The sequence below is a fragment of the Nansenia antarctica genome (assembly GCF_963989245.1).
Source record: "Nansenia antarctica genome assembly, chromosome: 3".
Taxonomy (NCBI): Eukaryota; Metazoa; Chordata; class Actinopteri; order Argentiniformes; family Microstomatidae; genus Nansenia; species Nansenia antarctica.
Window position 1 is genome coordinate 50196610 of NC_137688.1, and position 72089 is coordinate 50268698.

At 45.6% G+C, this 72089-nt stretch overlaps 2 protein-coding genes across 2 annotated transcripts; one reads left to right on the forward strand and one right to left on the reverse strand.

Moving 5' to 3' along the window:
• Window positions 1-9711: 9711 nt before the first annotated feature.
• Window positions 9712-24824, forward strand: nedd9 (neural precursor cell expressed, developmentally down-regulated 9; the record flags this gene model as incomplete). Its single annotated transcript, XM_080527358.1, has 7 exons — window positions 9712-9750; window positions 11090-11518; window positions 19826-19924; window positions 20116-20259; window positions 21266-22576; window positions 23109-23198; window positions 24249-24824. 7 exons carry the CDS (start codon window positions 9712-9714, stop codon window positions 24822-24824), a joined length of 2688 nt encoding a protein of 895 aa, XP_080383484.1.
• A 7412-nt stretch (window positions 24825-32236) lies between these two features.
• smim13 (small integral membrane protein 13) lies at window positions 32237-34995 on the reverse strand. The gene is made up of 2 exons (XM_080526761.1): window positions 34520-34995; window positions 32237-33494 (listed from the first exon to the last, which is right to left on the reverse strand). Exons 1-2 carry the CDS (start codon window positions 34629-34631, stop codon window positions 33304-33306), a joined length of 303 nt encoding a protein of 100 aa, XP_080382887.1. The 5' UTR covers window positions 34632-34995; the 3' UTR covers window positions 32237-33303.
• Between the last annotated feature and the right edge of the window lie 37094 nt (window positions 34996-72089).

The following is a 72089-nucleotide window of genomic DNA, read 5'->3' on the forward strand; positions in this document are numbered from 1 at the left end:
GCTGGTGGGGAGGCTGGTAGAGGCGGAAATCGGAGGTGTCAATGATGACAACAGATTTATGCCTCCAGCAGTCTCCCCTGGATGATGTAGTTTGACTGTGAAGTCAGCATCAACCTGGAGCGTGCTGCTATTCATCTATTAGAACTACAGCTAGAGTGGCCGCCGCCGCTGCCTGTGACAGTAACAGGGCTGTGGTACTGATTTACAGTAGTACCGTTTACTATAGACGTGGCGAGGTGACACAAACCCATGCCGTGGTAGGTTGTCGGCTGTCACCCAGGCGGTGATGTAGGCTACCGTATGTTAGAAATGGGAAAACGTTGAAGTCATGACGTCGTACTTTGTGTCGACACAGTGAGTATATAAGAAATTGCTTTATTAGGAATACCCCCTTGAGATATGCTATCTCGTTTTCCAGGGGGTCCTATGCAACAACAATAAAATAACAAGACAGTTAGACAACACATTTAACAAAAAAAGAGAAGAAAAATTCAAATGAATTAAAATAAACAAAAACTACAGTAACAACAGGACCGATGAACCACACAAGACATGACAAGCAAAATAACAAAACAGACAAAACAAAACCCCCCCAAATAATCTAAATTAGAACAAAACATAAGGAGCATACAGATGGATCTTTCACTGAATAGCAATAGAAGAACAGTAATGGTGACAGTGATCATATAAGTCATATCATGAGTGTATTGAGTATTGGAGTATTTCAGAAACCAAGCACGTGATGTTTTTCCCCCCCTTAATCTGGCTTTGTAATTATGGGATGACATGCCCATTGGCAGCGTTTAAAAGGAGCTAGTAATCAGAGGGTCAGTGGGCTGCAGAATCAACCAAATGAAGAAATTACCGTGTACTCTGAGCCCCTGAACCCAGTTCCCATGAGGCCCGTTTTACCCAGAACCCTTCACTCGGCCCATTTATTTGAACTGGCTCTCACCCGCAGCCTTACACTCGAGAGGGACGGGCCATAAAAGTCATCAGGTCCTCATTATCGTCATTACTATAATTATTTTCTATATTTACCTATGTGAAATGAGGCCAAATGAGTGTGCTGGTTCACCCGCTGGTTGGTTCCTTGGCACCACCCCGGGGCACGTGCTACAGTGGGCTGGCCCGATTTTCACACCAGCCAGCCCCACTCTTTGCTTGGGTACCGGATCTGCGTTTTTTTTACAGGAGCAGCGTGATGTTTCTCATAGCGTGGAGCATACAGACTTTTAGTGGCGCGGGGGATGGGAGAGGGCGGGGGGGAAGGGCGGGGAGGCGGGGGGGGGTGGAGCACTACCACCAGTGGCGGCTGGCCGATAGAGGGCGCTGGGGCGCCGCCCCCACCTTCACTTCCTAGTTGCGATTTGTAAAAGTTTTTTTGTTTATTCACAAAATGCGGCTGATATTCTGTCGCCGCCTATCAGCATTCATTAAAAATCCTCCAATACAATAAACATTTTTATCTGTGTGTGTGTGTGTGTGTGTAAAACTCACTGTTAAAATACATAGGGAGAGAACGCGGGGCGCCGTGTCAATGCAAGTCTATGCCAGGACGAATACTTTTCGCTTACACGTGAGCTGTAGCAGCGCTCCAATTGGCTGTCTCTATTTCTTGGCCAGGACGCACATTTGTGCGCCCTGGCCAAGAAATCTCCGGTTGTATTGCAGACAATGCATTATGCTGAGGACTCCCGACTTCCGGTTTTCCGGACTTCGGGCTTCCGGAGTATTTTAAATGAACATTCGTAATGTCTGTCTCTGATGTTCATGGTCAATTAAATCAGCCCATTTTGTGCAACTAATAATGTTCCTGCTAATGGGTTAACCAAGCAGCCTTGCACCTAACGTGCAAGCACCTATCTTCGAACTATTCATAGCAATATGCGCGGGGCAAGGCGGAGGTACGGGTAAACACGGCTCATGTTCTGTCATCAAAGGTAAGAGTTGGTTTTCTGTATATATCTAATGGAATAAGACCGAGTATAATATTGACTGGATGTATAGGATTTTGTAAGGTAAATGTATTTTTTATTTTTACTTGAACTGCCTCCCAAAACCTTTTCAATTTAGGGCATGTATAGAAAATGTGTGTGTGATTGGCTTCTCGTTCCATACATTTCCTCCAGCATTCTGCATTGCCTGTTGGCCTATATTTTGACAACATTTTCGGTGTTAGGAAGATCTTCATATTTATTTTCCAAGCAAATTCTTTCCAGAATTTTGATTGTGTTGTCTTAAATATTCTTTTGCATGCTTCTTTCCAATCGTCATCCGTAATTGTTATTGCTAATTCGTTTTCCCGAATTAGCAATTTAATTTAATATATTAGATATATACAGAGAGGGAGATAAATATTTGTACACCATACTACGTATCGCGGCTTTAAAGCAAATCACACGTAAATGGTTGGACTTAAACCCACCATCTGTTAATAATTGGAAAAAAACTGTTGAAGAGATAAAAGAAATGGAAAGAATTACTTGCAAAGTGGGAGGCCGTGAAGAGCAATTCACTATGAACTGGAGTAAATGGACCGAATGAATGAGTAGGAAGGAAGCCCCCCCCCTCCCCGATCCCACCCCTCCCACCCCCTCCCTTTGTCTCTTACTTTTCTATGTCTATCCCTATAATTTCTCTCTTCTTTTTCTATATTTTCTCTCTAGTCTCTATTCTTTATTTTCTTTATTTCTTGTTCTCTTTATAAAATATAAAAAAACAAACAAAAATGATGCAGGATGAACTTAAACAAGTGAAGAAAACTTGTAAAGTGTGTGAAATGAACTTGTGAAATGTAATGTAAAGTCCTGCAATAAAGTATAAAAAAAAAAAAAAAGAGTTGGTTTTCTTTAACTCAGCTGATGCATTGTTGTGTTACAGACATGGTCTGGTTGTGTTTCTGACATGGTCTGGTTGTGTTACAGACATGGTCTGGTTGTGTTTCTGACATGGTCTGGTTGTGTTACAGACATGGTCTGGTTGTGTTACAGACATGGTCTGGTTGTGTTTTTTTTTTTTTTTTTTTTTTTCCAGATTTTATCCCCTTTTCACCCAATTTGGTAGCCAATTTAACCCAATTATCCAATTATCCCCTGCCTAGTGCGAAGGATCCGCCGCCCGACCCCGTGGCCGGCAGTCCCAGAGGAGGTCGCCAGGCAGACTAGGCTGACTGGCTCCTCGAGCCCAGTACCGTTACTCCAGCACCAGACGGGGGCGGTGTTGCGCGACGGATCCTAGTCCAGAACTACTCCTATACCCCCCTCGGAAGCGGCCGGCCAATATGCCGCTTCCCGTGTGCCTCGGCCACTGGTTGTGTTTCTGACATGGTCTGGTTGTGTTACAGTCATGGTCTGGTTGTGTTACAGACATGGTCTGGTTGTGTTACAGTCATGGTCTGGTTGTGTTACAGACATGGTCTGGTTGTGTCACAGACATGGTCTGGTTGTGTTACAGACATGGTCTGGTTGTGTTACAGTCATGGTCTGGTTGTGTTTCTGACATGGTCTGGTTGTGTTACAGATATGGTCTGGTTGTGTTTCTGACATGGTCTGGTTGTGTTACAGACATGGTCTGGTTGTGTTACAGACATGGTCTGGTTGTGTTACAGTCATGGTCTGGTTGTGTTACAGTCATGGTCTGGTTGTGTTACAGTCATGGTCTGGTTGTGTTACAGTCATGGTCTGGTTGTGTTACAGACATGGTCTGGTTGTGTTTCTGACATGGTCTGGTTGTGTTACAGTTAGTGTTGTTCCGATACCATTTTTTGATCCCGATACCGATACCGATACCTGACCGTGCAGTACTTGCCGATACCGAGTACCGATCCGATACCACGGCGTTTTGAAGAAAAAAAAAAAAAAAAAAAAAAAACGCATACTCACCTCGATGTAAAATTATTGCTAACACTTAGTCTGGCACTGCTCAAAACCTTTGTAAAACAGGAAAAAAGACCAACAGAGAGTGAATGCTATAGAACTTTTTTTTATTATCTACCTGGTATGGTGACAAGAAAATCAACCCCTTATAAAACCTGAAATGTGGCTCTCACAGATGCCAATCAGTGCAATATCTATTTAAGATATAAAACAGTCGTAGTAGTAGTGCAACAGCAAGTGAACATTTACAAACAAAATAACTTTAAGATATAAAACAGTCGTAGTAGTAGTGCAACAGCAAGTAAACATTTACAAACAAAATAACTTTAAGATATAAAACCGTACAAGTAGTGCAACAGCAAGTAAACATTTACAAACAAAATAAGGCCCATTTGAGACTAACATAAGATGTAGGCCTACCTGAGGGAATAATACTATTTTAGAAGTCGCTGGTCCAAATATCCGTAGTGAAGCTGATGGCCTGCACCTTTCCTAGCTTATCTGAAACATGCTCAGTCACCTTCTTATTGAGGGCAGGGACGGCCGTCTCCGTGATGTATTTGCGACCTGGTATTTTGTATTTAGGTACCGCGTGAGCCATAAAAAGGCGGAATCCCACATTGTCAACAAAGGAGAGGGGCAGGTCACAGAGCACAATCATTTCAGACATTTTCTCAGTCATATTTCTTGCCATTTCACTCGTCGCGTCCCACTGGTCCTTTTTATGGAATGCGCTACTCAGCATTTGTTGTTTTGCTCCATCCGTTCTCTTGCTCGCTGTCGCTGCAGTAGATGACAGAAACTCGTCGTGCTCTTTAATATGTTTTAGCTTTAAATGCTTAATTAAGTTGCTAGTATTGAAACTGGCAGCTTTAGTGCCACCCCTCGACACATTGAGACCGCAAATTGTGCATTTAGCCGTTGTACACACCGGACTATCCACCTTGAAATATCTCCAAACCGCCGACATGTTTTCCTCTATAGCATGCGTGTTTGTTTTTCCGCGATAGTGAAGTGAAAACAAAAGCTGCCACGCCATTGGTTGAGAGCAGCTGCTCTGGGAGGAGCATGCCTGGGCATGTCTGCGCATGTCTGTGTTAGGAAGGCGGTGTCAGGTTACAGACAAGCTGAGAAAAACGCAACGTGGTATCGGGAGTTATTATTTGTTCGTACTCGCCGATACCGATACCAGCATTTTTGTGCGTATCGGTGGCTATGCCGATACTAGTATCGGTATCGGAACAACACTAGTTACAGTCATGGTCTGGTTGTGTTTCTGACATGGTCTGGTTGTGTTACAGACATGGTCTGGTTGTGTTACAGTCATGGTCTGGTTGTGTTTCTGACATGGTCTGGTTGTGTTTCTGACATGGTCTGGTTGTGTTTCTGACATGGTCTGGTTGTGTTTCTGACATGGTCTGGTTGTGTTTCTGACATGGTCTGGTTGTGTTTCTGACATGGTCTGGTTGTGATACAGACATGGTCTGGTTGTGTTTCTGACATGGTCTGGTTGTGTTACAGTCATGGTCTGGTTGTGTTTCTGACATGGTCTGGTTGTGTTTCTGACATGGTCTGGTTGTGTTTCTGACATGGTCTGGTTGTGTTTCTGACATGGTCTGGTTGTGTTTCTGACATGGTCTGGTTGTGTTTCTGACATGGTCTGGTTGTGATACAGACATGGTCTGGTTGTGTTTCTGACATGGTCTGGTTGTGTTTCTGACATGGTCTGGTTGTGTTTCTGACATGGTCTGGTTGTGATACAGACATGGTCTGGTTGTGTTTCTGACATGGTCTGGTTGTGTTTCTGACATGGTCTGGTTGTGTTTCTGACATGGTCTGGTTGTGATACAGACATGGTCTGGTTGTGTTTCTGACATGTTCTGGTTGTGTTTCTGACATGGTCTGGTTGTGTTTCTGACATGGTCTGGTTGTGTTTCTGACATGGTCTGGTTGTGATACATCATTGAATGTGTTGACCTGCTGTGATGTGTTGACCACCATCACTCTCCATCATCATCCATCATGTGTCTATGAAATAGATAGTTACTGTACTACTGACTGCAGCATTCATCTCTGCTCATTGATGTAGCCATGTCACACAGACACATAGTACACATATTCATCTGCTACCTTTATTAACCTGAGTGTAGCTGTGAGGCCTGTACTAGCCTTGTTGACTAGACTTCCTCCTTGTCTGACACTGGGTATTGGACCGTACCGACGTCCATAGACCGGTCACTCTTCCACCTCAGTGTCTGTAGTTGACAGGGTAACTTCTCCATGGCCCACACGGTCATTTTAAGGGTGAAAGTTGAAATTATACAGTGGTTGTAATGCCAGTGCGTGTTTTATGCGCGTGCACACGGAAAAAAATTCGTGCGCGCGAAAGAGGACCCCCCCGCCACACTGCTGTGCCCCACCCAAATTTTTGGGCACCAGCCGCCACTGACTGCCACTTGTCTCGTTTGGGGCCTGATTCAATCCTGGTCTCTTTAGGAGCAGCATGATGTTCTCACAGCGTGGAGCATACCGACTTTTAGTGGCGCGCGGGACGGGAGAGGGGGGGGGGGGAGCACTGGCACTTGTCTCATTGGGGCCTGATTAAATCCTGGGCTCTTTAAATGCAGGGCTGCTCCCGTTGCCAGGGGGACACAGATTTGTGCCGTGTGGCGCGGTGAGGCGCGGTTCACTGCTGCCTGTGGCGGTGGTGGTGGTGATGTTGGCTGCTCCGGAGGGGGAATTTTGCCTGTCGTATTTGTGAGCTCATTTACCCTAAAGCCTCCTTCATTAAGGTGATGTGTACAGGGGAGGCCGAGCCAAAACCACCCAGCGAGCGCAGGCAGAGTGAGAGAGTGTGTGTGCATCCTGGCTGGGAGCTAAGGTGGGGCCCTTCAGTGGTAGCGTTACGTAAGACAGGATATTTTTATTTCTGGTTGGTCAGCAGTGCTGCAGTACATGTTTTTCCTCGGCAGAATGAGAGAGCTGTTATTTGTGTTTAGGCGAGACACCAGAGAAAAATGCCCTGTTGATCTAGAAAGTGTGTGAGTCATGAAACACAGTCTCCTGAGCAGAGTGGGGGTTAAGGGGAACGGGGCCCAGACAGCTGGATGTGTGTGTGTGTGTGTGTGTGTGTGTGTGTGTGTGTGTGTGTATGTGTGTGTGTGTGTGTGTGTGCTCCATGTGTGGATCTGGATGGCTCAACACTGAAGTATTCCACACTTTCTAATGACTGCTATACCATATGTGCCAGAGGGCCAAGGCTATATATCACTGGCCAGATGTAGTCAAGGACAGAGAGACATGACCCATCTCCAACGTGTCTGTGTGTGTGTGTGTGTGTGTGTGTGTGTGTGTATGTGTGTGTGTGTCTGTGTCTGTGTCTGTGTCTGTGTCTGTGTCTGTGTCTGTGTCTGTGTCTGTGTCTGTGTCTGTGTATGTGTATGTGTATGTGTGTGTGTGTGTACGTGTGTGTATTTGCGTATCGCTTGAATCTGTTATCAAACTTCTAGTCTTACCTATCCTTGTTATCTGTGATGACGGCACCTGCTAAGCAACGGTCACACTGGACCATGTTTGTTGTAGAGGGCCATTATCTTCCCGCCTTGACCACCCTGTATTCTCATGACACGGGGGGACGTTAGGCTTTAGAGAAGCACCCCCCCTCCCCATACACACACACACACACACCCTCGTTATGGTTCGTGAGAGGCGGTGGAATGCTCCTTGCCATGCTACTTAACAGCTCGTTAAAAGATAACTTCCAGGAAGACGGTTCTCATCTGTGGAGTGAAGAGTAAGTGCAGGGCCTCCCAGCCAGTCTCCCAGCCTTCGTGACAAATGACAAACATATGTGTTTACAGGAAGATCAACAGCAGCCCATAGAGACACCTTGTTAGAACTAAACATTGTTTATGCCCAGGATACAGTATTCACTCGCTCATCAGTCCCACCTGCTGCCATGGACCTATCGCTAAGCCACGCCCCGAAATAGACATGTTCCAATCATACCACAGCAAAGGTCACTACAGGCAGAAAACTCTGACAAACAACTCGCTAATATCTGATGGTGAAAAGCTTCTAGACTAAATATTCTTGTCATTTAAAAAAAACATGTCTTCTTACTTACATAACTCCCACCATTGTAAGTCATTGAATGTCATTCAGTCATGGTCAGTCAGTCACTGTCAGTGAAGAATTTGAGCGTGTGTTGTTTGTTTGTCCGAGTTTTCAAAGGGGTGTGGCTTAGCGATAGGTCAAATTACAAAAGTGTCTTTAAACAATTTAAATGATTAAATTATTTTATATCATATATTTTATATATTGTAGCAGATTACTATTTTACAGTGAGATATTTGAATGATTTTTAAGATAAAAGGACAATGTCCTCCAGCAGTCTCAATATGTAATGGACTATTTAGCATTCAAAAAATGTAATTCTATTTTGTATTGATTCTTGTATTGAGTCTTCTTTAATATCTAAGTTGCTGTTTTGCCGTAATGATTTACATGAACAAAATGTGTTCATTTAATGTCTAGGCTACTTTTCATTGCTATAATGTTCTTTCTTTTCTTTTTTAACACCTAAAGTTAAATGTAAAGTTACTGTTCAGTGTGTGTGACTATGTTTCATCCTGTTAGTTTCTGAGACCTACTTAATGTGACCACAGGAAGTGACCACAACAGTTGACACAACTGCCGCAGTCTAAACAGTGTATTCACTGTCACTAAGCGTCGCCTATACTGCTGATGACACATACATTATGTTGGCTCTGTGCTATTCTATTCTATTTTAATGTATGTGGTCAAACCCCTGATAGATTAAACTACATCTTTGTGCAGTGAGTCTATTTGTGCGTGACTGTGGCTGAGGCTGAGCTGTTGAGACGAGGAGAAGCTGAGAGCTCTCAGAGAGCGGAGCAGACAGGCTGGCTGAGAGGTGTGAGGATTAGTGGTGCATCTTTCAACCACGTCGCGTTGCTCTTATCTTATCTCACTTTATCGCTGAGCTGAGCTCTCTCTCTCTTTCTCTTTCTCTCTCACTCGCTCTCCCTCGCTCTCCTTCTCTCTCTCTCTCTCTCTCTCTCTCTCTCTCCCTCCCTCTCTCTCTCTTTCTCTCTCTCTCTCCCTCCCTCCCTCCCTCCCTCCCTCCCCCCCCTCTCTCTCTGTCTCTCTCTCTGTTTTTAGTGCTAGGATGAGTCTTTTAATTAGTGTTGGCAGCAGATAATAAGTAGAGAAGATGTTATGTTTTATGTTTTTGAAATGTATGAGTCATGATGTTGTTTTTACACATCGACCAACCCGCGGATACTCCCCTTTGCTCTCGACGTCACTTTTTACAACATGATAACAGTACTTTGAGCTGTTTTAGGGTCAGGGTCAAGGCCCAATGCCCCCAAGAAGAGGCAGAGCTGAGGAGAGAGAGTGACAGTTTGTTGTCACGGCAATGAACCGCCCCCCCCCCTCATAAATGGATGTGTCTATATTTGAACCACACTAGGGGATTAACGAGAGAGCTCATGCTTAAAATAATCACCATTTTCCTTCTTCCTGTCCTGGGGAGTGGGCCAGCGCTCTGTCAGCTTTGTTTTGTGGTGATCATATTATTGAATTTGCAGCCCCGACAGATCCTACTCTCCCATTGGCTAGCGGTGACCTCCGGGGGTCAAGTTCAAGTGCGTGGTACGCCTGCTAGTGCAGGAGCTGGTGGTGGTGGGCGGGGTGGGGGGGTGGGGGGGTAATTGTAGTGGTGTAATTGTGCGTTGGGTGTTGGTGGCTGTGACCGCTCGCTGAGACAATAGCTAGCGAAGCCAGACGCCCCCAGAGAGAGATAACGATGTTACTGGCCCAGTCAGGTTTCACGTGGGAACCCTGGGTAATCAGGCCGGGTGGAAAAAAGGGCAACAAGCAACAGAAACGTACAGGGAAGGCTTGGACAGAAGGAGCAGCCGGACAGAAGGCTTCCTGATTCCCACACAGTGAGAGAGAGAGAGAGAGAGAGAGAGAGAGAGAGAGAGAGAGAGAGAGAGGAAGAGAAAGAACAAGAACAAGAGAGTAAGAGGAGTAGTGAGAATGTGTGATAAAGACAGAAAGAGAGTTAGCTTGAGAAACAAGAAACTTGTTTTCGAACAAGTGCCTGTATTTAGTCACTTGATTAGGGTGGTGATGATGTGTTTGCATTCATAAATGTTCTCGACGATAACAGTTTTTTCTCTCACTGCACTGACGTGCAAGATCTGAGCAAGTGCCAAAGTTGCTGTGCTGAGGAAGAAATGTAATGCGGCCATGCCCAGCTCTGGGAGTGTATGGTATATTTATTTTGTCTGGTATGTACAGCGTCCATCAGATGGATGTGTTTACCGAGGCCATTAGGGCTAAGTGCCTCTCTCCTCACAGGCACAATAGCGACATCCCCTGAGGATTTCCTATCTTCAGTGCTGTGGTTAGGAGCCATTATCCCTCTCTAACCACACACACACACACACACACACCACCACCAACCCGTCGGATAGTCGTACCCTGGGGCAACAACAGACCAGACTTGGGAAATCCTATCAAGTTCAAATCAGTTGAGGGACATCTGGCAAGGGGCCATGGGGTTAATGTCGTTTTACATAATTGCAAGTGTATAGAGGAGTTAAACCGTGGGATCCAGATGAAATAATCAGAACCCTGACTAGGAACATGTTGTACTTTGTATTTGTGAGGTGTTTGAAACCAGCAGTGTGCCTCGTTCCGTGGTGTACTTCAGCACTGTACGTTAACCTAACTGTTGAATCAGACTACAGTCATAAACAGTTGACTCAGACGGCTCTCTCTCTATGGTTACTGCACTGACGGGGGCAAGGCTGAACTTACAGCAAACTTACTTACCCAACATTTAAACAGGCCCTCAAAACCCACCTCTTCAAGCTGGCCTTCTCCAGTTAACCCTCTCCCCCCCCCTTCCCATGTGTCCCCAGCACTACCTTAATTAGGCCCCTATACTGTCTTTTTATTATTACTACTCAATCTTTTCAGTTTGTAAAGCGTCTTTGTGTGTCTAGAAAAGTGCTATATAAGTCTAATGTATTATTATTATTATGATTATTATTAACAGTTGACTCAGACGGCTCTACCTCTATGGTTAATGCCCTGACTAAGTCGCAAGGCTAAAACTGTACTGTAGGTTTTTTTTGCCTGACACCTCCATTTTGTTCTCTGTCTCGTTCTAGAACCTGATGGCCAAGGCGTTGTACGACAACATGCCCGAGTCCCCGGAGGAGCTGGCCTTCCGGAAGGGTGACATCCTGACCGTCATCGAGCAGAACACCGGCGGCCTGGAGGGCTGGTGGCTCTGCTCCCTGCACGGTCGCCAGGGCATCGCCCCCGGCAACCGCCTCAAGCTGCTCATCGGGCCTATGTTCGATGCCGCCCAGTCCCCCGTCGGCGGCCAATCCCCCGCCTCTGCCCAGTCCCCTCCCATCATGCCCCAGGGCTACACGGCCGGGTCCTCGTCCTCCCAGGGGGTCTACCAGGTGCCCCCGTCCCACCAGAGTGGCCAGGGGCAGGGCCAGGGCATCTACCAGGTCCCCCCTTCTCAGGACGTCTACCAGGTCCCCCCGCTGAGGAACGCCCTGGCTGCAGACAACACACCCGGCAAGGTAAGGGGGAAAGAGAGAGGGAGGGAGGGAGAGGAGGAGAGAGTGGACCGAGAGATAGGGAGAGGGGAAGAGAGTGGACAGACACAGAGATAGAGAGAGAGGGAGGGAGGGAAAAGAGTGGACAGAGAGATAGAGAGAGGGAGGGATGGGAAGGGAGAGAGTGAGAGAAACATGGGAGAGACTAAGGGTGTATCTCAATAGTCTCATGTAGCTTCCTTGTCTCCCCACCTTCCTCTGCAACTGATCTGAAACCAGTGCTAAAAGCAATATGGTGGACCGCCACGGCGGACCGCATTTAACGTTCACCTGCCAAGTTCACTCACTTCAGTGTAGATGAAGGAAAGGAGACAAGGAAAGGAGGAAAGCTAGTGTAGACGATGAGATCCCCTCTGACCCCCCCAGCCTGCAGGCAGGACACAGGAGTGCCCAGGGAGGAAAGAAAAGGGTAGAACTTGGTAGAACCACAAACACGGGTAAACACGGGGCGTCTCAATGTGACGGGGGCATTAAAACCACAGTGCAGTTGTTGTCCTGCACAGCCTGCCACGACGCTGGTGCTGGATGGACTGGTCTTCTGTGACTGATTACACACACACACACACACACACACACACACAGAGGCAGTCACACACACAGGCCAGAGGGATTGTGGGGGGAGTGTGATGTGAAATGTGGACAGGGTGTACCCTCCGCACTGGCCTGGCGTTCACTCAGTTGAGTTTTTCACCACAGAACAGGCCAGTGTTTTAATGCAGCCAGGGCCAGGGCTCCTCGTTGGCTTATTTGTGTGCTGGCGACCTGGTGTGTATGGGAAGCCACAGACAGGGTAGTGAAACAGGGGCAGAACTCATGGAAAAGCAAACAGATCTGTGTTTTTCGGGTTTGGTTTTAGCGTCCAGCTGCAAAGCTGCCTGCTTTTAGTGTTGCTTTGGACTCTGAGTACTGTACCTACTGGCTACTGCAGCAGGTTGCAGTTTAACCCCTCTGCAAATGACTTCAACAGCCGTGTATGCTTATATATATTTATATGGCTATTTATGTTACAGGGAATACCTCAGTCAGTGTATTTTTGTGCTGTCACAGGTTGCCTAAAGCATATCTATAAAGACATATATCTCAGGCTGTCAGAGAAAACGTGTATTTTTCTGCGGTAAGAGCAAGTTTTCCCATCGCTTTGCCGATGAGGGCAGAAAATATAATTATACCGTACGGGAACTTTGGGGAAGGGTGTGTTCGTTCAAACGGAGGCATATGAAATAAATTAGAGAAAGCCTCCTGTTTATCCAAGCACTTAACTGGATGTGGCACTCTCTTCTATCCCCTCAGGAGACCCGAAAATTATTATAACTTGGCCGTATTTTTCTTATCCCGGGGGATTTTTTCGACAGGAAAGCTTCAGTTGTCTCAGAAATTACCCAAGGTGTGTGTTTGTCGGGTAAATACGGGGCAGGCGCCTGCAGCTTAGGGGACGGTGTGTTATTCGCTACACCGGAACAGTCTGGATAAGCGCGCATACACACACACACACACACACACACACACACACACACTGCACAGGAAGGGCCTGGATAAGCCAGCCAGCCAGCCAGTCAGGAGGCACAGAGGAGGGAGGTGGCTGAGACCGGTAGAGACTGGCTCAGAACAGGAGAGCTGTCAATCACAGCAAGAGAGAGAGCCACCTGCGCTCACACCCAGTCAAAACACACGCTGAGAGAGTTCGGGGGAAAAGAGCTAAAAAAATGGCTGCCACAGAATGAGCGTATTACGGAGCCACATAAACGCGTCGTAATGGCCTCAGATAGAGGAGCTTAGCTCGCCGAGGTTAACAACACGAACCAGGCGCGGGTGATGAGGTAGAGAAACCCCAATGTGTCTGTAATGAAGGGGCCTCTTGTGTCTGCAGGGCATAATCGCCCTTGTATGGGATTGAATTGCGACTTCTCTCGATGTCTGCCCCTCCAATCTGCGTTTAAGTGGTGCAGATTTCAGCTGTGCTCCTGGCCATTAAGGAGAGCAATGGCGGCTCTGTGCGCCGTGCCAGGCCCAGTCCAGACAGAGCCCTGTTGTTTTTCCACCGGGCTCTGACTCAGTACTCTGCCAGGCAGGCAGCACAGCGCTGGTCCGTACGAAGCGAGAGGGTTGGGGTGGGGTGGGGTGGGGTAAAGTTGGGTGGGGTGTGTTTTGAGAGTAGAGAGAGAGGGATTTCCTGTTGCCAAGCAAACACACACACACACACACACACACACACACACACTTCCGAGGAATCAAATGATTATGGGCACAGACACAGCCCTCCTGCCTTGATAATCCCATCTCATATTCCACCAAATCCTACAAATCAACATGTCATCCCCCTACTGTGAAAGGACCCAGCAGCAGGGCCTACTGTGTGTGTGTGTGTGTGTGTGTGTGTGTGTGTGTGTGTGTGTGTGTGTGTGTGTGTGTGTGCGTGCGCACGTGTGTTTGTGTGCATGTATGTGTACTCGTGTTTGCATGCCAACCCCAGATTGGCAACCGGTTATTTTTCTTTTCATGTGGCGTAGGGCTTTGGTATATAAAGGCATACTGAGGTTTGGCGCTCTCTCTCTCTCTCTGTCTCTCTCTCTGTCTCTCTCTGTCTCTCTCTCTCTCTCCGTTTCTCTCTCTCTCCATCTCGCTCTATTGGATTTAATGCAGCTGGCCCTGTCCTGTCCCTGTGTGACCCTCCAGGGAGGGTGAGCTAAAGCTCCCCACAGCTGCCCCATTCAAGGCCTCAAAGCTGGGCTGGGGACGGACCCATCCCTGGAGCTCTCTGCCACACAAAGAGCCTCTCACACAGAGGTCCAGGAGTAGCCTTGCAGTGTCGTTGTCACTCTGGTGTTAGACAGACGTTCATCATCCATCCTTCAGCGCCGCCACAGATCTTCTTTTCTTTCTTTCTTTCTTTTTTATTTTTTATAACTGCTCCTCTGAAAGGTGCGTCTGTTCCTCCTCCGTCACTTTTGCGAAAATTTGATTTCCTTCTTCCTACTACTTCCTGCTTTCTTTGGTAATTCCCCCTCTCTCTCTGAGTCAGGCGGTGAGGTCACAGAGCTCAAAGACCGGGCCCGGGGTCGAAGTTCAAAGGCCCCCTCCCGCGCCGTCAAAGGCGTCTTATCTACTCCTACCAGGCTGCATTCTCTCCCTCACATCCTGGCTCTCAGGGAACGGCTCGCTCCTTTCATGGGCACACTTCCTGTTCTCTGTCATACCCATACATACAGATCCTATCCTTTGTGTCCTGGTTCGTCCAGTACCAGAAGAATCACCGTGGAGGACTCAGAAAACTCCCACAACCCCCGGGAAGTGCACTGGAGACTGCGTCTGCAGTCGTGGGGCGGGGGGGCGTTGTCTATCTACCTTGATAAGATTCTTCTGTCAAAGTTAACCAGGTTAACGTTAATGAATGTCTTGTTTGTGAGGCTGGCGCGCCATATTCTGTCCCTCTAATCACGTCAGGAATGGCCCCAGTAGTAGATAAGTGAATTATTTACTTCCTGGAGCTAGTCCACCTTCTCCTTTAGACACTCCATTGTCGTCGTGGTGACAAATCACTGGCCTGCGAGATTTGAACCCAGAGGCAAGGTCATAAATCCCATTGTATCGAAAAAGCCTTTTGGCTGTGCGGTCCGCATACCGAGAGAGCTCCCCTCCCGGGAAAGTTCAGAGCTGTCTGCGAAGGAGTAAGAAAAAGGAGGGAAGGAGGGAGTGGGGGGGGGGGGTGGAAGGGGCAGGAAATGCTTGGCTGAAAGGTACCTTCCATTTTCCCCTGTTTAAATCTATCCTGGCAAGGGTCTCTCATTATTCATCTCCCCCTCTTCCCTTCCGTTCACTTTCCCTCCAGTCAGAAGGCCGTCTCGTGATAATTGTATTCCTGGAAAGTAAACAGAAAATGGCGCCGCCGTCATTAAATCTACCTCTGGTAGGATAATCACATTTAAAAAAAACTGGCTTTGCCTGGGGGAGCTTCTCTTTGATCAGAGATGATCCTTATTAGTGTCGGACGTCGTCGCGTCGTTTCTCCTCTTAACGTTTCTCCTCGTTACGAAACCCGCGGTCCGACCCTGGTCTCTGTTTGGACGCGAGACGCGGCGGTCGCTCGTTTGGTTTGGCTCGCGGCACGGAGACGACGGCTCGCGGTGCCTCACGGGACTCGCCACTTAATTACCTGCAGTAATTAGTTTGGCGCGTTAGTAGGCCACCGCCGTTTTTCCGAGCCGTGGCACAGGGAACATTAGCAGCCAGCCGAGGTGACCCCCATCGAAACAGGCAAGCAAAATAAACCCAGAACGCCACCGTTAAGCTACCTTGCTGTGATTCAGCACACACTGGGTGGCCTGTTGAAACAGAGAAGAAGACAGGATTGTTCTAGAACAACAACCCTACCCTATCCTGTTGGGGCGGCCAGCGTACAAATAACGCCACGCAGTCATCAGCAATTATTAGTGATCTTATGAATAATACGTGTTTGGGGTGTAATGGAAGCGGGTTGGATTTCATGCTGACTAAATACTGAGTGAATGTCTCACTCTGTGTGAGTTCTGCTGCCCACCCTCCTCTCCTCAGTCCCTGAAAGCTGAAACAACAGCATTGTGTTGACGCAGGCTAACGGGTAAATGGGGGGTTGGGTGCTTGGTGTGTGCTTGGTGTTTGTGCTTGATGTGTGTGTGTGTGTGTGTGTGTGTGTGTGTGTGTGTGTGTGTGTGTGTGTGTGTGTGCGCGCGCTTGGTGTGTGCTTGGTGTTTGTGCTTGGTGTGTGTGTGTGTGTGTGTGTGTGTAGGGCAGGGGGGGCTGTAATGAGAGAAGGATGTCTGTACCAGCAGCACCACACACAGAGCGATAGATAAGGGATGGATGGATGGATGGATGGATGGATAGGGAGGTAGATGGATGGTAGGAGTGTGGTAGGAGTGTGGTCTGAGTGGATGAAATCCGGATGAAGAGAGGTCAGTTGCTGCCAACGCCATTGACACCATTTCTGTGACCTGAGCTTGATGGGGTTGTTGACAAGTGTCACCAGTGAGAGAAAAGGACCATGTTACATGTGTGTGTGAGCAATGAAAAGGTGTCAAACCATAACATCCTGGTGGGCCTTTCTGCACCTACACAGCTACTTACTGCCTGTATACACACACGCAAACACCTAGCCACACACACAAACACACACACGCACACACACACCTACACACTTTAGCCACACGCACACATAGCCACACACCTAGCCACACATGTACACACACGTAAGTCACACTCGCCTAAGCTTTTCAGAGCTGAATCATTAGCAGTTTAGCATTACAGACATTACTACATGGTCATCAAGTCATAATGAGGGGCCGACATTCTAAATCCACCGCAAATATTATGCTTGCCGTCAGCTATATGACACAAGGATTACTCCTGAAATAATAAGGCAAGAAAACCCCCCGAAAAAACCTGCTCAAACTGGAACCTGTCAGGACTATTATGTCAACGAGGCATCCTGAAAAGGAGCCGTGAGTCACTCACTCGCTCACTCACTCAGTCTAACTCCATATGACTACACAGTAGTAGTGTTGGTCTAGTCACGGTGTTATTCCAAAACAACAAGGCTCCACAAGGGCCCTGCAGGCCTCCAGTTTGAACCTGATCCCTCCCTATAGTCGTCTCCCACAGCCCCGGTGGCTCCCCCACCATGCAATCCTAGGAGCCTGTCACCTGAGTGCGAACCAGCGTTTACCCAGTCCCCCCCCCGTCCCCCCGTCCCACCCCCAGACCTGGATGATGTCACCACGGCCCCTCTGATGCCATCGCCGCCGCCGCCGCCGCCACCGGCCACCACCTCCGTAAAATAAAATAAAAAGAGAGCGTAGCTTCAACAGCCTTGTCAATATTGACCCTGCGGCCATTAGCGAGCGCCAAGTGGTCCCCCCCCCCCCGCCTCAGAGCCTGCTGGGTAAACAGAGGGTGTAGATGGGAAATAAACGAGCTGTGTGTGTCTGGCAGAGTCTGAGAGGAGCCAGTGACGAGGAGGACAGAGGGTGGGAACACAGAGGAATGGCATGTACCTGTCGATTGGCACCGTGGCTTTCACAAGTACGGGCGGTCATCTTGGTGGCTCGCCACTGTACTACAAGTCTCTTTACTCCGAACAGAGATCTCCTCTGTGTGGGTCGACTCTCCACACTACTCCATGTACTTTCCCACAGGAAAAGTGGGAGTCTCAAGCCATAGGGACTGGCAGTCTGCAGAGAGCAGGGAACTTTCTTTTTCACTCCAGATCTCTCGCCTTTGTTGTTTTGTAAAGGGTAGCTTGTGTGTCGAGTTGCGTGCCCAGGGAGTTTTACCCAAACCAGGGGTGTGTGTGTGTGTGTGCTTGTGCGTGCGTGCGTGCGTGCGTGTGTGTGTGTGTGAGTGAGACAGAAGAATAGAATGTAGAATGCAGCTAGCTGAGGTATTTGTTATTTGTTCCCCAGCCAGTCTCAATGGCCGTGGTTTATATCCGAGCTGTGGGTTTGACGCACAGGATCCCAGAAGTGCATGACGAGGCTTTGACCCTGTAGGCCCTGGGGGATGATGTATAGACGGACAGGAATGCCAACAATGAACACCTTAAATCACGGAGGGAATGTTCCCAATCGCGCTTATGAGAACCATATGGTCTGCTGATGTTCTCCGGCAGGCTCCCTCACAATTGAATGGCATTCCTCTGGAGGCCTACTCTCGGTTTTTCCTTTCTCTGTCTGGGGTTCGACCTCTCTGTGTCTCTTTTATGTGTGCCTCTGTGTCTCCTGTTTCAAACCCTCTCTATCCCCCCCTCTTCTATCTCTCTATCTCCCCCTTTTCAAACTCTGCCAGTTTCCTCTGGTCTTAGTTCTGTCCTAATTCTCCTCTCTCTCTCTCTCTCTCTCTCTCTCTCTCTCTCTCTCTCTCTCTCTCTCTCTATCTCTCTCTCTCTATCTCTCTCTCTCTCTCTCTCTTCTCTCTCTCTTTAATTTATTTGATCTAATTTCAGGTTGGAAGTGGTCTTATGTTAGCATTAGGGCTCCTACCATGCTTCTGATTGAATGAGAGGTGTTAGGTATTAGGATGGCCATGCAGGGACTTAGAGGGGGAAGTTAAGACTTTTAGACGAAGCCTCTACCTCCCTCCAGTCTCTCTGCCTCAGAGCAGGATGCCATACGTATGGTTCCCATTTTACAGCCCTGCCAATGAACCCTGCTTGTTTCAGTGTGGTGATGGTGGTGTGTGTGTGTGTGTGTGTGTGTGTGTGTGTGTGTGTGTGTGTGTGTGTGTGCATGTGTGTGCATGTGTGTGCGTGTGTTTGTGTGTGTTTGTGTGTGTTTGTTTGATTGTGTGTATTGGGGGGGGTGGTGGTGGTGGGGGGGGGTCATTCTTGGAATTCTTCTGTCTGTCTGAGGCAGTGAGGTGGTCTGGAGCGGGGTGAGGAGGGGTGAGGAGGGGTGACACCGGGAGGAAGAGCGGGAGCAGGAGAGATCCCGAGGGGCTGATTAAACAGTCACAGGAAAGAAGGAGGGAGGGAGGAGGAGGGAGGGAACACAAACAAACAGAGAAACATAGTTTACGGCGAGGAGGAGAAACCAGAGAGGATGATGGAAAGGAGGGAGGAGAAGCCTCCCCCAGCCCTTACCCCTGTACCCCCCCCCCCCCCCTCCTGCCCCTGCTACTGAGGCTCGGCTCCCCATCTCTCTGTACTCGTGGAGGCTGGTGGAGGCAGAAATCGGAGGACGGGCTCATTGTCATGCATGGAACGGAACGAGGAAAGGTATCATGCATTTACAATGAGCCCGTCCTCCGATGTCTACCTCCACCCGGCCCAGCTGTCTCTCTCCGTCACCCACATCACCGTCACCCCCTCGCCCGGGCGTCTGTTTATCACGCGGTTTTGGAGGGGGGGGGGGGGGCTCTGTTGTCACGAGTGATTTGGCTGAGATGTAATTACCGCCACCGGGGTCACATGAGGACGAGGGAGTCAGTGGGAAACAGAAACACAGAGAAGAAAAAAAAAAAAAAAGCCATGGAAGTCATGAGACAGTGCTAGCGAGCGGAGCTAGCTACCTAGCTAGCGAGACACGTACAAGACTCTCAACCTAGCGACCGAGACACAGTCGACGTCACAACTCTGAAGGAAATAATGGGTGAAATGTTTATGGGACTGTCATGGGCCAGCTGTCAGCTGCTGCTGTCTCAGACAGCCAGGAGACTTAACTGTTTGTCTCTCTCTCTCTCTCTCTCTCTCTCTCTTTCTCTCTCTCCCCCCCCCCTCCTCCTCCCTCCCCTTATGGGACACAGGTGGTGACCCCAACCCGAGTGGGCCAGTCCTACGCCTACAGCCCAGGCCAGCACAACCAACAGGACCTCTATGATGTCCCCCCTCTCCGATCACAGGGGGTAGGTGTCTCACTCTTTCGAACACACACACACACACCTATATACTAATCCTTAACTTAATACATTAGCACATAATACACATGTAGTGTTTAAATAGCTAGCTTTACATTCAGCTCTACACACACACACACTACAGTAAATCCTCCGTTGTTTTAATCCATGTTTCCATGTTTCTTCTTCTTCTCCTCCAGGTTTATGACATTCCCCCCGTAAAACAGATGGGATCGCCCTACTCTGGGAACGCCCACTCCCAAGGAGTCTACGACATCCCCCCGTCCATGCAGATGGACCCCAGGACACAGGGGGTTTACGATATCCCCCCCTCTATGCAAGAGGTAGGAGAACACTCAAACAAACACACACCAAACACACACACACACACACACACACACACACAGAGGATCCTGTGTTTGCTACCTTTCCTCATCCCATTCCATGCATTACAATGAGTCCGTCCTCCGATTTCTACGTATATATAATCTAGCCCGGTCGGTCGCAATCTATTTAATTCTCATAATGCCATATTCAGGAAGTGGTATCCGTTTGTTGCCCGGAAAATGTTGCTATGTGTTTATTGATGCAGACCGTGTATCCGTCTTAATTGCCTGTAATAAATGAATGAATATGTCAAACGATCATATTCATGACATTCTCGCGGTCGGCCCTAAATGAAAGCCTAGACTGCCAATACTGTTCGAGCGAGAAAAAAACTCCTAGCTCGAGGACAAGTTTTCTCTCTCCCTGTGAACTCTCTCAGGCAGCGTCCCGGGCTGAGATGATTGCTTCTTACATTTCACCGGAGGTTCCAGAACCCTGCCGGGCTCCGAGCCATCCGTTTGTTTGTAATAACGTGAAGTATGCGGGAGCCCTGTTATTTGTGTCGTTCCTAATTACAGTTCGGGGCCGGCCCGTATGGCAGCAAGGAGCCCATTTCAAGGCTGACTTGAAGTCGCTTACAGCCCACCGGTTCAGTTTTTTTGTATTTATGTACCCGGCTCTGCTTTCATGCTGTGTGCCATGTACGTCAGAATACATATTCCACACTGTCAACTCAACGTTGTGAATGCTTACGCTTGCCATTTCCACTATACTGTGCTGCGTTGGAAAGGGAATGAACAGGATGTAGAACTTTTTGAGGTTTTCGCAAATAATATCGGGCAGCAACCGACCGACAATCTCGGTTCCTCTATCTCCAACTGAAATGATGTGGCACGAAGGCCCTTGGAAATCAATGTGTATGAAGCACTATGATGCACTATAATGCCCTATGATGCACTATGATGCCCTTTGATGCGTTATAATACACTATGATGCCCCTACTAAACCTACTGCCCCCCCCAGGTGTACTCCGTGCCCCCCTGCAGAAGCAGCCCCGCCATCCAGGAGGGCAACTACGACTTCCCCCAGCCCCTCAAACACAAACAGGAGGGCGTCTACGACGTGCCCCCGCCCGCCCTCACCAAGCCCTCCAAGTGCACCCAGTCCAACTACGACTTCCCCCCTCCACCCGGCTGCTTGGAGCCGCCCAACCACCACCACCTCCTCCGCCCCGCCGCCGCAGTCATCGCCAACGACAACGAGGGCATCTACGACGTCCCACCCCCTGCCCCCCCCCAATACCCCGGGGGGGCCCCGGGGGGGAGGGACCTGTACGACTTCCCCCGCGGGATGCAGCAGCCCTTCCCCACCCCCCCTCCCCAGCAGCAGCACAGATCCGCCACCCCATCCTCGGAGAGAGGAGGAGACCCCCGGGGGGGGAAGGGCGGCGGCGGTGGCGTCTACGACATCCTCCCCCCTCCGGCATCGGCGGCGGCGGCGACGGGGGACGTGACGGACGGGGTGAACCGCCTGTCCTTCTCCAGCACGGGCAGCACACGCAGCAGCATGTCCACCTCCTCCTCCTCCACGGCGGGCGGCGGCTGCGGCGCAGAAGGCCGGCTGACCCTTGACCTGGACGCTGCCGTGCAGAGGCTGTGCCGCCTGCAGCAGGCCGTGGACGCCTCAGCGGGGGCCCTGCAGAGCCTGGCCCTCTCCCCCCACTGGAGGACTTACCCCTTCATGGAGCGGCACGCCAACGAGGTGCGCGCCGTGCTGGACCGGGTGCGGGCGGCCCTGGGGGACTTCCTGGTGTTCGGGAGGGGCACGGCGGCCAACGCCACGGCCCTGTCGGACCCCAGCCTGCACAGCAAGCTGAGGAGGCAGCTGGGGAGGCTGGAGGACTCCCAGCAGATCCTCCTGGCCACCTACCAGGCGCTGGAGAGCTGCGGCTGGTCCCTCAGCGCCCTGGCTAGCCCCGGCGTCTCCTCTGGCGCCAAGCAGCAGATGAAGAGCGACGACCTGGACCGGTTCGTGATGGTGTCCAGGACGGTGCCCGACGACGCCAAGCAGCTGGCCTCCACGGTGGGCGGCAACGCCGAGATGCTGTTCAGGCGGGCGCCCGCCACGGACGGGCAGTCCTACCCCAGAGGGGGGGGCACGCCGGAGGAGGGGGTCATCCACCCGCTGACCTCCCCCCCCTCAGACATAGACAACTACGGGGGCCAGACCAAGCCCTTCCCCGTGCCCTCCTCCGGCCAGGACAAGAGCAACATGAACAACAGTGAGAAGTGTGTGAAGAGTTGGATGGAGGACTATGACTACGTGCATCTGCAGGTATGTGCGTGTGTGCATGTCTGTGTGTGTGTGTGTGTGTGTGTGACTGACTCTAGCCCCCACCCGCCAAATCTGGTCCCATCTGTTCCTCAGATGATTAGATTAGATCTCTAGATTAGACAGGGATTGTTATCACTCACATCCTGTACACCAGAAGTGTTTTATTCAGCACCGGTACTCTGAATGGAGCTCCTGTTTTGTTCAGTTGGTAGAGCATGGCGGGTTCGATTCCCGTTGGGACCATATATACAAAACATGTATGCACTCACTGTGTTGTAAGTCACTTTGGATTTGGACTTTGGAAGCGTCTGCTAAATGGCATATATGATCATATTCTAGCAGGTTTCCAGACCACTGGGCGAGAGGGTGGACATGTTTAATCTTCAGACGAGTTACAGGAATAGTAGCGGGTTTAAAGGTTCAATAAGGGTGTGTGTATTCATTCAAATGACAAAGTGTCACCTCACCTGTGCTCTTAGAATCCACTGTTTTAGTGTAGTGTTCCTCACACAGTCCTCTTCTCTGTCCACAGGGGAAAGAGGACTTTGAGAGGCAGCAGAAGGAGCTTCTGGACAAGGAGGACATTGTTAAGCAGAGCAAGGTGCAGCTGGGTCAGGAACAGGTAAGGGTTCTTCTTCTTCTTCTTCTTCTTCTTCTTATTATTATTATTATGTCTCTCTCTCTTCGTATGCTTAGTCCTTGTCCAAACGTTTGGTGATAAGGAACTGAAGTACAGTACTAAGCCATTGTGATGAGTACAGATTTTTACATAATTTTTGTGGCTCGTATTAGTCGCTCTTGAAGACCTCTTCATCCCCACTACCTCCTGTACAGTTCCTGTACTGTAAATGTACAAAAGAAAAAAATCCTTCTTCTAGCATTGTGACTGCCAATGGCCCCTAGTCCTAGCATAGATTTGTTTTTCTTATGATGCCTGATGTATAGATGATTCACTTACTTAGACAAATGTACTTGTTGTAAGTCCCTTTGGATAAATGCGTCTGCTAAATTTCTCAAATGTACATTTGTAAAAAATGTAAAAAAATAAATTAATTAAAAAAAGGAAATGGACAGTAGAATCAATGTAGCTCAGTTTTAACCACTCTTTACATTTGTCACACAGACACACATGCACACACACATACACACACATGCACTCTCTCTGTCTCTCACACACACACACACACACACACACACACACACAAAGTTACTTTTAGAGTCCACAGTGCTTAGAATAGAACTGAGCTTGGGGAGGTGAACATCTCACCCACTGTGACAGAGTGACCCACCAGGCAGATGTCACCTCGGGCCTACACACACACACACACGCACACACACACACACACACACACACACACACACACACACACACACACAGAACCAAGGAATCAAGAGATAAACGGTTTCACTGAATCCCCTACCAATTATGCTTATCTCTTTATGGCACAAAATAAATGAGATTCCCAAGTGGCTTGTACTGATACGATCAGATTTAAATTGCATATTTCGTCATGTGTAATGTGTATCAGACATGTTCCCCCCCCCCCCCCCTCTCTCTCTCTCTGCAGTCCCACACAGCTTCACTTAATCCATTTAAACATTTCACAGAAGTCTTAAAGTAGAAACGACTGTATTAAAATGTATTAATCCATTTATTTTTCTCTCTCCACAGATAAACCAGTTCAAGCAGTTGGAGCAGGAAGTCATCAAACCCGTAGAGAATGACATCACGCAGTGGATCTCCCACCAGCACTCCGCCCCCACTGCCCCCTCCTCCTCCTCCTCCCCCTCAGACTCCTCCTCCTCTCCCTCCAACTCCCTGGGAGGGGGCGGGGCCCAGCTGTGTGGGCGGGACCGTCAGCTGCTGGGCTTCTACTCGGAGCAGTGCCAGCAGCACTTTGTCACGCTGCTGAACGCCGTGGACGCTTTCTTCGGCTGCGTGGGCGCCGGACAGCCCCCCCGCATCTTCGTGGCGCACAGCAAGTTCGTCATCCTCAGCGCCCATAAACTGGTGTTCATCGGGGACACGCTGTCCCGGCAGGCAGCCACGCCCGAGGTGGCCAACCGGGTCATGAACTCCAGCAACGTGCTGTGCGACCTGTTGAAGACTGTCGTGGGCGCCACCAAGACGGCCGCCCTGCACTACCCCAACACAGTCGCCATCCAGGAGATGGTGGACCGGGTCACGGACCTGTCGCACCACTCTCAGCAGTTTAAAGAACAGCTGCTCCAGATGGCCGCTTTATGATGACCTTCACTCCCATTTCACCCACCAGAGACACCTGTGTGTGTATGTGTGTATGTATGTATGTGTGTGTGTGTGTGTGTGTGTGTGTGTGTGTGTGTGTGTGTGTGTGTGTCAACGCCCACGAGAAGTGGCACCAGCGACAGCGTCGCTGAAACCCCCTGCCCCCCCCCATCCCTGGAGCAAGCGTCATCATCGAACACGATGGACAGCTAAGACGTGTGTGTGTGTGTGTGTGTGTGTGTGTGTATATATACAGTATATCTCAAAAGTGAGTACACCCTTTAGATTTTTGCAAATATTCTGTTATATCCTTTCAGGGGATAACATTATCCTACTGAAACTTTGATATAACTTAAAGTAGTCAGTGTGCTGCTTGAATAACAGTATAGATTTATTGTCCTTTGAAAATTACTCAGTACACAGCTGTTAATGTCTAAACAGCTGGCAACAAAAGTGAGTACACCCCATAGTGAACATGTCCTAATTGTGCCCAATGATGTTGTTTTCCCGCCCTGGTGTCATGTGACTCGTTAGTGTTACAAGGATTCAGGTGTAAATGATAAGCAGGGCTGTTAAATTTGGTGTTTTGGGCACAATTCTCTCTGAATGCTGGACAACATGGCACCTCATGGCAAGGAACTCTCTGGGCCCTATTATGCACTTCTTAACTTGCCGTCTTAAGTCTTAATTAAGACGCACCGCCAGGTTAAGACCTACCGCCACCCTTATTATGCTCTTCATACGCGCTACTGCTATTATGCAGGTGTCCCTAGGCGCCCACACATAAGACGTAAGACTCCCGTGCATATATTACTCATTGTGGGAGTGTTCATATGTTAATGAAGTGCGTTAGGCGCTACTGCTATTATGCGATCTGAGTTTGCGCCTAGCGCTAAGAAGTGGTTTGAAAAGTTCTTAGGCGCTAGACTTCATGCACGTTTTCAAACACGAGCTACTTCTTCCCACGCCTGTTTCACCACCTCGGCTCGGGGAGGATTTCGCGCCGTTCCAAAGATTGCGAACTGACGAGCCTTGACCTCATGCACGAGCTTGTTACTTTCTTCTGCAGAGAAGCGCGCTGACCTCCTTCTTAGGACATCCATAATAGCATAGCGCTAATGACTTAACGCAGCCGGTTCTTAAAGGGAATGGCACCTGGCACGCTGATTGGGTTGATTGAGAAGACGCCCAAAACACACCCATGACTAATTTCTGGGCTTAGCGCCGGGTTTTAGGCGCCCACTACCGCACGCATAATAGCAAAGTGGCCTTGACCACGCCTCCACGTCTTAAGTTTAGATCTACCGCCTCGTCTTATTGCTTAAGACTTATGAAGTGCATAATAGGGCCCTCTGAGCGGCTGAAAAAAAGGATTATTGCGCTTCACAAAGATGGCCTTGGCTATAAGAAGATTGCCAACACCCTGAAAATTAGTTGCAGCACAGTGGCTAAGATCATACAGCGGTTTTCCAGGACAGGTTCCACTCTGAACAGGCCTCGCCAGGGTCGACCAAAGAGGGTGAGTCCACGTGCTCAGCGTCATATCCAGAGGTTGGTTTCCAAAAATTGACGTGCGAGTGCTTCCAGCATTGCTGCAGAGGTTGCAGAAGTGGGATGTCAGCCTGTCAGTGCCCAGACCATACGCCGCACACTGCATCAAATCGGTTTGTATGGCCGTCGCCCCAGACAGAAGCCTCTTCTGAAACCGATGCATAAGAAAGCCCGCAAACAGTTTGCTGAAGACAATGAATCCAAGAACATGAGTTACTGGAACCATGTCCTGTGGTCTGATGAGACCAAAATAAACCTGTTTGGGTCAGATGGTGTCCGGCGTGTGTGGCGGCACCCTGGTGAGGAGTACCAAGACAAATGTGTTTTGCCTACAGTCAAGCATGGTGGTGGCAGCATCATGGTCTGGGGCTGCATGAGTGCTGCCGGCACTGGGGAGCTGCATTTCATTGAGGGATACATGAATTCCAATATATACTGTGACATCCTGCAGCAGAGCATGATCCCCTCTCTTCGGAAACTGGGCCGTAGGGCAGTTTTCCAACATGATAATGACCCTAAACACACCTCCAAGATGACAACGGCCTTGCTGAAGAAGCTGAAGGTTAAGGTGATGGACTGGCCAAGTATGTCTCCAGACCTAAACCCAATTGAGCACATGTGGGGCATCCTCAAGAGGAAGGTGGAGGAGTGCAAGGTGTCCAACATCCGTGGGCTCCGTGATGTCGTCATGGAGGAGTGGAAGAAGATTCCAGAAGCAACCTGTGCAGCTCTGGTGAATTCCATGCCCAGGAGGGTTAAAGCAGTGCTAGATAACAATGGTGGTCACACAAAATATTGACACTTTGGGCACAATTTAGACATGTTCACTATGGGGTGTACTCACTTTTGTTGCCAGCTGTTTAGACATTAACAGCTGTGTACTGAGTAATTTTCAATGGACAATAAATCTATACTGTTATTCAAGCAGCACACTGACTACTTTAAGTTATATCAAAGTTTCATTAAGATAGTGTTATCCCCTGAAAGGATATGACAGAATATTTGCAAAAATCTAAAGGGTGTACTCACTTTTGAGATATACTTTTGAGATATACTGTATATATATATATATTGCTCATTGTTAATCGTAAAAGAGTTCTTGTTTTGGCTGTTGTAAATAGTACTGTTTTCTCTGTTCTGTAAATATCTTTGCTCTATTTTTTGGGTTCTAGATCGTTTTCTATAATAATGATATGAATATATAGACACTGTATATCTGTGGCTTTTTAGGGTAACCTGGACATATTTTTTGGTAACATTCCTGTTTCATATAAAGCACCTTATGGTGAGATGACCTGTGTTTCATTTTCACCTGTAGATTGTTGACGCACCCCACTGCTGGAGATGACGGCAGTTATTTGTGTAAAATCGTTTGATGTCGCACTCTTTTCTTAAAGGGGGGTAGGGCTCTCAACAGACAAAGTAAAGGACTGTTCTTACCCATATAACTGTGTCTTTTTATAAAGTGTGTTATCTGCTGGCTAGAAGACTGGGCGCCACTTTTGTTTACAGTGGTCATGACCTTGGCTCCGTAATGCTCACCTATGCTTTGTCTTAGATATACAGACACACACACACACACACACACACACCGAGATAGACAGACAAACACACACACACACACACACAAATACAAACACACACACACACACAAATACAAACACACACACACACACACACCTTGGCTCCGTAATGCTCACCTATGCTTTGTCTTAGACACACACACACACACACACACACACCGAGACAGACAGACAAACACACACACACACACACAAATACAAACACACACACACACACAAATACAAACACACACACACACACTACATCCCCAACAGGTGGACACAAAAAAAAACGGGCCATTTGCATGGATATTATTGAGCAGTAACTGGAGACCAGAAGGAATGGCAGGCAACATTGGCACAAACACTGAAACTCACAGCCAAAGCCTGGTATTCAACTCTCACATTCAAAGGGGCTGGGTGTGGTTGGGATAAAAGGATACCATTATAGTCTAGAGGGTGGAACTGCTCAATGTGTTCACATGCAAAAACACCAGTCAGGCTTGACCATGAAGGCAACATCTATCTAGATAGATAGACAGACAGACAGACAGTGATCGATCGCTCATTTGTTTTAGAGCCACTCCACAATAACGCAGCTATTAAACAATACACAACATACAGATTTTTTTAAATCGCATCGTGGACCACTCAGAAAGAGTTTAAAACTATGATCTAAGATACAGTACCGTAGTTATATGTTGAACATGTGGACATAGTTAATGTAAATCATTCAGATTACATTTCACCCCCCATCCCCCTCCCCTCCCCTTCTCTTATCTTCTTGGATCCTGACATGATATTCCAGTGTCATATTTAATAAAGCGTTCTCAGACCATTTTTAGCCCTCGAGGGGGGGGGGGGGTGAAAGGCCGAGTTAAAAGGATTTCATGGTAAGCATTAAGCAGGGCCAGTGGAAAGGTGCCCCATGCTAAATGACCATTCTTAATGGTTGCTAGTGGAACATCCTTTATGACATGGTGGGCAAGAGGGAGGACACAGGGAGACGGAACATCAAGTATGTAAGCAATTTACCATGAGAGAAAGGGGGTTGTGGAGATATTTACCACTGGTACAGGGTTGTGGCACGAGGCGAAGCCGAGTACCAGTGGTAAATGTCTCCACAGCCCCCGCCCTCGAATGGTAAATTGCTTTTCTACAAAAGCTACCACATAATATAAAAAATACACAGTTGTAACATTAAATTCATTTATTTACAATCATTAATCGTTTCAGAATACATATACATGTATCCTTCCGCCACAGAATATAGTCCCATAAACAAGATCAACGATTGCATTATAGGTCAGCACAGGTGTTCTTAATCAGAGTGATTGGGAGGCGCATCGATACTGGAAATGCGGTCTGAACTGAAGGGAGTTGGGGTATTTACCAATGTTGCTAGCCAATCAGAATCCAGTATCCAAACATGCTGTTGTAGAAGAATGAATGCCATGCAATACAGCCTTGTATGAAAGGTACTGTGGTTTGGGTGTGTACTGTACGCACATGTGCCCTAGAACACATCAAAACAGCCATTGTTTCATTTTCCTATGTCCTTCATTCTGCCCGACCTCCGTTCTTCTCTGTCATTATAGTCAGAGAGAAACATAGCATTTCTCTAAAGAGTTGTGGGTCTAGACACAGTACATTCTTAGAAGAAAAAAAACGAGCTCTACCTAGAATCAAAAAGGGTTCTAATACAGGCTTAAGCCGAGAACGTTTTTAGGTTCTAGGGCCTAGGCAGAACGCTTTTCTCTACGAGCGATAGAAGGTTCTGGAGAGGCAGTGTGGAGGAGGTTGCCCCCTCATGTCCACAGACACCCCCCCCCCACCCCGCTCAGCTCACCCCTCACCACATTGTCAGCTCCCAATCCGAAAATCTCATGAAGAGGACACACACTACTGGCACTTACAAGGCAATCAAGGGTTTTATTATCCCTGGCATTCTGTACAGCGCTCTCCCAGGGGGGGTGAGGGAGAAAGGAATCCGCAGCGGAATGGCTTTCAGAGGTTTCTCATTTAACATCAGCAGCAGATAGAGACGGCGGTAAATCAGGGATGTCATTCTCCGCAAAGTCTCCAGGTCCCAACTGACAAGAATCTCTCAGATTTATCCTCAGCTAATAATGGCATCCAGGAACATTGTGTGGCTTCCGAACGAGGCCCGGCAGAGCAGAGAAATGGGCCTTGTTGGCTGAGTTCAACAACGTAACGCTGTGGAGAGGCCTGGAGGAGAGAGCTTGATGAATCAATGAGCTATATCAGGCCCTGGCAGAGACACTCCCAGGACAGATAGTGCTGAACTGAACTCACCCCCCCTGTGTGTGTGTGTGTGTGTGTGTGTGTGTGTGTGTGTGTGAGTGAGTGTGTGCGTGTGCGTGTGCGTATGCGTATGTGTATGTGTATGTGTATGTGTATGTGTGTGTGTGTGTGTGTGTGTGTGTGTGTGTGTGTGCGTGTGCGTGTGCGTGTGTGTGCGCGTGTGTGTGTGTGTTGGGGGGGGGGGGGGCTGCAGCTTTTGTCTGGGTCTGGGATTAGGTGGGGTGGAGGAGGAGGAGAGGGGGGATCTTGCCAAACAGCTCATAAAAGTCTGTCTATGGTTCACCGCAAACCCAGAGGCAGACATTTATGACTTGGGGGTGAGCGGGTGGGTGTGGTACATACGGTAGGCTGATTTAGGCCCTAGCCCTGGGGATGACAATTGAAGATGCATTTACCCTCTGTTTAATTGCTATTAGGGCTTCCAGGTTATTTTGTTCCTTGCGGTACTAGTTCACACTTGGTCACTCACACAGGCTAGGTGCTCAGCAGGGGAGGTTGGTGGAAGTAGAAATCGGAGGATGGGCTCATTGTAATGCAATAAGCGACAGTGACAAACACAAAAATATTTTTAAAAAGCCTGTCTTCCGATGTCTACCTCCACCAGCCTCCCCTGACTCACACAGACTAGGTGCTCGGGCAGAGAGATTAGGCTGTGTGCTGTGTTCCCCCCGGGAGCAGTTGTCTATGTTCCTAAGTGAGACTGTCTAGCCCTGACGGGAAACACTAAACAGGTGCTCGGTTACACAAGGGAGCTGGTCAGCCGCTGACGAGAGTCGGCTATTACGTTCACCTGTCTGTTGAGTGAAAAACCACACAACGTCTTTTTTCGATGGAAACGATGTGTAATGCTTCCAGACAAGCGCAGGAGGGAGTGGAAGAGCAAGCCTGGCTCAGAGCTCTATATATAGAATTTTAGAAAAGTGGTAGAGTGGCGATGTCATTTCCTTGGCTCACCACAATCATTTCCTGTAAAGTATTTGCAGGCTCTGAAATTACAGCTTCTTGTGCTGAGCGTGGCCCCCTCTCTTTAACATGGCCCAGCTGCAGACAGTAGCTCCCATGATGCACTGTGGCAGATTATCTGAGAGGAGCGTTCCTTCATTAGTGTTTACATAAAAGTACTGTATGAGTAAAACACGAACTCCGTTTGCTTCAAAGTAAACTATGGTCCCTATGATCAGCATCTGTGGTATGTGAGAAGATGGATGACTGCAGCTGGAGGCTTGACGTTTCAATGTCCTACTGCAGCGTATCGTTTCTGCACAGGGTAAACAATGCAGTTGTTCCAATTGCATCTTCACATTTCTTTTGTTCTATGGTGCATGATTGCAGTCTCGGTGGAGATGTATGTGTAGACAGTGTAGGAAGACTATGTTGTTTATGTTTCAGGTCCTCTAATTCAGTTGTTTGATCCAAAATTTAAAAAATGTATCCTAGTTCCCAATAGTTTGAAAGGGTCCTCCTTATTTATTATATTATTTATATATTTATCATGCAAGTTACATTCCAATGAGAGAATTTGGACTTTCAGTAATAACATTCAATGATCATCCTGTTAGGTCTTAAAAACATGACTTTGACAAAGGCTTCGACATCAGTTTCTCTCTCTGTCGTCTAGGGCAACACTGCCACCCTGTGTCCAGTCACTGTAAGGATTATTATTACGCACAAGTGTAAAGATAATAGGATCTATTCTATTCTATCACAGGCCAAGGTTTATATTCAGAAGGACAAGAGAGATTACCTCATAGGTTCTGATGTGTCCTAGCAACAAGAACACACTGTCAGTGGTATGACCTCAACCCAAACTCACTGAATCTCACCTAAGAATGTGCTAACTGTCACCACCTCAGAACACTGCATTCCTTACTGAACATTTATTGGTTTAGTGCCATGTAATGTAAGTTGCATTTCTTTGCAGAGAGAGAGAGAGAGAGACCATTTTTGTAAGAAATAAATGTATTATATAGGTAAATTACAGCCATAGCCAAAAACAAACTGAAATGTCAACCATCACAATGTAAAACCATTAAGCCTACATAAAGAATTGACTTGTTTTGCAATGTTGGCTAATATATACGTGGTACAGAAGCCATGTAAGGAAATACAGGGGTGCCGTCTAGACAGGCACCGATACAGAGGCACAGGGCACAGGATGAGGCTCAGACGCCAGTAGGGAGAGCATTTCACTGCAGCAACAAGCCCAGATGGCACCTCCAGGTGCCAGGCTAGCGATGGGTTAATCTGTTAAACACCATCCCGGAGGGCTCCGGGCGTACAGTCTTTTATGGTGAAACCCTCTGTCACAGGGGGGTTCAGACCAACAACATTGGAAAAAACATTGCACCTTTTGTCATTACAACTAAAGTAAATTTTAACATGTTGTCAGTTATACATCGTTCAGTTTTTGTCCTGCTAGAGTTTCACTTCTGAAAGTAAATGTTTTAACAGATGAGCCCATTTTATATAGGCTAACAGTTGTTGTTTGTCTATATTTGTCAGAGAAGGCTTTGCTATAAACACACACACACACACACACTCAAATATTCTCAAACGTACACAAACATGTCGTCATGACAGCGAATTCTCACTCTCTCAGCTGTCGTTGCGTGATGGAGCAACCTGTTCTCCACGCAGGACACGTCAGCAGCCGGGCAGCCAATAAGAGCCGACCATGTCTCAGTGTCAGTGAAAGCCGGGGAGGGGGGAGACCCCTAGCATGCTGCTCAACACATATATACTGTACACAGCTAAAACACACACCTGAACTTGAAACAAGTGGCATACAGAATGTCCCATGATTTGATGGCTTGTCCCTTTAACATCGGCAGCTATGCCTGATATGCTTAGAAGAGGAGGGTGCCCCGTCTTGGGGCAGAAGGTTGAGGAGGAGGAGTCTTGAGCATCACAGGTAGGTCCTTAGGTAGTGCAGTGTGGCGGGGGGGGGTGTTGAAAATAAATCTGACATTTAGTGATTCCTAGTGGAGCTTGGGGTTTTGGTGAATAGCAGGTCTAAGTGTGACGGACAAGGGATGGGTGGTCTATGTAGTGCTGTCAGGAGGGACCATCCTTTGGCGGGCGGTCTTGGGCCGCTGGCGTGTGGCCGGGGGAGCGGTGCGTTCGCTCTTGGATTCGGACGGTTGGGTTTCAGCCTGCGGAGACCCCGCGTCACCCAACAGCTCCCGCAGGAACTTGAACTTAGACAGGAAGAGCTGCCAGACGACATACCAACCTGAAGGGCGAGAGTGAAAACAAGGTTTGCAATTCATTGCGTTCATTAAAAGCGTGACAGTTGGGAAGTTGCTGCTTTCATGTGCTATTATTCGGAAATAGGAAACTAATGCGCTATTGAGATCTCTGTGTTTCCCTACTCTGAGCCATCACGGAATTAGCCAATTAGAGAATTCCAAACTAAATCATGGTGGGAAGCTCTGAATTTTCAAGGAGCACTTGAATGCACCATGAGGCTATGCTAGACAGTGAGAGGGTTAAAAGTCAGACTAGAGATATGAGACAGAGATCAGAGATATGACGATAACCTAACTGTCACGCCATACGGACTGAGTCAGTTAGGCCCTCCCTCTGTACAGGATAAAAATAGAGAATGACTTTTGGTCTTGATGTTGTAACAAAATTCAGTTGGGTAAAGAGAGTGGACACTGCTCAAGCAGAAATAACCACAATACCTAGTGGTATGGGCCAGAGTGTGCTATAAGGAAATGTGTGGACTCTTGATTAAAATGTAAACAATTCTACTATGTGGGGCTTTACTAAAAGCTTCCAATGTTGTTTCTTTTTGCAAACTAGCATACTCCCCTCAGCAAGTTGGCGTTAATTGTTCTTTGTTTACTGTCAGATGAATGGCCGAGCTGCACCCAAACTGTCAGCTAAAAAAACGATTAACAGCATCGTCGACGTGTAGCTGAACACAAGACACAGGCAGCTCGACTCAGTCTGAACACAAGACAACAGGCAGCTCGACTCAGTCTGAACACAAGACAACAGGCAGCTCGACTCAGTCTGAACACAAGACAACAGGCAGCTCGACTCAGTCTGAACACAAGACAACAGGCAGCTCGACTCAGTCTGAGCACTTTGTTGTTGCGTAACAAGAAGCTAATGTTAGCACCAAATAAGTTAAGCAGCTGTCAAAGAAAGATAAGACGTCATGGTCCTCAAATGTATTTGACATATGGAAGCCAAACTCAACTTAACATAAATCAGCCATCATACTGGCTACATTGACGGCTAACTTACCGAACAGCATGAAGAGCAGCACACATAGGAGGGTGGACAGGATGACCAGCACTGTCAGACCGACGCTTTGCCACATTGTTTTCGTTGCGTTGACCAAAACAGAAGCAAACATAGGCCAGCAAACTAGTCAACTAGTTAATTAAGACTGGCGGAAAGACAGTATAAATATGTTCGCCACAGAGGACTACAAGAAACATAATGACTACTCGTCAATATATAGTTTCAGGTAGCTAGCTGAGCTAGCTGGTTTGTTATCCGGAGACACCGCTGATACACGGCTATCTGAATAGGTCCAAGCTGGCTGCTTACAAAAGGACAACACAGCACTTTGTAATGCTCAAATCATGGACGGATGATGGATATAGACGACTGTCAGTAATGGATAAAGTGCCTTTCATATCTACATAATTGCAACATTAAATATGTTACGACGAAATTCGCACAAGGAGAGAACAGCCACCACCAAACTGGTGACAGCTGCTATAGCATAGCATCTGTGTTTTCTGAGCTCTGCCCATCTACTTCCGGTCAATGTAAATTAACGTAAAGGAGGATTTCTTCAAAATAAGAGCACCCAAGTTCAACTTTATTTTGGATTTATACATCATCTTAACAATAATCATAACTATATAATATTCCGCATAATATTGCCCCAGAGGGGATTGTAATTGTTCTTATATCATAATTATTATTCTGAAATGGTATTTCCCCAGAATAATGCGCTGTACAGAACTATTTAATAATAATAATAATAATAATAATAATAAAAAGATCTCTGGTAGCAATCTACTCCTCAAGACTAATACATATCAGGTGAGTTTGAATCTATTTACTCTAGCCAGACAGCTCAAGTTACCCAATTTGCACTGTAGGACACTAATGGACTGTACAGAGCAAAAATAAAATTCAAAGATTTCAATACATCTCTGGTACCGGATCAGGTGAGTTTGAAATCAATGTTGAAGCGATGTCATTGCAAACTCGCACTGCTATTTTGAAGCCGCGAATACGGCGAAAAGCGAAACCGGATTGCGCAGGACGCATAGGTCAACAATGACTTCTGGGTTTGTATTTCATTTTGTCACACCAAAGAAGAGTTAAACACAATTTAAATTTAAATTATTTAATTAGCATCAATAATGCTTCACAATTGTAACCTGTAATTGTTGTACGAAAAAAAAACAATGCTTCACAATTTGGCTGCAAGTCCAGACAATACATTTAAGTGGGAATGTTTACTGACATTCCCAAAAGAGAATGTACATTTCAGATCTAAAATGACTTGGGTCTTCTTTTTTTTCTAACTGTTTTTATTTGGGGTTTTCAATTTTATATAGAGGGCACAAACAAAACAATACAACGACAAGGACAATATTAAACATACACAGCAAGAACCCCAGAGTTGATTGAAACCCCCACAGAACCCAGACAGGACCACTGGAACTGTGAAGACTCCGTGGAAGCCCAATCAACCCCCCCACCCCACCCCCCCCCACCCCCCGCTGCACATACAGTAAACAGTCACAGTACATACACTAGGGGTTTGGAGAAAATAAAAATAAATAAAAGCAATAATAAATAAAATAAAAAAACAGAACATGTCACTCAGATATATTTATAATAGAATTAAGGTATGGACGTAGATATCATTACATTACATTATTGTCGTCTAGCATAGGCCTTCATCCAAAGCGACCCACCCAAAACCCCACCAAACGAGTACCCTGGAGTCAGATAGTGCATACATTTACCAAGCAAGAATCCTTAGGGGAAACCTTGCAGTAAGGAAGATGACAAGGCAGGTCCAATATATTTTAAGTAGGGGTCCCAAGTTTGGTAGAAACTGTCCGTCTTGGAGTGTAACATGCAAGTGATATATTCATTGGGAATGCAGTCCATTATGATATTATGCCAAGATTTTTTGGAGGGGGGAGCTTCCTTTATCCAGTATAGCAGAATGTTTTTCCTTGCGGAAAATGTTAAGAGGTTGAACAACCTTTGGTGTTTGGCATTCAAGATCTGGCGTTCCGGAGTGCCAAGGATGAGACACCTAGGGTCCAATCCCACCGAGACATTGAACATAATTGAGAGTTCATTAACAACATTAGTCCAGTAGCTTTGGATTTTTGGACAAGACCAGAAATAATGAAAGATATTACCAACATTGGATTTACATTTGCAGCAGAGTGGTGAGGAGTTGCTGTCCATTTTATTTTTGAGTGCAGGTGTTACATGAATACGGTGTAAGATTTTATATTGTGTGGATTTAGTACGATTACAGACTGAGATCTTTTTGGCGTAGGTCCAAACTTCTTTCCACTCCGCCTCATTAAAAGTGACCCCTAGATCTTTTTCCCAAGCCAGTTTGATGGCCTGGGAATTTTGGGGAGATAATATTATCGAAGCAAGAGCTTTGTAAAATGCGCTGATGCGTCTGATGGGTTGTTGAGATAGCATCTCTTCCAAAACAGAGATAGAATTATCAGTCATTAGAGTGGTGTCCTTAATAATAAACTGGGTGATTTGTAAGTATTTAAATTGATCAGATTTTTGAAGGTGAAAAAATTGTTGAAGTTGTGTAAAGGAGAATAAAGAGATATTGTCGAACAGATCTCCCAATTTTGTTATACCCTGCTTGTACCATCTTTTGAAGGTCTGGTCAATGCGGCCTGGCTCGAAATCTGGATTGTCCAGGAATGGAGTGAGAGGAGACGTCAGATCAGAACGGCCCTCTATCTTGCAGACGGAACGCCAGGCTTTAACTGTGCTTATAGTGATAGGGTTGGAGCAACATTTTTTAATAGATTTAAGGTCTTTAACAAAAAGCAGGTTCCATAAGGGGCATGTCGACTGAGAGCTCTCAATATCAACCCAGATAGACACTTTCTCGTGTTTAAACCAAGTTGCCATCACCCGAAGGTGACTGGCGAGCTGGTAATACCTTAAATTAGGTACATCTAAGCCCCCATCCGTGCCTACCATTTGAAGTTTTGCCAGTTTTAGCCTGGGCCTCCTCTTACTCCAAATAAAAGCACTCAGCCAGCCTTCAATTTCTTTGATTACCTTATTTGATAACAGCAGAGGGAGCATTTGTAAGGGATACAGTAGTTTGGGAAGTATACTCATTTTGAAAAGAGCTATCCTTCCTAGCCATGAAATAGGTAGATGGGCCCACCGATTAAGGTCCGCTTTGATGGACTGTAGGAGAGGGGGAAAGTTACATTTATACAATTGGTCATATGTGGGTGTTATATACACTCCCAGGTAGAGAAAACCATCAGGGGACCAGTGGAAAGGTAAGGGTTCAGCAACATCAGGGACAGATTTCAAAGATCCAAGAGGCATCGCCTCGGATTTGGCAAAGTTGATTTTATAACCTGAGAAGGTGCCAAATGAGGAGATAACCTTGGTCAGGTGTGGGACAGAGGACTGGGGGTGTGATAAAAATAGCAAAATGTCATCAGCATATAAAGAAATCTTGTGCTCCCTGCTCTGAGTGGAAATACCAGAGATAGAGATGTTTTGTCTTATAGCTTGTGCCAGAGGTTCGAGCGCAATGTTGAAAAGCAGCGGACTCAGTGGGTCTCCCTGGCGATTGCTACGGTGGAGTGCAAAGTTGTCTGATCGCAATCCATTTGTCAGGACTGCTGCTAGTGGAGAGTTATAAAGAACTCTGATCCACTTAATGAGGTAATCTCCGAGTCCAAATGCTTGTAGTGTAGAGCAGTGTTTCTCAACCCTCTCCTCGGGGCGCCCCAGCCGCACCACATATTTGATCTGTTCCACCACCAGCACACCTGATTCAACTAATCAAGTACAAAGGTTTGTACTTGATTAGTTGAATCAGGTGAGCTGGTGGTGGAACAGATCAAATATGTGGAGCGGCTGGGGCGCCCCGAGGAGAGGGTTGAGAAACACTGGTGTAGAGAATAAGTAAGGCCATTCAACTCTGTCGAATGCCTTCTCTGCATCTAGGGAAAGCACCAGGGCTGGGATGTTGGAGTTGTGGCATAATTGAATGATGTTGAGTAACCGTCGTGTGTTGTCACTAGAGTTGCGACCTTTGATGAAGCCTGTCTGGCTGACCTGAAGTGCCTAGGCCGAGAAGCCTGAATTTGAGTTATAGCCATACAATGGGCTAGAGACTTGAAATCACTTTTGGCTGAAAGCTGGCATCCCACTGATGGTGTGTGTCTTTTTCTGTTCCCCTGGCTACATAGGAAGTGTCCCAAAGGTGAGCCTAAAGTTCAGGAGGTCGCCAATGTTAAACGGCTGAGTGGGGGAGGGGTAGTGAGTGACTAAATTGAGTGCTGTTTGGTGATAAATTGGGCTAGAGACTTGAAATCACTTTTGGATGAAAGCTGGCATCCCAGTGATGGCGTGTGTCTTTTTTTGTGCCCCTGGCTACATAGGAAGTGTCCCAAAAGTGAGCCTAAAGTTCAGGAGGTCGCCAATGTTAAACGGCTGAGTGGGGGAGGGGTAGTGAGTGACTAAATTGAGTGCTGTTTGGTGATACATTGGGCTAGAGATCTGAAATCACTTTTGTCTGAAAGCTGGCATCCCACTGATGGTGTGTGTCTTTTTTTGTTCCCCTGGCTACATAGGAAGTGTCCCAAAAGTGAGCCTAAAGTTCAGGAGGTCGCCAATGTTAAACGGTGGGTCACAGTGAGTGACTAAATTGAGTGCTGTTTGGTGATAAATTGGGCTAGAGACTTGAAATCACTTTTGGATGAAAGCTGGCATCCCAGTGATGGCGTGTGTCTTTTTTTGTGCCCCTGGCTACATAGGAAGTGTCCCAAAAGTGAGCCTAAACTTCCGGAGGTCGCCAATGTTAAACGGCTGAGTGGGGAGGCGAATAGTGAGTGACTAAATTGAGCGCTGTTTGGTGATAAATTGGGCTAGAGACTTGAAATCACTTTTGGATGAAAGCTGGCATCCCAGTGATGGCGTGTGTCTTTTTTTGTGCCCCTGGCTACATAGGAAGTGTCCCAAACGTGAGCCTAAAGTTCAGTAGGTCGCCAATGTTAAACGGCTGAGTGGAGAGGCTAGTTCCGCCTTCCGCGTCACATGGGACACGACAACCAATCACATTCGAGAATTTTCGCATCAACCAATAGAATCGCGTATTCTAAAAGAATGCAACCTCTCTATTTTAGTGATTGGTTGCTGATACAAGGGGCGTTGTAAATTTTGGAAACGGCCATTTTGAGCAGAAGAAACACATCTTTCAAACAAGGCCAGGCTTGATGTATTTCAGACAGCAGCCGTTTCGGTAACGCTGTGCGTAAACTACTAACTTTTGGCGAATTTATGAGGATTTTACGGACGCATGCACCACAATCAAGTAAAATAAACAACCAAATGTGTTTTTGTCGACGTTGTATTGTCACTAATATGAAAGAAAACATGTTTAGGAGGCAAAAGAGCAACTCATCTCAAAATCGGGGAAAAATGGGAAATTGCGTTTTGAGGGGGGTAGCCTCGCCTTAATCAAATGGGGTAAAACTTTTTCTAGACGCAAGGCTAGGATTTTAGACAATAATTTTTGGTCGGAGTTGAGTAGAGCGATAGGTCTATATGAAGCACATTTCTCAGGGCATTTCCCTTTTTTTTAAGTAAGGGAGATGTTAGCCTCTCTGAGAGAGTGTGGTAAGATGCCATTTTCAAATGAGTGGTTTAACATTGCTAGGAGTGGGTCTAAAAGAATGTGGCTGAACTCTTTATACAATTCACAGCCAATCTGATCGGGCCCTGCGGCCCTACCAGAGGACATAGAATTCAAGGCACACAGTGCCTCCTCTCTTGCGATTGGGGCGTCTAGTTGTAATTTCTGCTCGCCGGTTACTTGTGGAAGTTTTAAATTGGAAAAGAAAGCGTTCATGAGGGTAGGGGCATCGTCAGGTTGTTCAGATTTGTAGAGATTGCTATAGAACAATGCAAACTCCCTGTTGATAGTTTTGGAGTCAAAGGATCTAGCTCCCTCATGACTTATCACTGAGGTGATGGTTTGAGAATTAGCCCTCTTTTTGGTAAGATTAGAAAGAAGCTTTCCAGGCTTGTCCCCAGATTCATACATTTCCTGCATACATATTTGAGGGAGTGTTCAGCATCTTGAATAAGTAGGGTGTTTAGTGCAGCTCTAGTGGCTGTCACTTCCCGAAGTACATTTGCACTTGGGGTTAATACATAGGATTTCTCTAGATCTGTTAGTTTAGATTCAAGAAGTTTACACTGTTCATTCTTTTTACGTCTTCTAGAAGCCTCAAATGACATAATCAAACCTCTAGAGAATGCTTTGCAGGTTTCCCATAGAATAGAGGGATTATTCATAGAAAGTGAATTGATGGAGTAGAAAATCTTAAATTCTGAAGTAAAATAAGAGATAAACTGGTTATCATTCAATATAGAGGGTTTAAATCTCAAGCGCCTAAACGAATGGAATGGACTTTATTTTGTCATTGCTACAGTACAGGTACCAAACAACGAAATTTAGGAGGGGTGGCTCCCCTGGTGTTAGGAAAGGAAAAAGAAAACACATTTTAGAAAAAGCATAGATGCATAAAATCACAAGAAGGTAAGGAGCTGGTTTACATCAATAAAGGCTATGTACACAATCCACTGTACTATACTGCACAGATAGTCAACTAGGGTTGTCATATTGCACAAAAAGTATTTTTTCACATTATTTTAAAGTGTCACAGTTTGCAGGCTTGAAAATGTACATGTTTGTGCCTCAGCACTAGCTGCCATACAATCCGTCCGGACTGTCCTGGGCCCAGAACTTAGGCCTTTTCTGTGTTCAGGGCCTTGACGGCCCTGTGGTAGAAGCAGTCCTTCAGTCTGTTTGTCTTAGCGGCCGGGGTCCTGTACCTCCTGTTCGAGGGCAGCTTGACAAAGTGTACGTGCCCAGGGTGGGTCGGGTCCTTGGAGATCTTGGAGGCCCTCCTGAGACAGCGTGTGTTGTACAGCTCCTCCAGAGAGGGGAGGGGGGCGCCGGTGATCTTCTGTGCTGTTCTCACGACTCTCTGTAGCTCGTTTCTCTCCGCTGTTGTGCAGCTGTGGAACCAGTTGGAGATGACGTAGGTGAGGATGCTCTCCACTGCGCCGTGGTAGAAGGCCACCAGTATCTCCTGCTTGTTGTGTTGTTTCCTGAGGCATCTCAGGGTGTATAGCCGCTGTTGTGCCCTCTTGATGGTGCCTTTAGTGTTGTCCTTCCAGGCCAGGTCATCCCGCATGTTGTGTCCCAGGAATCGGAGGGTTGAGACTCTCTCCACGCTCTCTCCGTCGATGAGCAGGGGCTGGATCTCGGACTTTTTCCTCCTGAAGTCTACGATGAATTCCTGGGTCTTTGACTTGTTTAGCAGCAGGTTGTTAACCTTGCACAGCTTGCTCAGTTGCTCTACCTCATCCCTGTCCGCCGCCTCGTCCCCCCCCGAGATACATCCCACCACGGTGGTGTCATCTGTAGGGCTGCAACGATTAGTCGATTAGTCACGACTAATCGATTACGAAAATTCGTCGGCGTGAAATGTTGTTGTCGACTAATCGCATAAAAAAATATATTTTTAAAAAACGTTTTTTTTTTTTTTTAAACGGGAGCCATGCAAGAATCAGCTGGGTAAGTTTTAGCTAACGTTGTTAGCCAACTGGCTAACGTTATATTGTTAGGGTCGTAATGTTTATGTTAGCTTTACTGTTACATGTTGGAAAACAACGTCTCATGGACAGGGCTGTACATGCTATGAGCGTTTGTGCTATTAATTTATTTGCTCTGTGGCACGCATGTGACAGACAGAGGCGCTTGTATGTAACGTTACGTAGCAGGGGTTTTCCATGTTGAAGCCAGGAGAACGCGAGATGAAATGAAGTGAGGGGTGGTCGCTATTAAAATACCAGGTAGTCATGGTGGATGATCATGAATGATGCTTGATAAGTGAATGCTATTTCAATTATGTTGAGTCCACCAGCGAGCTGTCTGTAAGATAAACAGCGCCAAGCGTAGCCTACTAACGTGAGCTGTCTGTAGTCTAGCCAGCAATGCTAGCTAGCCAATCAACTAGCTCTGTGAGCAGCTGTAGCTTGGCGTAACGTTAGGTTAGATAGCTAGTTAAGCCGGATTTATGCTTCTGCGTCGCCATTTACGCGCAGCGAAAAGCCACACGACTAATCGCGACTAATCGAAAAAATAATCGACAGATTAGTCGACTACCAAAATAATCGTTAGTTGCAGCCCTAGTCATCTGCAAACTTTACGATGTAGTTGCTGGGGTGGACGGGGGTGAAGTCGTGGGTGTAGAGGTTGTAGAGGATGGGGCTTAGCACGCAGCCCTGGGGTGACCCAGTGCTGAGGCTGAGGGCTGTGGAGGTGTGGGGGCCCACCCGCACCCTCTGGGGGCGGTCGGTCAGGAAGTCCTTGATCCACGCACATATAGAGTGTGATAGACCTAGGTCTAGTAGTTTGGTCACTAGCCTGTCTGGAAGGATGGTGTTGAAGGCGGAGCTGAAGTCCACGAAGAGCAGTCTCGCGTAGCTGTTTCCCCTCTCCAGGTGGGATAGAGTGGCGTGGAGAGTCGTCGCTATGGCGTCCTCTGTGGACCTGTGGGCTCTGTAGGCGAACTGGTATGGATCCAGGTTGGGCGGGAGGCGTGTGAGTATGTGGGCCCGGACTAGTTTCTCGAAGCACTTCATGATGATTGGTGTGAGTGCCACCGGGCGGTAGTCGTTTAGGCAGCTCACCGTGCTTTTCTTCGGGACTGGGATGATAGTTGAGGTTTTCAGGCAGGGTGGGACGGTGGCCTGGGACAGGGACTGGTTAAAGATGTTGGTGAAAACCCCGGCCAGCTGGTCGGCGCAGTCTCTCAGCACCCGTCCCAGGACGCCATCCGGCCCCGAGGCTTTCCTGGGGTCCACCGCCTTCAGTACGCGTCTCACCTCGTGCTCTGTGAGGGTGAGGCTGCTGAGAGCTGGAGAGAGTGGTGTTTGTGTTGTGGTTACCTCCGTTCGCCCCTCGTCGAACCGGGCGTAGAAGGTGTTCAGCTTTCCCGCCAGCAGGGGGTCGTCCTCTGCGGCTGTGAGCCTGTTGGCTCTGAAGTTTGTCATCTGCTGAACCCCCTGCCACATCCGCCTGGAGTCGTTGCTCAGGAGGCATTCCTCAATCTTCTCTCTGTGCTCTGCCTTGGCCGCTTTGATGCCGCGCTTTAGGTTGGCCCTGGTGGAGCTGTACAGCGGTGTGCGCTTCCCTGCGAAGAAGGCGTTGTCCCTCTCATTTATCAGTTTTTGGACCTTCCCAGTCATCCATGGCTTCGTGTTGGGGTAGACCCGGACCCGTTTGTCCACGGTGACTGAGTTGGTGCAGTTCACTATGTGGTTCAGAACCGACGACGTGTACTGTTCCAGGTCCTCATGCTCATATTCCTGCCATAGGGTGTCATTTAGGCAGATCTGCAGTGGAGCGGACCCTTCTGGCCAGGTTCTGACAGTCTTAGTGGTGGTGGGAGCACTTTTCCCCATTGTAGTGTATGCAGGAATCAGGAGGATTGACACATGGTCAGACATGCCTAGATGAGCTAGCGGACTAGCCTTGTAAGCACGTTTGATGTTGGTGTATACCTTATCCAGTGTTTTTTCTCCTCTCGTTGCACATTTTACATGCTGGTAGAACTTGGGTAGTACTGCCTTCAGGTCGACATGATTAAAGTCCCCCGCTATGATGTGAATAGCCTGTGGATCAGTACTTTGTTGGCTACTAATGACGTCATATAGTCGCACCAATGCTACTTTGCTGTCTGAGCTAGGCGCTATATACACACATGTAATTAGCACCGCGTTAAACTCCCTAGGCAGGTATGTGGGTCGGCATTTAACAGTCAAGTATTCTAGGTCTGGGGAGCAGTGGCTACTTACAGTTTTCGTGTTTAAGCACCAGCTATCCTTCGTCGATATTATGATCCCACCTCCTCTTGACTTCCCGCTACGCTCCGTTCGGTCAGCGCGATGTAGCGTTCGGCCCTCTAAGCTAACGGTAGCGTCCACAATGTTGTCATTTAGCCAGGTTTCGGTCAGAATAATCACACAGCTATCCCCTACGATGCTGTTTTTGGCCACCTGTAGTCTCAGTTCATCCATCTTATTCGTCAGGGATCTGACGTTAGAGAGGAAAATGCTTGGTAGAGCTAGCTTGTTTGGGTTTCTCCTTAGCCTTGCTAACAGGCCTCCCCTGCGGCCTCGGGGTTGTTTACGATCTCGCCTCCGTCGCTTCCGCCTCAGGGAGGGGACTGAGAACCAAGGTTCGCCCGGTACACGGGCTATCTCGTTATATATCCTGTGTTGCTTTAGAAACTCCGCTGTAACTGTCTTGTCGTTTTGCGTGCCGATTTCTAATAAGTCTGCTGTAGGTACTATTTACACAACTGTTCCCTATAAGTACTAAAATAAAAGTGTACATACAAATGTACTTACAAACATAAAAAAACACCAGTGTAGAAGCCACTCCGAGCCGCGCGATTGGGTAGCGCGCCGCCATCTTGTACAAGGCCCTATCCTCTGTTAGGGAGTACACCATAAAAATTGGGGCGTGGTCCGACAGTTTAATGTTACCCATAGAGCAAGAGGAAATTAGAAATAATTTAGATGATGGTATGAAAAAATAGTCAATTCTGCTATAGCTTTTGTAGTGCGAAAAAAATGTAAATTTTAGGTCATTAGGGTAGAGTGTCCTCCAGACATCTGAGAATCCGTTGTCCTGACAAAGTGAGTTAAGCATTTTAGCTTGTCTAGATGGAGGGGAGGAGCTAGAGGGGAGTTTATCAATCCCTGGGTTTAGATGACAATTAAAGTCTCCTCCCACAATTAGGTCATCAGATGCCAGTACAGTGAATTCGGCAAAGATATTTGATAAAAAATCAGGAGAGTAGCCAGGTGGGCAGTAGATATTCAAAAAGGAGAACTCCCTACCTTGAATGACCCCCTTGAGGAACACATAGCGCCCCTTACTGTCTTTAGTACAAATGAGAGGTGTGAAAACGATATTTTTACTAACCAAAATGGCCACACCTCTACTGGCAGAAGAGTAGTTTGTGGCAAATACCTGGCCATTCCAGACCCTTTCAAGCTTCTTAATACCATTATCATCTAGATGGCTTTCTTGCAGAAACAAAATTGATACACCCTCTTTTTTTACAGAGGTGATAAGTGCCCGTCTTTTTGTAGGTTTCTGTAGGCCTCTAATGTTCCAAGAACAGATTTGTATCTTATTTATGTGAGACATGACCTAGTATCCAGATTATATATAGCATACTTTTAATAGATATCATGCTTTTAATATGAAGAATACAAGTGACCAGCCCTACTCTACGACATAATTCAAAAATTAGACATGAAAATGTAGTCTCTACATGCGATTTGACTTGAGCAAAACAGTTAACATAAACAAAACAGCCCCCCCCACAGAAAACCCTCCCAAAAAAACGAAACAACGTGAAAAGTAAAAATAAAAACGACATAAAGGTCAGCCCCTCAGAACAGAAAAAGGGGCACGGTTCTTTGACCCTCCCTTGCTCCACAAAATACAGTGGAGTTGTGACCAGAACAAAAACAGGCCGACCCGTCAGGAACGTCCGGATAAACGCTGATCTTATCCCCCCGGTATGCCAACTGGCCAGCTTTCTTGGCCGCCAAGCGTTGGACTGTCGATTTAGTCTCCAGACTATGGAACCTGGCGATGAGCGGACGGCACCTCTCCCCTCGCGGTGGTCCAACCCGGTGCGCAATGGAGAGCAGGGGCGCAGGGCCAGTCCCAGCCTCTCCAAACAGCTCTCGCAGGAGGTCCTGGACAAACGCAGTAGGTCTCCCTTCCTCTATCCCCTCTTTACATCCGATGAATTTCAAATTGAATTTCCTAGAATGAAACTCTAAAGATGATGTTTTCTGGAGCAGGATGTCATTCTTTTCTTTGAGCAGTTTGCAATTTTTTTCGAGCGTATCAATGCGTGCGTCTGTGAGCGTGGCGGCATTCTCCAGGTCTCGAACTTTTACTTTGCATTCATTGAGAGAACCCTCTAGGCGCTGCAAAGTCGCCTGGATAGGTTTAAGCCATCCGAGATTTCCCTGCGAACAAGCACGTTGGCATTGGAGATCTCCTTGCGAATGAGTTCATTATCTTTAGATAACTCGACAGATAAACGGGAGACATCTTTGCAAACAATGTCTCTCACAAGTTTAGCCATGGCGTCTGGATCCATTTGTTTGCTGCGGGTACACATTCGCGTCTAAGAATATAATCTTCGACTAGCTCTCGAACACGTAACCTACAAACAAACTATATAAACTTGTGCCACGACAAATTATACGATTTAAGCCGTCAGTGATGATTTAAATAAAAGATTTTACGGAGCCTCATACAGGTGTCAAACCAATCAGTGCATGCCACCGGAAGTTCCGACTTGGGTCTTCTAAAAAAAAATCTCGAACAACCACTCAAGCTGATCAGTTACAATGTAGTCAGCAGTTTGTCACAGATTCCAAACTCTATGGGAAAGTTAATTCTGGGCCACAGTGAACATCGTCTTTGAGACAATTTTATTTGAAACTTTTATTAGAAATGTCTGCAACCTATTTCGTCTAGAATTCAAGTGGTAAGTTATATACTTCTGTGAAGCCATGATCCATCAAAGAATGCAGGGACCCGTTTCTCAATGACAGCCATTGGGGTTTACCTTGTGCTTTAACATCCTGTCAACTGCACCTTGTGTATACTGACACATTCCAGTATTTTATATTTAAATTGTACTTTCAATAATTAGATAAACACAGTCTTATACAGAGGTGTTGTTAGGATCTTGAAACCTAACCCTAACCCATCCGGGGCTTAGCCCAGCCCAACTCGTGGACGGAGGAGGTTGGGGGGGGATAGCAGAGTTTTTGATTGATGGGTGGTAGCTTGAGTTAAATCAAGGCTAACCGTTGACAATTCTTACTCTTAATAGTCCTTGGGCCAAACCATTTTTCATTACCAAATTCTGGGCAAATCCTAGATGTGATTTTCTTATTCCTATACATCCCTAGATTATGTTTTGATATGATAGACCTTTTGGATTGGCAGCTTATTAGTAGTTATCACCTCGTAAAGGTACGGAGTGCTCTTTTCAAAACCGGAGTTTTGCCTAGAAAAGTCCCCTGCCATATCCTGCTCCCCTTCGCATGATTCGCGCCTAGCTGTGCTGTGATTGTGATAGAGACATGAGCCCTTTCATGTTCTTTATGCGCCTGAGTCTCCTAAACACGTAGAGACCAACCCCGAGTCGATCAATGATTCCTACGATGAGCTATGGTAACTTTACCGCACCTACCCCCTACCGATGAATGCCTAATTTTTGCGGTTTTCCGGAGGTATTGTGCGGTAGGTGCGGGAAAGTTACCATAGCTCAGCGTAGGAAGCTCTGATCGACTCGGGGTTGGTCTCTACTTGTTCAGGAGACCCAGGCGCATAAAGCTAACCTGGCTCATGTCTCTATCACAAGCACAGCCCGAGCTATGCGCGACTGACGCGAAGGGGAGCAGAATATGGCCGGGGACTTTTTGATGGGTAAAACACCTAATAGATATCACCCAGTTGATTACTTACATTGAGACAATAATTTTTTGTATTACAAGTTTTCAGAAATGTTCTGTTTAAATATGCAAATGATGTATTATCTACTTAAAATATGAGTTAATTTGCATATCTTTAAAGAACATTTGGACCACAGATTGGATAAAGACAGTAATTAATTACTATACATCCCTAGATTATTATTTGATGTGATAGACCTTGTTGGACCTTGTTGTTAGTAGTTTAATACCTTATCCCCTCTTAAAGTATGGATTGCTGTCATTTAAAATGTGTGTTAGCCTACGTTCTGTACGGGAGTGGACCCGAATGCAGGACACTGAGGCGGAGGCAGATGAACAGTTACATTTATTTAGCCCACAAGGCAGTGAAAGCTGTAGGTGTATGGAGTCCGGTGGTAGGTGTGGTCCAAAATTGGGAGATGTTTTCTGATTTCTGCCGCCCTCAACAAAGTTCTCCATAAGTCCAGGTTTTGGGGTGACACCAGGTTTGAGTTGGAGTCATCATCAGAGCAGTGGATGATGCTGTCCATCATCAGAGCAGTGGATGATGCTGTCCATGATCAGAGCAGTGGGTGATGCTGTCCATGATCAGAGCAGTGGGTGATGCTGTCCATGATCAGAGCAGTGGATGATGCTGTCCATGACAGAGCAGTGGATGATGCTGTCCATGATCAGAGCAGTGGATGATGCTGTCCATGATCAGAGCAGTGGATGATGCTGTCCATGACAGAGCAGTGGATGATGCTGTCCATGATCAGAGCAGTGGATGATGCTGTCCATCATCAGAGCAGTGGATGATGCTGTCCATGATCAGAGCAGTGGATGATGCTGTCCATGATCAGAGCAGTGGATGATGCTGTCCATCATCAGAGCAGTGGATGATGCTGTCCATGCCGCTTTCTTGGCAGGTTGCTGCTGCATTCACCTGAAGTTGGATCCATCATTAGACTTACACTTACTGCTGATGATGTGGGTCTCTGAAATAGAGGAATACATCTAGTTTGACATTAAATTACCAACCTTATTCTAAACTAAAATATTGTCAGGGTGCAGTAATTGGGGCAGATCTCATTACAACTTAGAGGGGCTACAAACAAGGAATCTTCTGTAAGTTTAATGTAAATTAAGTTACATTAATATTACTACAATATAAAACCCTGTCTCAAGCCTGGGTACACAACAGGCTACTTTGCTAGTTTAGCTAGCTAACTAAAGTGTTATTAACTATAAATAATAATAATGCATTTTATTTGTATTGCACTTTTCATTCAAAAGAATCTCAGAGTGCTACAGAGTAAAAAAAACTAAAACATAATAAGTTAAAAACATAGTAAAACAACTCAAAATAAATCACAAAAATGAACACAGTTCAACAGTCAAAGGCCTGTCTTAAAAGAGTCCAGGCTCTGTACTGCCCATAGCTGGCTAGGAAGGCTGTTCCACAGGCTCTGTACTGCCCTTAGCTGGCTAGGAAGGCTGTTGCACAGGCTCTGTACTGCCCTTAGCTGGCTAGGAAGGCTGTTCCACAGGCTCTGTACTGCCCTTAGCTGGCTAGGAAGGCTGTTCCACAGGCTCTGTACTGCCCTTAGCTGGCTAGGAAGGCTGTTGCACAGGCTCTGTACTGCCCTTAGCTGGCTAGGAAGGCTGTTCCACAGGCACGGCGGAGCCGAACAGAAGACCTGAGGGTGCGGGTGGAGGTTTGTGGAGTGATGAGTTCTTGTAGATAGGGAGGTGCGTGTCCGTTGATGCATTTGTGGGTGAGAAGAAGGACTTTGTAGTCAACCCTGAATGAGACAGGGAGCCAGTGTAGTGAGTGTAGAACAGGGGTTATGTGCTTGTATTTGTGGACTCTCATCAGGATCCTGGCAGCGCTGTTCTGGATGTATGGCAGCTTCTGTATGCTTTTGCCAGGAATCCCGATGAAGAGCGGATTGCAGTAGTCAAAGGCATGGACAAGTTCTCTGCATCTGACAGGGTTAGAGTAGGACGGAGTTTGGAAATATTTCTGAGATGATAGAAGGAGGTTTTGCACAGGTGTTTTATATGGTCACTGAAGGTCAGGTGAGGGTCAAACCTAACCCCCAGATTTGAAACTGAGGAGGAGAAGAGGATGACTTGACCCTCGAAGGTGAGCTGTGATATGGGCGAAGACTGAACCTGGTGTGGGGTGCCAACAAGACGAGCTTCGGATTTGTTACTGTTTAACTGAAGGAAGTTGTTGTTCATCCATGCCTTTATCTCCTCAAGACAGGTGGTGAGACATGACATGGCTGCAGAGGGGCTTGGGGTAGTTTTAATGTAGAGCTGTGTGTCATCAGCATAACAATGGAAAGACATCCCATATCTGGTGATGACACGACCGAGGGGGAGCATGTAGGTGATGAAGAGGATGGGGCCGAGAACCGACCCCTGTGGAACACCACAGGTAACAGGGAGAAGTCTGGACTTGCATCCTCCCAGTGAGACGTATTCAGTCCTGCCAGAGAGATAGGACTGAAACCACTTCAGTGCAGAGTCTGAGAGTCCAATGGTGGTGTGGAGGCGCTCTAGGAGGATAGTGTGATCCACCATGTCAAATGCTGCTGTCAGGTCCAGGAGGATGTCATTAGCAGTTCATTCGTCACCCTTAGCATAGCCGTTTCTGTACTGTGGGCTGAGCGAAAGCCTGACTGAAATCTTTCAAACAGGTTGTTGTGTTTGAGGTGATCCTGGAGTTGGGAAGCAACTTCCTTCACTAGCACCTTGGACAGGAAGGCAAGGTTGGTGTATGACTTGAGCAGAGCAGTGGGAATGGGGTCCAGGGCGCAAGTGCATGATTTCATTCCTCTAAGGATTTCCATAATGTGGCTCTGTTGAACCTCTGTGAAACATGGGAGAGATGGCAAACTCCCAGGCGAGGGGTTGGTAGCAGAGGGAGACAGAGAGGAAGAGCTGGGCATCAGAGAGCGAATGTTGTTGACCTTGGATCTGAAAAAGTAAATGAAGCTGTTACATCGCTGCTCTGTAGCCTCAGTAGTGGGAGATGGTTGTGGCTTCAGGAGATTATTTATGGTAGAAAAAACTAGCTAGCTAGTTATAATAGTAATAATAATAATAATAACTTGCATTTATATAGCACCTTTCAGGGAACCCAAGGTCGCTTCGTTATCTAACCAGTAACCAGCTATACATTACCACTAACTCTAAACTAGCTTGCTAACTTACCTCTAAATATGGATCTGGCTGGGGCTAAGTTAATTTATTTGAGGAGGTAAACACACACTTTATTTGTTTTAAGCACTTTGTTTTAGATTTTTATTCTGGAAAACTATGTAAATTAACGCATATTTTAAGTAGATAATGTATCATTTGTATATTTAAACATACAAATTCAGAAAACAATAAATGTACCCATCCATGGGTTTGACCTTTCATCTGACTCCGCCTCAGTGTCCTGCATTCGGGTCCACAAGTCCCCTGCCATATTTTGCTCCCCTTCACGTCAGTCGCGCATAGCTCGGGCTGTGCTTGCGATAGAGACATGAGCCAGGTTAGCTTTATGCGCCTGGGTCTCCTGAACACCAGGAGAGAGACCAACCCCGAGTCGATCAGAGCTTCCTACGCTGAGCTATGGTAACTTTCCCGCACCTACCGCACAATACCTCCGGAAAACCGCAAAAATTAGGCATTCATCGGTAGGGGGTAGGTGCGGTAAAGTTACCATAGCTCATCGTAGGAATCATTGATCGACTCGGGGTTGGTCTCTACGTGTTTAGGAGACTCAGGCGCATAAAGAACATGAAAAGCCTCATGTCTCTATCAAAACCACACCACAGCTAGGCGCGAATCATACGAAGGGGAGCAAGATATGGCAGGGGACTTTTCTAGGCAAAACTCCGGTTTTGAAAAAAGCACTCCGTACCTTTACGAGGTGATAACTACTAATAAGCTGCCAATCCAAAAGGTCTATCATATCAAAACATAATCTAGGGATGTATAGGAATAAGAAAATCACATCTAGGATTTGCCCAGAATTTGGTAATGAAATTTTCAATTTGGGGGTTTGGCCCAAGGACTATAACTCTTAAACCTTTAGTCAAACCTGACACATCCTGCATAGCAAGCCTTGACACAGTTTGACATTATTCACCCACCACATTGTGTGTCTCAGTCCTGTACTGTATGATCAATTACCACCTATTACTTCTCAGTGACTAATCTTCTCCCTTGTTCCTATAGTCCTGGTAGTCTAATCATGGTTGTTCCCTTTGCTTTAAAGAGGAATGGCCTTTGACCGAAATCATATTGGAATGAATAAAAAAAGACAGAAATTCACAATTTAAAATAAACCCAATTTATTAATTTGTTTATGCTGCTGAAGAAAGGAGAGAGTGTGTGTGTGTGTGTGTGTGTGTGTGTGTGTGTGTGTGTGTGGAGGGGGGGGGGGTTGGAGAGTGTGTGTCATGTGTGTGGAAGGGGGGGTGTTGTGTGGTGGGGAGGGTGTATGTTGGTGTGTGTATGTGTGTGTGAGTGTCATTTAAGTGCCATTCTTGTGCACAATGTTGCGTGCTCTCCTCCTTTTCTTGGTCTTAGACTACCTGGCTGCTGCGGGAGCGTTTGGCCGAGCTGCTGCTATCTCCTGCTTCACTCTGGCTGGCTGCTCTCTTGCGCTTCCTGCTGCCAGTCTGGGGGGCGATGGGCTATCAGTCTGGGGGGCGATGGGCTATCAGCCTCGCCCGCATCTTCCCTGGGAGCATTTTGAGGGTCTTGATGACCCATTTATAGACCCGCGGAGGTGGGCTCATTATATCTACGAAGGATAGCTGGTGCTTAAACACGAAAACTGTAAGTAGCCACTGTTCCCCAAACCTGGAATACTTGACTGTTAAATGCCGACCCACTTACCTCCCGAGGGAATTCAATGCAGTGTATATTACAAGCGTTTACATTGCACCAAATGCAGATGGTAGCTTAGCATTGGCGCGGCTATATGACGTCATCAGTGGTGAACAGAGCGCGGACCCACAGGCAGTCCACATTATCGCCGGAGATTTTAATCATGCCGACCTGAAGGTAGTACTACCCAAGTTCTATCAGCATGTTAAATGTGCAACAAGAGGAGAAAAAACACTGGATAAGGTATACACCAACATCAAGCGTGCTTACAAGGCTAGACCGCTAGCTCATCTAGGCATGTCTGACCATGTGTCAATCCTCCTGATCCCAGCCTACACTACCATGAGGAAAAGTGCTCCCATCACCACTAAGACTGTCAGAACCTGGCCAGAAGGGTCCGCTCCACTGCAGATCTGCCTAAATGACACCTCATGGCAGGAATATGAGCATGAGGACCTGGAACAGTTCACGTCGTCGGTTCTGAACCACATAGTGAACTGCACCAACTCAGTCACCGTGGACAAACGGGTCCGGGTCTACCCCAACACGAAGCCATGGATGACTGGGAAGGTCCAAAAACTGATCAATGAAAAACTTCAATCTTTTTTTTTATTTTTTATATATATATATATATATATATATATATATATATATATTTCACAAGTTCATTTCATACACTTTACAAGTTTTCTTCACTTGTTTAAGTTCATCCTGCATCATTTTTGTTTGTTTTTTATTTTTTATAAAGAGAACAAAGGGAGGGGGGTGGGATCGGGGAGGGGGGGGGGTCCATTTACTCCAGTTCATAGTGAATTGCTCTTCACGGTTTCCCACTTTATAAGTAATTCTTTCCATTTCTTTTATCTCTTCAACAGTTTTTTTCCAATTATTAACAGATGGTGGGTTTAAGTCCAACCATTTACGTGTGATTTGCTTTAAAGCCGCGATACGTAATATGGTGTACAAATATTTATCTCCCTCTCTGTATATATCTAATGGAATAAGACCGAGTATAATATTGACTGGATGTATAGGATTTTGTAAGGTAAATGTATTTTTTATTTTTACTTGAACTGCCTCCCAAAACCTTTTCAATTTAGGGCATGTATAGAAAATGTGTGTGTGATTGGCTTCTCGTTCCGTACATTTCCTCCAGCATTCTGCATTGCCTGTTGGCCTATATTTTGACAACATTTTCGGTGTTAGGAAGATCTTCATATTTCTTTTCCAAGCAAATTCTTTCCAGAATTTTGATTGTGTTGTCTTAAATATTATTTTGCATGCTTCTTTCCAATCGTCATCCGTAATTGTTATTGCTAATTCGTTTTCCCATTTTTCTTTAGTGTTATCTTCTTGTATCTTGATTTCTTGCATGATTTTGTAAAGTTTTGAGATTTTTGTCTTTTCACTGTTTCCATTTTTGCTCAGATATTCCATTAGTATATGTGATCTTTGTTCCTGTCTCCTCTGCTGTGTTATAAGGTAGCTTCTAATTTGTAAGTACTTAAAGAAATGGCTATTACTTATATTAAATTTATTAACTAAGGTTTCAAATGAGTCTATCATGTCATTTGTAACCATCTGTGAGTACACCTGTAGTCCCTTCCTAGCCCATTCTTCTAATATTTTGTCTGTTTTATTAGGTAAAAAGTCTGGATCACTGGCTATCTCTCTCAAATAAATGCATTTGTCATCACATTTATACGTTTTACGAATAGTTTTCCAATTTATGAGGGTATTTTCTATGCATCTGTTATTTCCACTATATTTTTGAATATCCTTTAGACTCAGAAAAGGTAGTGTTCCTATTGATATTGAAAAACTTCAATCTTCATGAAGTGCTTCGAGAAACTAGTCCGGGCCAACATACTCACACGCCTCCCGCCCAACCTGGATCCATACCAGTTCGTCTACAGAGCCCACAGGTCCACAGAGGACGCCATCGCGACGACTCTCCACGCCACTCTATCCCACCTGGAGAAGGGAAACAGCTACGCGAGACTGCTCTTTGTGGACTTCAGCTCTGCCTTCAACACCATCCTTCCAGACAGGCTAGTGACCAAACTACTAGACCTGGGACTATCACACTCTATATGTGCATGGATCAAGGACTTCCTGTCCGACCGCCCCCAGAGGGTGCGGGTGGGCTCCCACACCTCCACAGCCCTCAGACTCAGCACTGGGTCCCCCCAGGGGTGCGTGCTAAGCCCCATCCTCTACAACCTCTACACCTACGACTTCACCCCCGTCCACCCCAGCAACTCCATCGTAAAGTTTGCAGACGACACCACCGTGGTGGGCTGCATCTCGGGGGGGGACGAGGCGGCGTACAGGGATGAGGTAGAGCAGCTGAGCAAGCTGTGCAAGGTTAACAACCTGCTGCTGAACAAGTCAAAGACCCAGGAAATCATCGTGGACTTCAGGAGGAAAAAATCTGAGGTACAGCCCCTGCTCATCGACGGAGAGAGCGTGGAGAGAGTCTCAGCCCTCCGATTCCTGGGGGTGCACATACAGGATGACCTGTCCTGGAAGAACAACACAGCAGCCACCATCAAGAAGGCACAACAGCGGCTCTACTTCCTGAGAGTCCTCAGGAAGGAACACAACAAGCAGGAGATACTGGTGGCCTTCTACCGCGGCGGAGTGGAGAGCATCCTCACCTACGGCATCTGCAACTGGTTCTCCAGCTGCACAACCGCAGAGAGAAATGCGCTACAGAGAGTCGTGAGAACAGCCCAGAAGATCACCGGCGCCCCCCTCCCCTCTCTGGAAGAGCTGTACAACACACGCTGTCTCAGGAAGGCCTCCAAGATCTCCAGAGACCCAACCCACCCTGGGTACGAACACTTTGCCCGGCTGCCCTCGAAAAAGCGGTACAGGACCATGGCCGCAAGGACAAACAGACTGAAGCACAGCTTCTACCCCAGGGCCATCCAGGCCCTGAACACAGCAAAGACCTAGGTTCTGGGCCCTGGACAGTCTGGACGGATTGATGGCAGCTGCTGGATTGAAAAAATCAGGTGTAGTGCTGAGGCACAAATATGTACATTTCAAGCCTGCAAACTGTGACACTTTAAATGAATGTGCAATAACACTATGTGCAATATGACAACCCTAGTCGTTGTTGGGAATTTGTATTAAAATCACTAGAAGTGATAAATCATGTACTATGTGCTCATTTAAATAATATGTGAATGCGGTCAGTTGAGAACAATAGGAAGGTCACGCAAAGCCAAAAGAGAGGTTCTGTTTTTGAGCGACAAGAAGAAGACAAGCTCCTGACTAAAAGAACGTTTTATGATTCAAACTGCCTATAAATTACTTATTTTTACCTATGTGCTAACAACCATTGTATACCTGCTGTTATGATATTCTATTTTTCTGTACTGATTTTATACTTTCATAACTAATGATTAATGATAAGTCTATTCTTCTATACTATACTTTAACTTGTAAATCGAATCCTAACTCATATTACTGTGCAACTTCAAATGTTTTCACAAGCTACTGATAAGAACTCAACTCACTGCTCTGCTCACAAAGTATGATATCACCATGGGAACGAGACGCTAGCAGGACACTCAAGCTGATAACATACATACACTCTCGCACCCACATACCAGAAGAATTGAAGGCCAACGCTAACGAGAAGACTTTCTGCAGCTGCAACGGATTTGTGCTGACACTTGGAAAACTACCAGATAGAGGGGGGGGCATCACCCAGCCCAAAATGTTTGATGAATTGTATAAAGGACTATGTACGGAGGTGAGAGGGAGGCTGGTCTGGTGGAGCTCTTGCAGTTAACTTGTTGACGGCTAGCTGAGACGGGCCTGCAGAGGTGAAACTAGATGAGACCACTTTTCCATGGAAATGAACTAATTATTGCTTGCTGATGTGCTTGAATAAATATTATCTTAATGAACAGTTCAGTAGTGGTGCCTAATATTTGATTGGATCATATCATCTTAAGAAGTGATATCAAGGACGTCTCGTTGAGATTAAACGAACTCGCTTGTAAAGTGACGACTCAATTAAATCGATACTGGAGAAGTTGATCACCTTACATCGTCTATCTGTACAGTATAGTATAGTGGATAGTGTACATAGCCTTTATTTATGTAAACCAGCTCCTTTCCCTTCTTGTTTTTTTTGTTGTTTTTTTTCTTTCCTAGCACCAGGGGAGCCACCCCTCCCAAATGTCGTTGTTTGGTACCTGTACTATAGCAATGACAATAAAGACCATTCATTCATTCATTCAGTCATTCATTCATTCATTCATTTAGGCCTGGGAAACTGTTGATACCTTCTCTTTCTAGCAGGGGGACTCTCGACCAGCCCCTGCCCTGTCAGGTTGCAGGGAAGACTGCCTGGCATCTGACAGGCACTGCCCTCCCCGTGCCTCTGCTGCAGAGCATTCTGGGACAGGCCTGGGCACTGTGCAGCCTGCTGGGATAGCTGAGGACAAGACCCCGTCTTCTGAGAAGAGCTGTGACCTCTAACCCTCCTCATGATCAACATGATGGCAGATGGGTTGTTGGGGTCCACAACCTGGATGGACTCCCACTGGACCACTGGCTTGTTGGCCTTAGATGAGCGGTGCACATCAGGGTTATCCCCCTGGTCGGGAGTGAAAAGCTGTGTTTGGCCTGTTCCCTTTGGAGACCAGGGACTTGTCCGCTGGGCCACTGCTGCTCTGAAGACCAGGTTTCTTTTTTGACTTTCGCTTTCTTCTTATCTGACAGTGGGGAAATATTGTTCTAAATTAACAACAATTAATTTTGACATTTTAGCTATTTTCTAGGCTATTTTCCCAACAATAACTGTAGACAACTTGTTAAGATTATTATCATAGGAAAATGTTACTTACGCTTTTCATTGTAGATATTCCTTTGTGTTTGCTTATAAGTTCATACGCAGTTTCAAGTTTGTCAATAAAAGTTGCGGTTAGATTTAATCCGTAGAAAACCACAAGACAATAATTCTGATTCTACATTTGTTGGCGCATATTCAAAGATTCTGGAATTCGTCGTCATAATAGATGACATGTGGGGAAAGTGCTGCGTCAATATTCATGGTAACGAGCACCTGATTGCTAAATTAATGTAATAATGTAATAATAATAATATTAATAATATCTAATAATAACTAATAATAATAATAATAACCTTTATTTGTATAGCACTTTTCCTGCAAACGTAAGTAAATACATATACAAATATATAGGCTAGATTCATCAACTAACATTAAAAGACATTTAGAAAACATTTAGAAAATAATAGTCATTTAAAGGCAATATTAAAAATATGAGATTTTAATCTTTAATGAGTTTTTAATGTACAGATATCATTCATTCATTCATTCATTCATCGTTCATTTCCCTGCCGATTACCTTGTTTTCGCAAGCTCAACGCCTCTAAAAGGGTTTTTGAGGAGGCTGGCAGCAAAGTCATAGCATAGTTTCACTGTCAAAAACAAGGACAGGACCTGGAATGCCTCGCTGTGGTTATGTGCCCAGTACTAGCAATTTTTTGTTCTAAAAATGTTCAAAGAATTTTACCTAGAATGTTCTCGTAATGTTTTCAGCAGGAAGTTTTCTTTAAGTTCCCAGAATGTTCTAGAATAACGTTCTCTAAAAACATTTTAAAAAATGTTTTGTAAAATCTTCTTAAAATGTTAAGTGACAGCATTGCTAGAACATTATGCCCTAATGTTCTTGAAAACGTTTTCAGTGGGAAGTTTTCTTTAAGTTCCCAGAATGTATCTGATATGCAGGTTTCCACTGTCTTCTGCAGGGTCTTGGGGTGGTTCTTCTGGCAGGCCTCTAAAGATAAAGACAGAGAAAAAAAGATCTAGAAAAGCAGATAGTTGAAGTGTTTTAAGCAGTACTTTATGTAGCATAAGCAAGCTGGACTTAAGTTCTTGAGGCAGTAGTTGAATTAGCTGAAGTAGTATCTGAATTTTTGCTTTATTTTTCGAAATAATTTCTCTATAATGTTTATTAAGAAGTTGAATTGGTTCAAGTTATGATAAGTTGAGTTAAGTACATTAAGTTAAGTTTCTGTTATCTTTGTTTAACATGCCAAGGATCTATCAAGGACCAGTCAGGGAAAAGCAGCATCTGTAGCTGATAGAACAGTACTTGAAGTACCCGAGTCAGTAACTGAAGTATTTCAAGCAGTAGGTAGAGTAATTGACAAGTAGATGTAGTAGTTGAATTTTTATTTGAAGATGAACCCATTTAACTTGAAGATCAACCCATTTATCTCTTAATGTCCTAAAATCAAACAAATTTAAGAAAAAGTACAAAAGTAGTAGTAGTACTACGATAGTAGTAGAATGAGTGTCAATCAGTCATATAGAGCCATCAAAATGACAAAGATTAAAAGTTAAAGTTGCAATCATTGATTTTATTCACATTGTCAAAACGAATTAAAACCACGTGATATCACATTGTTTCACTGAACCATAGCGTCCTAATAGACTCCTACTTCAATGACTCACCCCTACGGTCGCCCCCCCCAACGGAACCCCCCGCCCCCCCAAGAAAGAGGAATTATTACGGACGTAAACACCAAACATCTGACAAGCAGGCTAAAATATCCGCTTTTTTTAAATGCACCCAACCCGAATCTGGCGAGTGGCAAGCCCATGTCATGGGCTCGTTGGTAACGTTAACGTTAGTCCACCAGTAGTCTCGCATAGACAATTGTATTACGGGACTATTATTTTAGAAATTCCTTGAAAGAAAGCTACCAGACAAGAGTTTCGTGGCATCTTTCTGCACGCGCGTTAACTTGAGTCTGCAGTCGAAGCGGGAGGTATGGAGCTATTTTATTTTAGTGCTATCAGAAATTGAATTGTATTTGACAGATTGAATTGAATATGAGCACAAATTGAATTGTATTTCACAGATCTGAATTGTATTTCACAGATTGAATTGAATCTGAGCACAAACTGAATTGTATTCGACAGATTGAATTGTATTCAATTCAGTTTTCATTATTTTCATTCAGTTTTCAAATTCAGTTTCTCTAAATACAATTCGTTTTTTCTCAAAATACAATTCAGTTCTCTAAATACAATTCAGTTTGACTCAAAATACAATTCAGTTCTCAAAATACAATTCAGTTTTTCTCAAAATACGAGTTCAGTTTTAGAGGCACTCATCCGGGGACTCTGGGCTAGGTAGAATAATAGAGCACCTAAATAATGGAGCACCTACATTTCGTTGTATGGTACCTGTACTGTATAAATGACAATAAAGACCATTCATTCATTCATTCATTCATTCATTCATTCATTCATTCCCCATTTCCTCAATCACATCAACAAATGCATTCACTTGTCTTTTGAATTTCAGCTGGACACTTCTGGTCTGTTCATGATGTCTGTTTTCAGAAACGCTTTTTCTGCTGAACTCCATGGCATTCTCAAACTCATCAACCATTACCAACAGTAGAGTGACAGGCCATCAAGAAGGTGCAACAACTGAAATACCTACATTCATAGCCTAATAGACAATTCTGGACCTAGAGAACTATAGTCAATAAATTATTAAATTAATAATGAAATAAATGATTACATGAAATATGAAATTGTAATATGCATATTCTCAGATTATGCGATTTCATTTTAATTATTCTCACAACGTCACTGATTTCACCACTAACTATTCACCTGAACACTTTATGATGTTGTATATGGGATCATTGTAATCCTTGACCTTCAAAACATAGGGGTAGACATCACCTGTTCAGTGTTATCATGTTTGGTTAAGGAGATATGAAGTGAGATACATAATTCGGCTATGGCGGAAAGGAAAATGGCCGCCATGGCCACCTGAACACTATGATGTTGTATATGGTATCATTGTAATCCTTGGCCTTCAAAATATAGGGGTAGACATCATCTGTTTGGTGTTATCATGTTTGGTTCAGGAGATATGAAGCAAAATACACAATTTGGCTATGGCGGAAAGGAAAATGGCCGCCACGGCCACTAGAAGGAGTTTTTGCGAGGGCTCCACATCTGAAAATGTTCAGGACCACAAACTGTACAAGTGTACCAAGTTTTGTGCTTTTATGAAAAAGTGAACTATTACCCTAACATTTTGCACATATTACCCCCACTATTGGCAGTGGGCCTCACAAAAAAGCCCCCTGCCTCTCTGGGACTTCCCCTCCTGAGGTTAGGGTGAAGGGTTTGGTTAAAGGGACACTTCACCAATTTTGAACATCATATCACATTCATTATCTTGGGTCTTGGAGTCAAAAAGATAAGAGAAAATGTCATACGGAAATTACCCCCTGTTATGTTGATTTGGGTTTAAAAAATATATATATATTTGGGGTTAAAAAAATAAAAATCCATCTGACTGGAAACGTGCATCTTTCTGCACGTGCGTTAACTTGAATCTGCAATCGAAGCGGGAGGCGCCGATGGAAGAATCTGTGTTCACGCGAGCTGCATGTAAGAACGTAGCCAGTATGTGGTAGCCTACTGGTACTTTCAAACCGCAAGTTGTTTATTAATATCACAAGGTTTTTTGCACGAAATAAACTTGTCTGTGAGCTGCAATTTCTTCGACTCACATACACGCGATGCAGGGGCACCGCTAGAGATTCTGGGCCCCATGACAGAATATCATTTTGGGCCCCCCCCACCTAAACCACCCATCAACCTAGACAACAGGCACGTGCCGTGAGCTTTTAGATTGGGTAAGCATAAGATATAGAAATACACATAATTACACATACACGCTATCAGTGAACGCAGTTTCAAGGAAATGCAATTTTGATGCCCTAGAACCCGCTAATAAACTGTAGGGTCACTTTGTGATCAGATTACCAAAAACAAAAAAACAGTTGCCAGTTTCGACTATATCAGGGGTGCTCATTGTTCAATCTTTTTTGAACCAAGATCTTTTCAAGTAGCCAACCTGCTGAAATCTACAAGTCCAGTTTCAACATCGCAAACGCACACACGCACAACACAGACACACACCGTTTCCATCCTCCATAGTAAACTCACAACACACTTTCTTTTCACACTTTTGTCACACAGGCACTTGACATCACATCACATCTCTATCTCTCTCAAACACTTTTGGTCCAGAACCACTGGCACGGACAGCGACATTAGGCCTATCTCAGCGATTGATTAAGCAGCTCTCTCTCCAAACACAACGGCACAGGCCTACATTCAAAGGTAAAAGCAGAGGAAGTCAGTGACACAAGGAGCCATAACCAGCAGTACAGCAGTACTCAAACCATATAAACAAGCACAGATCGCCACCAGCCTCGCGAATCATATAAACCGCTCGTACGATACCAGGCTTGCTGTAACCCCTAGCGACTCTCCCTTTCTGGGTGTGAAGATCGGTGAGTGGTGGCTTCGGGCGGCCTTTAGCCAGTAGTTGTGTTTTTCCAGTCCAGTCCAGTCTACGAAATCCCTTTAGGTCGCTGACAGTAATGTCCATATTCACAAAATCAAGCAAGTTATCCTTATTGATTATTATTATTTAGATCGTTTGAGCTAGCTGGCATAAGCTATTCTGCCGGGCGAGAGAAAGTAAGGTGAAATGTTAAGTGAACTTGAAAGTGATAAGAGCCAATCAGTAGCTCTTATCGGAATGAACAAACTACTGATTGGCTGGTAAGCATGCTTACCCTGGCCACATTAAACAGCGGGCTGAGGCATTGAAGAAAAAAAAGAAGACATTTTCACAGAGAGACGCCGACATTACATTATGACATTTCAGCAGAGAGAGAAGTGCTTATAATGCAACGCAATGCAAGCAAGCAGATAAGCGAGTGCTTACTCCTGCAGGTGCCGCCAAAATGAATGACTCCTGCTGCCCTGGGACCTAAAATACGACTCTTTTAATGAAAACAAACAAACGGTTACATGCACTTTTATTTTAATATTTTCACTGTCCTTTTTTATTTTTTCGTTGGGTAAGCACTGCTTACTATGCTTATATGGACGACACGTTCTTGCTAGACAACCCAGTTGAAGTTGATGAACGAAATCCAATGATGGACATCTTTTGTAAATGTAATTTAAAATTACTTAATACAGGAATCAACAATTCAGCAAAGAAATCTCAACATTCTTTAACTTATTAAATTAAGACTTGAACAACAGAAGGACAAAAGTATAATTAAATGAAGATTTGAACCCAATTATAAATGTATAAATCACACAAAAAGTCTAAATATAATTTTAATGGGGTGGTATTGTGTCTAAATACATTTAGATCTTTTAAAGATCAGTTGGCCATAATACTGTCAAGATTAGATCAATGAAGAATTACAGCAGAGATATTTACTGACTCAGCATTGCTTGTTTCACACAAAGACAAAAGTGTTTTATACAAGAGGGACAACACAGACATGGTGCCAGCGAAATTGAATAGTGAAATGGGAAAAAGGTCATTTTTACCCACTGCGGCAGTACTGTGGAATAGTATACCTGGAGAGCTAAAAACTATATCTAGCCTAATGCACAACGATTCAAGATAGGAGTAAAGAGACCAAATCAAAGCTAAACGCTGGGCCTTCTTAGTAGCAAGATAGCCACCCCTGATGGCCTAGGAGGGTGAAAGTTGACATGGTACAATGTCCCATGAAGGGGAAGGAGTGTGTAAAGTTTGGTGAGTGTGACTCTTTCGCAGCCCCTTCCCTGGGCCCAAACGTACCCTTTTCTCCACAGACACACACAGTGGCCATATAAAGTCATGGAGGTATTTCAAAGTCCAAATGGACCTGCTATGCTAGGAAGCAAGTTGCCTAATGGCATGAAAATGCAACATGTTGTACTCGTTGTGTGCCTGTACGTGTGAGAAGATGTCTCATTCCAAACGGCACTTCACATCAAGCACTAGAACCTCCCTACAGTTGTCCGCCGCGTCGCGTGCAGGGCCTCTAGGGAATGGCCTAGGAGGGTGAAAGTTGAAATTGTACAATGTCCCATGAAGGGGAAGGAGTGTGTCAAGTTTGGTGAGTGTGACTCTTTCGCAGCCCGTTCCCTGGGCCCAAACGTACCCCAGCACTTTAATTCAGGCTTTTGGGCCTAGTCTAGTGTGACATTAAAGGTTAAAGGACTTTAGCGTCGCAACCGTAGGTGCCACAGACACGGTTCAGATATTTTCCGACTCGGCTCGGCCCCACCGACAGGCCACACCCACTTTGATACAAGCCACTCCCCCTAACTGTCTAAGCCACACCCACTTTGATAAATAAATTGTATTTATATAGCGCTTTTCCGAGGCTCAAATACCCTGACAATATGGGGAAAACGGGAAAGTGCTGTGTCCCTTGTTGTATGAATAGATCCGACCGGTCTCAAAATGTAGCCTATAATTAATGCAAGTGCAATCGGGCTAACGTTACTCATTCTCGCAGTTCCAAATGAATGAACGTAGAAGCGCACTGCCGTCGGGTTGTAAAATAGCCTAGTTTGATAGGCCTATTGACAGCGAATAAAACAGTGAAGATGACAATTGTTTCTGCTGTTGTTATTAAAATCTGTTCTCCGTTGGTTGTATCTCAAAATGTGGCCTATTAAAATCTGTTCTCCGTTGGTTGTATCTCAAAATGTGGCCTATTAAAATCTGTTCTCCATTGGTTGTATCTCAAAATGATGTGGCCTAACTAATGATGTGGCCTAACTAATTAATGCAAGTGCAGCCAGGGGCGTGTCCAGGGGGTGGCCTGGGGTAGCACGTGCCACCCCTGAAATCTGATTGGCCACCCCAGGTGCCAACCCCTGATTGATTGGCACACAGCTGACATGATGTATATAATTTGATGTAAAGAACTCTCAAAAAACACATACGAAATATTGTTTTAAGTACAATAAAGCTTTATTTCTTTTAAGAACGTGTAGAGTGCATCTCCAGCAGTGCGATATCTGTAAACATACTATCTGTAGACTCTCCGCTCAGGGTTGCCAGATGGGATTGACAATTTCGAGCCTAACCAGTCTAAAAACAGCTAAATCCACAAAAAACAGCCCATCTGGCAACCCTGTCTCCGCTGCTTCAAACTCTTCCACCGACACTCGAATGGAATACACTCATGACCAAATGTAATACGCTGCGCTCAAATGTAATACACATGCTCAATGGAATACACTCGTGACCAAATGTAATACACATGCTCAATGGAATACACTCATGACCAAATGTAATACGCCGCGCTCAAATGTAATACACATTGATTTTATTTTGGCACAAATATGCCGTATTTTTGCATTGTATTTAGTGTTACATGTGTATTGCATTCCGATGTGTGTATTGCATTCCGATGTGTGTATTGCATTTAAATGTGGCACGATCCACCCTCCATAGAGTTAGGTACGCTTAAAATAGCTTACAACGGCTACTAGCATAAAGAAATGTCTGATTGTTGCGTGTTCGGTTGTCAGAATCGATATTCCACGACTATCGGACTCAAGTTCTACCGAATTCCATCAGGATCAGACCATTTCAGAGCAACAGGCGGTGTCAACTGGACTGAGGACAAGATTAAAAAAAATGCTTGTGCATGTGCCACCCATTTTATATCAGGTAAAGTATTGTAGCAACCGTGTAATAATATGTTCATTAATGTTGCAATTAATGCTCAGAAATTCAATGTTAGCACTGTTACTGTGAGCTGTGTTGTGTGCCAATGCATTCCTGTGATTGGTGGAGGTCACGGGGGGGGGGGGGGGGGGCGGGTGTTGCGTTGAGGAAAGGAGAGCAATTAGTTTGCAATTAAACGCACGGATTGTAAGACAACCTATCTTGTCTTTGGCTTGGGAGGACTTCTGATTTCAAGACATAAAAGTCTGAATCTAGGGAATATTGCACTACGGTCATATTATGTTTAGGTGCACGCACCAGAAAGGGAAATAGATAGACTACTGTTCTAATGTTTACACCTGCGTTCGCCCTGCTCAGGACTTGTTTAATTATTGTCATTTCATTAAAGCAAATGAACAAATGGAATATTGTTCTTATTTATAATTAAACAACGTAGTCAAGCAGACAAATCCAGCAAAGAGGAAGACGCATGTATTCGCGGACGACTCACACGGACATCGGCAAATAACGCCACCCCGGAATCTGTAAGCAAATGGAATATTGTTCTTATTTAGAATCTATGTCATGGTATTTGATGTACTGTACATGACCACAGATACGTAGCATCTAGTGATTTATATGCTCTCAATTTCTCACGGGCCTACACGCTAGGCAATACAAACTTTTCATACTTTTCACAGGCAGGTAATGGCCAGGTAATGGATTGGAACAATATCTCGTTAACTCCGACCACTCCCCCAGATTTGTTTGTTTAAAGAATAAATATGGGAGTTTAATATTACATCCGAATCCTGACGTCTGCCGTGTGAGACCAGGTTGCATTTAGACTATATAGTGACTATATCTAGCTATTATAGCTATATCTAGTCTAGCTATTGCTGGCTAACGTTACACGTATGTTATTTTAGCTCTCACCTTGTAACAATTAGCTGTAGGCAATAATAATAATAATTAATTATATTTATATAACGCTTTATTAATGCAAGTGCAATCGGGCTAACGTTACTCATTCTCGCAGTTCCAAATGAATGAACGTTGAAGCGCTTGTATCTCAAAATGTGGCGTGCAGCCCGACAGGCGCACATAACAGGCGTACCCCTGCGCTTTCAGAGCTCGTTTTCTCGTCGGAATTCGACGTTTGGAGACCAACGACAGACGTCGAATCCTGACGGCTGCTGTGTGAGACCAGGTTGCATTCACACATACACACTCTCTCTCTCACACACACACACACACAGACACTTTCTCACACACACACAAAGACTCTCTCTCTCACACACACACACACACACACACACACACGCACCATGAATTACAATGCTTATCTTTTCCTTTATAGTATCGTGATTCTCAGAGGTATAATTCTGATACGATTCAGTTCTCAATTCCCTTCCCTACAGGCTGAAGGCCTACAACATCACTCAACTGGTAGACTTCATCTTCACCAGGCTGGAGGCATACTATGTCAGGAGACTACTGGATGCCGCAAATAAGAGTACTGCGAAGCGGGAGTCCAAGTACAAAGACGTTGTGTGTCCTGACAGAATCGTCAAGGTGTGTATTCTTTGTGCATATGTAAGGGCGTACACCCAAAACGGTCACTACCACAGTGCGTTTTGAACCCAGAGGCATTAGCTGAGGGGTTTTGTAACTCACTGAAGGGATCTTTCAATACTGACCAGCTGGGCTTCTTACACGGGCTTGCTGGGCTTCTTACACGGCTACTTACCAACAAAATGTATACATAAAGACAAAATGTTGATCACAAAGTATTTTACGTTTATTTTGTAACGCCTGAGCTTATTTTTTTGTAATATTATCTTCAACGTTCATCTCTTTTCATATTTTAGGAAGATGAATCCAACTATGCGGTTCCCAGTGAATCTGGAGAAGCTGTGTACCTGGTGAATGTCTCTGTGGGCATGTGCACCTGTCCAGTTGGCAACAATGGGGCTCTCTGCAAGCACCAGCATGCGGTAATGCAGGCCTTCAACGTGCAAGGCAGCCACTCCTTTCCAGTGATGTCATCCACTGCAAGGAAGTGCTTTTATGAGATTGCCACAGGTATAGTACTTGGCTTGCTTGTCCATTCGCCTGATATATTATACACACAGTCTCTCAAAAATGAACAGTATTGCTTACTTCATGACTCTGTGTACCTCTTGTCTGTCAAAAAGGAAAGCTCAACGTACCAGACAACTGGTTTAAGGGTTTGGAGTTTGAGAGGGAGGAAGACTTTGAGGAAACTCAACTCAATGCAAGTGAGTATTTTTCAGCAGGACATTATCACATTCAAGGCCACCTCAGGCCAGCTGATTAAACTGAACAGTGGGCCCACTTACAGTATGATATACTTACGTCATACATATGTGTACCTATTGGAAAAATGCATAAAACACCATGCTTGCATTAACATACTGATATTAACACTGTGTATTCTTGCGAAATAGGCACCCGAGAGCAAACTGGCCCCGCACCTGGAGAAGCCCCCGCACCTGGAGAAGCCCCCGCACCTGGAGAAGCGTCAGCCAATCAGCATCTCGGAGATCGCCTCAAAATGATGTTTGACGGACTGATGGACAAGCTGAGACGGGATGACACGTTCCAAGCCCCCATCCAATCGCTCGTCTCTTCTTACGAAAAGACCACTACAGACAGTGGGCTGATCTCAGCGCTGTCCACTTTCGGTAAGACAAGGGGTGCTGCAGCCAAGCGTATCAAAATGAGACCAAGAAAAGGCTTGCAAACAAGCACGCAGATTGGAGTCCAGCCTACAGCTGTGGCTCGTCGGAAGACACCACTTGGGGGCAGACGGGCACTGATCACCAGGCGGCCTCCTAAAAGAGTCCGGAGGGAGCATGACTATGGGAAAGTGAAAGAGGGGAGCGGTGCACTGCCCAAAAGATCTGCACCACACTCCCTCTCTCAGTGTGTGTCTGATGGTGTGTCCCTGGGTGGCCAACACAGCAGAAAATGAACACACTCCCCTGAAGTTGCGTCAACACACACTGTAGCTGTCCTGTTGTTTTTTTTGTTTAAATGTGTATGCTCCGCTACTCATTCATTATAAATGAATATAAATCACAATTCAGATCGTAATCTCACCTATGCCCGCTCACTGCCATGATCTCCCTCACCTCGATTCCCGCATCGGACAGTTTCTGTATGTCTAATTAACATCGGACAGTTTCTGTATGTCTAATTAACATCGGACAGTTTCTGTATGTCTAATTAACATCGGACAGTTTCTGTATGTCTAATTAACATCAGACAGTTTCTGTATGTCTAATTAACGGTCATTTAATAGAACACCTGTGTGGCGTAGCGATACACATAGTTAAAGGTCCAAGTGCTGTTATACTGTATATCGGATGTTAGATGCCCCCATAACAGATCAGGGCCCTGCCACTAGAATTTAAGTATCAATGAGGGTCCCCCTCTAAAAAGTCAGAATCAACCAAGTTGTGTGTGTGTGTGTGTGGGGGGTGGGGGGGGGGGGGGGTGAGTTGAACCCTGTGAATAGGCCCCTGTTATACACACATTCATCTGCTTCTTCTCCTCCTCCTGGTGTTCCATCTCTCTAGAGCCAACACTATTATACTGTTTCCTGATACCTATATAATTATTTGTTTAAAAAAAGAAGTAATAAATGGCTAATCTATCAACTTAACATTTAGGTGTTGGTATGATACATGTGGTTCACATTGTAAAAGGAATAAAAGAAACAATTGAATTGCAATCGATGTATTATGTTTAATTAAAGACAAAAACAGACTTTTACATTTGGGTGTTCTTTTTCTACGTGGTTCACATTGTAAAAGGAATAAAAGAAACAATTGAATTGCAATCGATGTATTATAGGGAGCAGAACGTGGAGACGCAGCTGAACGTGGAGATGTTTTCCAGTAGCTGAAGATCGGCTTGAATATAATCTAAGAGAGATCAAGTTTAAACAACTCCTAAAGTTCTGAAATGTTCCTGAAATGTACTGCTCCTTTGATACTGTATTTCTCCTGTGTGGTTGCTTATGCAGTAATATGGTTTGTGGGTGGTTAATATCAGAATAAAACGTGCAGACTGCAGAATGAGTGTTTCTGGTTTATTTTATGAAGCTGTGTATTTTTACACTGTGTTGCCCAGTCAATAAACATGTTTCCTTATGACTTCTAACTTCTCTGGCCGTGCATTTCAACCCGTTCACACTCCGCATGCTAGCGTTTACGTTAGCCGTTTACGTTAGCCCAATATTGCTAGCTTATAGCAAGGAGTCTGGCTTTAGATGGTAGACTCGCCAGCCAATGAGGGGGCAATGAGGGAGTGCTTCGCCAACCAATCAGGTAGCGGTATTGCCCTGCCTCCCCCTACCATCCTAGGTTTCGCAAATTCGCCAGCCGGACCCTTCTCAGTGTCGGGCAAAGATGACGTTGTGTCGCGCAAAGATTACAATTGATCATACATAGACGCTTATCCAATCACGTGTCTTTATTTTTCGAAATAATTTCTGGCCGCGCCATTCTTTTGTGTTTTTTCGGTTGGGACAGATTTGAGACTTTAGTCGTTTTCAGTTTCACCTTTATCTTTCTTTCATTAAAAAGTCAGGCAGAAATGGAAGCCGGTGAAGTAATGAATGAAGAGTTGAGCGCAGGTTTTGATGCAAACTTGGAGATATACAAAACTACTTTGGAGCGAATCCTCGATAAGGTTTGTCACTTGTTTAGTGAAGACGGGCAGAAGGCTGTGGAGCTAGCAGTTTAACACCGTGGTGATACAACGCTGCTCATATCTGACGGATTACACTGTTGTGTTTGACTGTTTTTTAAAAACGTATTTGTATACTTTTAGTTTTATCTGCACAAATTACATATGTTAAAGATGCCATGTAAATAAAGTGCATTATTATGGCTTGATAGTTAAAACATAACCACATTAAACCTCGATCTCCTCGAACAGTATTCGAAGGTGCAGGGGGGTAAGGAGCTGTGCCTGGACACCGCGACGGAGAGAGGTAAACGCCCCTGAGAGGTCCCTACCCGTTCACAAGGGTGACACGGTTAGATAGACATCAACGTTATCAATGGATATGTTACGGTACATGTGGGAAAACTAGGGTTAGGTGCTACGTCGACTTGGTACATGCTGGCATGTCTGTCTAACCCTACCCCTAACCGTAGCACCCTAGCACCTAACCCTAGTTTTGTACCGTATTCCTACATATACCGTAACAGATACACCCCTAATCTGACTTGTGTGCTGTGCTGTGCTGCAAACAGTGACAGTTTAGGTAATTAGGATGCACATCAGCTGGTGCTCACGACTCTCCATATCGTTGAATCGATTAAATCGAGTGTCGCGTCGGGGTTGTTGCTCATGTTGCAGTTAGTTAAGCAGGACCCGCACATAACATAAAGCATATGACACGGAACAGTTCTAGACAAGAATAATACAAAGCACTTTGAGCTACAACGCTTGCAGGAAAAGTGCTATACAAATAAAAGTTATTATTATTATTATTATTATTATTATTATTATTATTAAAGACAATACTGTATTGGAGAGGTAGATCTGATCTCGTGGGTTGTTTCTTGTCTTCCATGTGTCCTACCGTTAAATGGAGCAGAGGTGGAGCATGTAATGTCAGACTTGAAGCAGGAAGAATCAACAATGGTTTGGATACACATTTGTTGTCTTAAGTTATAACCCACAAAATAGAATAACCATGGAAATGCTATGTGTTCCTCTGTGGCTCAGTTGGTAGAGCTTGGTGCCGACAACACTTATCAACAACACTTCACGCTGGGACAATATACTGAAAAAATATGCATTCACAATGTAAATCGCTTTGGATAAAAGCGTCAGCTAAATGGCATATATTATTATTATAGATTCATGTCCTTGTCCTTTTATATTTCCTGTAATATCAATTCTGGATGGCTTTCATACCACTGTTCATCTTACACTCCTTCAGAGTTTTTCAGACTTGGGAGAGTCTGATTCTATGGTTCCAGTCCAGGACATAACTGGAGGCTTTCAGGTAGTAACTTGGCACTGATGAGATTCAAAATGATTTCCATGACATGATTTTTCCCAACAGATGACCACAGCTTTGTGTTTTTTGTGTTTACCTCGTGTTTTTAAACAGATGGACAGCTCACGCCAGGATGATCGCACTGATAATTGTGTTGATGAGAGCGGCCACTGTGGGTTTGTTTTTCATTCATTTCGATCACTTATTATTATTGTTTTGATAGGTTGTGTTGAGTATTGTTGGTAAGGTTACTTGTCCCTAGACAACAACTAATTCTATTTATATTGCAAATCCCCTCTGTAACCCCTCCCCCCCGTGCAATACAAGAAAATATATTTATATTTGATATATATTTACTTTCTTGTGTTAGGTTTCATATACTGTATATAAGTTACTAGTTCATATGTTTATAAAAGTACACAGTTACATGCTAACTCCCCCCTGTCTATATACCCCCCTGTGAATAGGCCAT

What these genes read in the sequence shown, in the direction of transcription:
- smim13 (XM_080526761.1), bottom strand. Translation starts at nt 34,631, where the DNA reads ATGTTTGCTTCTGTTTTGGTCAACGCAACGAAAACAATGTGGCAAAGC. An exon ending in GCTGCTCTTCATGCTGTTCG is followed by an intron (nt 33,495 to 34,519) that starts GTAAGTTAGCCG and finishes CTCGCCCTTCAG; the next exon opens with GTTGGTATGTCGTCTGGCAG.